The 72089-nt window shown below is 42.3% G+C and overlaps 1 protein-coding gene and 1 pseudogene across 1 annotated transcript; one reads left to right on the forward strand and one right to left on the reverse strand.

Moving 5' to 3' along the window:
- Nucleotides 1–5524: 5524 nt before the first annotated feature.
- LOC145393382 (alpha-L-fucosidase-like) lies at nt 5525–36203 on the forward strand (the record flags this gene model as incomplete). The annotated part of the gene is made up of 9 exons (XM_080267479.1): nt 5525–5543; nt 8391–8560; nt 8902–9136; nt 11188–11351; nt 16157–16358; nt 19800–19940; nt 26093–26255; nt 31430–31574; nt 36072–36203. Coding segments are annotated over 9 exons (1371 nt in total), but the record flags the coding sequence as incomplete, so codon positions are not given.
- A 12701-nt stretch (nt 36204–48904) lies between these two features.
- The window catches only part of LOC145393383 (alpha-L-fucosidase-like), a 29024-nt pseudogene continuing 5839 nt past the window's right edge, over nt 48905–72089 (reverse strand).

Consider the following 72089-nt stretch of genomic DNA (forward strand, 5'->3'; position numbering starts at 1 on the left):
ACACCACACTACCAACACCATCACACCACACTACCAACACCATCACACCACACTACCAACACCATCACACCACACTACCAACACCATCACACCACACTACCAACACCATCACACCACACTACCAACACCATCACACCACACTACCAACACCATCACACCACACTACCAACACCATCACACCACACTACCAACACCATCACACCACACTACCAACACTATCACACTATACTGTTTTCTAACGTAGCGAAGAAGGAACCAAAGGTCAGAATCCCGAAAGATTATTCCTTCCACGAAAAAATAAAAGCAAAATAAGAGGGCCATTTTCAAGATCGGTTCCTTTCGAGATGCCTGGGCACATCTAGTAGAACTTTGTAGCTTCTTGTAGTGTGTTTTGTAGATCAGCTATGCATATATTATTCTCGTGGACGAGCCGTAATTATACGTGAGTAGGTATGTAAGTAGATAATCTTAGTTCCCATTGTCATGCAATGACAGGAGAGTTAAAGAGGAGTATGGGACTAAGTATAAATTTATTTTGTCTTGAAAAGATTAACTAAAGCCTCTCACACACGAGCGAAGTATAAAGTAGAGTCCCGCTGTTACCTCCCAGACTTGTCTCGCTAGACCCTTTCTCTCTCTCCCTCTCTGTACAACCTTTCAGTTCTATGGCTAGCCCCTTTCTGACTCTCTAATCCCTGCATTTTTATCTAGGAGGGCTCGTGTCATGTATATAACCCGTACGTAGGGTTTCTAGAAGCTTGCGTGTTCTGTGTGTATGTAGCCCTTCCGGTGCCCTCTGGCATTACATACAGAAATGCAAACACATTTCCTTTGGTCAACTCTCGCTGACACATTTCCCATTCCCACACCTTGGCTTGTACTCCTGTCTACTGTCTATTTATCTGTCTATCTATCCATCATACTATGAGTTGTATTATTACAATATGGAGTCCTGGCACACACTGCATTTAAAAGACTGGAGATCATAGGCAGTAGGAGCTGCAGACAGAGGAAGACAGTTCCAGAGTGAAGGACTGGGAGTAACTGTTAACTCTTGCATTAGAGAACTGGACAGAAAAGGGATGAGAGTTTGCTGGTAGACTGATGCTATTCACCCGCCACAGTGGTGGTGGGATATATGCAGACAGTTCAGAGGAGCAGTGACCACTGGAGATAAAGATGCAACAGTGAAGCGAAGAGACAGAAGTTGAAGGGAGCCAGTACGAGGAGAGTTAATGAGACGAGAAGCATTTGATTCCACCTTGTTGAGAAGAGCTGTATATAGGGAGCCTCCCCACACATGAGAGCTGTACTCTACACAGGGACTAATAAAACCCGTGTATAAAGTCAACAACTGTGTAGGAGAAAAGAAGGCATGGAGTCGGCACAACACACCTAGTCTCCTGAAAGCAGTGTTTACAAGAGACATAATACCATCTTTCCAAGATAACTCTCGAGAGAATGACACCCAAGTATGTTCAGTGATAATGCAAAACTGAGTTGGATGTTGTATACTCCTGCGGAAGATTTTGACGGGTAAAAAGATGTAAGAATCGCGTTTCCGAGGTGTTAAAAACAACAAGATTACTTTTATCCTGATCAGAGATATGAGCCAAGTCACATATTAGGTGTGCCATAGCCTCATTCATTGTTTGTTGAAGTAACTGCTGAGATGGACGCTGCGGGAAGCGGATGGAAAGGTGAAGGATGGAGTCATCAGTGTTTGAGTGGATAGGGTTAGATTTACAGCTTAGAAGGTCATTGATGAATAGAAGGAAGAGAGTTGGTGATAGGACAGAGCCCTGAGGAACACCACTATCGATAGCTCTAGGAGCATAACATTAACTGTCTACAACAGCAGCTATAAAACGACCAGAAAGGAAACTAGAGATGAAGGTACACACAGAAGGACAGAAACCATAAGAGGCATTCTGGAAATTATAGATTAATGTCACACTCAATCAAAAGCCTTTGAGATATCAAGTGCAATGGCAAAGCTTTCTCCAAAGTCCCGAAAAGATGATGATCAGGAGTCTGAGAGGTAGGTGAGATCACCACTGAAACGTCCTTGATGGAAACCATACTAGCGATCGGAAAGAAGGTTATGATAGGAAAGATGCTTTATTTTTTTCTTTTTTGAAAAGAACTGTTTTTAAACCTTTAGAAATACAAAATGTTAAACTAACTAGGCGATAGTTAGAGAGATGGGAATAGTCACCTTTCTTTGGGACAGGCTGAAAGAGAGCAAACTTCCAGCAAGAAGGAAAAGTACAAGTTGAGAGACACAGACAAGAGTTTGCCTAAGCAGGGTGTAAGCACAGAAGCACAGTTCTTGAGGACAACAGAAGGGACTCCATCAGGCCCATATACCTTGTTAGTATCGAGACCGGTGATGGCAGAGAATACATCAGCTGAGGAAATTTCAACGTCAGCTATGAGGAAGTCAGAGGGGGGAAGTGATGGAGGAACAACACCTCAATCATCTAAGATGGAATTGGAGGAGAAAGTCTGAGCAAAGAGTTCTATTTTTTCAGTAGAAGAAACAACTATAGAGTTATTAGAGCGGAAAAGAAGAGGGAGGGGTGATGAGGTATAGTTGCTAGAAAGGTTTTCGGCAAGGCGCCAGAAAGATTTGGAAAAATCTAGGAGAGTTCAGAGCATTTAGTACGAACGAAATTATCCTAAGCAGAGCGAAGAAATGACTTAGCGTGGTTCCGAGCAGAGACCTAAAGGAGATGTGATTCAGGGTTGAGATGGTTCTAGTACTTTTTATAGGCCTTCTCCTTGTTGCGGACAACGTTAGAACATGCATGACTAAACTTTTTTTTTTCATTAGTCATAGGATAAGAGGAAGTAACGTATGCTTCCATGCCTGAGAGAATAACCTCCGTAATGCATAAGGCACACTCAGATGGCTCTCGGCTGTGGAAACAATAATCATTCCAGGAAGAATCATAGTACTGCCTGAAGGCTTCCCAATCTACGTTTCGTTGGAGGGTCCACAGGCCCTACTGGAGCGATAGGACAGGTTAAGGTAATAAGGTTGTGATCGGAGGAGCCCAACGGAGAAAAAAGATTAACAGTGTAAGCAGAAGGCTTAGTTGTAAGGAAGAGGTCAAGTATGTTGGAGCTCTCACCAAGGTCGTCAGGGATACGGGTAGGGTGCTGTACAAGCTGCACTAGGTCATTTAGGATAGGAAAGATGTAGGCTTGTTCACCAGGTGGATCAGTGAAAGGAGAGGAGAGCCAAAGGTTGTGGTAAACACTGGAGACTTCAGGAAATGGAGAAACTGATAGGATGTGTTCCGTCTTAGAAGTCAGACAGTCAAAGAATTTTCCATAGTCATCACAATTGCGGGATAAGTACACAACACAGATGTATTTAGTCAGAGAATGACAGGAAAGCCGAAGTCAGAGAGTAGAGAATTGAGAAGATTCATGTTCAGGAATACGAAATCAAGATATGTTGTTGCGTACATAGACACAACGCCACCTTTGGCTTTGACGTGAGTATAGAAAAAGTAGGAGGATACAGAGAAGGGTTTGGTATCAGTCGCCTCAGGCAGCTGAGTCTCAGTGAGGAAGAGAGGGTGAGGTTTAGAGGAAGAGGAGTGGTGTTCGACAGAGGGAAAGAGGAAAGGCCACGGATGTTGCAGAAATGAACTTGGAGTGAGACAGACAGCGATTCCACGCATCTCACGTGGCCGTCACCGGGAGAGGGACGGATGGTGGGGGCTTTGATGGTTACCCCCCTCCCCTCCGAGACTCCTAGGCTGGGTGTTGAGACGCCGTTTCTTTTGATTTTCAATAGGGAGAGCAGTGTGGAATTTGGTGCTGACGGTTAGGGGAACTTGTATAGGAGAGCATGCTGGCCTACTCTGTGTTACAGAAACATTGAAAAAGTTCAGCAAAGGGGGATGATCAGAAGCTAGTCCCTTGGGCTGATGAAAAGCAAGCTCCAGCTCTCCGTCATCAGTTCTCCATCCTCCTTGAGAGTACCGCCCTGTTAGACTGGTGCTACAGTCTACTCCCAACTACCAGCATTACCACAGCATACTACTAACACTACCACACACCTTTACACTACCGACAGTACCACACTACACTACTGACACCATCACACCACACCACACTACCGACACTACCACTCCACACTACCAACATTACCACACCACACTACACACACTACCACACCACACAGCCAACACTACCACACCACATCACCACTACCACCACACTACCACCACTCCACCACATCCAGCCCACACTCCCACCTCACACCACATTACCCCCACAATCACACCACAGTACCACACCTCTGTTACCTCCCTGCTGCATGTAACGCCCTGGCCATCTATCCTCCTCATTCACAGCCCTGTACCCCATATAGATCCATGACTAGAAGACAAATAGATGGTGTCTGCGTGGACGATAAGAAGCATCTGTTAGCGTCACCAAAGGGTCATTCGGTTTTCTGACAGTGAACTATTTTTTTTTTTTTAATATCCTTCATGTATGCATATTTTACATGTCACTATGGAATGATTATTCCTTTATTTGTCTGTTAATAAAGACATATTTCTTTCGGTTTATATCTGTCTGCATTCTTTCGGCACACTCATGTTTTGTTGATTAGTGACGTGGCGCTTTTATTGGGGGGATTGTACATGCACATAATTTTCTTCAATCTTCAGCTTTTACGATTCAAAACCCCCCCAAAAGATCAAAAGGATTATCCCCTCTTGTTGGAGAGTAGCCACTATAATCCCGATCCCATAAGGCCATTTGTTATCGTTAGTGTCTAAACATCGGCTCACATCGCCCACTCCTAATTCATCTAAAGTTTTCAAACGCCTTTTGTCAACATGATTTCTTGAGTTCCTAGAGCACAATTACTCTCATAAAACAAAAATCCTCAACTCTCAGCACATTTGATGACCAAGTGTAGTCAGAGAGAAAACTCAGCTAATAACCAAGGAGACTCGTCCTTACCTCACAACTAAGCCTCATCAAATTTCACGGAAGTGAAGCTTGGACATTGTTGGAAGGACACAAGTCAAGAGTGAGAGCAGTGGAAATGAGTTATTTAAGAGGAGCCTGTGGAGTCACGTGGAGAGACAGGCTGACGAATGAGGATATAAAGGAACGTTGTGGTGTGGATGTGGATGTGATAGGAAGCGTTATGAGGAATACACTGAGGTGGTTTGGCCATGTGGAGAGGATGGAGGGTGAAAGACTGACGAAGAGAGTGTATATGAGTGAGGTGGAGGGGGGAAGAGGGAGGGGGAGGCCGAGGATGAGATGGAGGGATGGGGTGGAGAGGTATATGAGAAAGGGGGGGGTGAGTTGGGAGCAGGGCAGTGAAATGGCGGGGGACAGGGCGACTTGGAGGCGATTTGTTTGTGGCCACCCCAAACGGGATTGAGGCGTCTGGCAATAGAAATAGAAATTTCACGTAACCACGGCGTAGCTCTTATTCTCCTAACACGTTTTTGTAAGTGATTAATTTTGCTTATTACACCTTACTGTCCTTTGTGTTATAGAAATCCTTCCAATATCGCCATACTCTAGAAGAAACTTAGAAAAGGATATTAACCAGCCATATCCAAAAATAAATATGTAAGGGAGAGGCGTTTCGAAGCTTCCATAACCGAGGAGAATACGGATCCAGTATTTAACTTGTGAAAACGGACCAGTTCCCTTAAATGAAAACAAACCGACTATACAACAAGCTGATATACTGCCATCCACTCAGTCTGCCTTAATGGCGTCAATACCACTGTGTGTTTCTTGTGCCCTCTCATGGCCTCCAGACTGCACCGGCTCAAGGATGGGAGGCCAAGGCAAAGTAGTTCAGCTGGGCTTTTCTGTAGCCTTTGATTCTGTAAATCATGATGGATTACTACACATCCCCTCTGCTATAGGTGTAAGAATTCCGGTATACTCAATTATGTCATTTTGTGAGAGGTCGAAAATATCGTGTTTTTGTAGATGATTGTTACAGCAGGTCCTTCAACGTTCACTCAGACATACCCCAAGGCAGTGCTTTGGGACCACCACTATCTATCATTTATTCAATGGATTTGTTCCGGGTTACTTGTATGCCGCTGATGTAGCTTTGGTTTCTAACGTTCTTCCTCCTACTTTCAAAAGTGGACGGCTATAACTCTGAGCTACAATTTCAACATTTTGCGACACCGTGAAATCCGGACACATTAAACCATACTGCATAAAATGCTATTCAAGAGATTAGGCAATGCATGAGTGATACATGTAGCACCGGCCTTCACCTAAAACCTTATATTCGTGAAAGTAATGAGTGAGTGAGCTTGTAACACATTACTGACTAAAATTTCCAAAGAAAGGACTGTGCAGGGTTAATAAATAGAGTCACCCCCTTAGCCTACCAGCTCACAGCAGTGAAGCTTATACTGCGAGTCAATGAGAACGCACCACCTAATTCAGTTGCAATAAACTCGTGTGCCGCTGCTTGTTTCCAACACTGATCTGATTTGCTATGATCATGTACTCATACAGTACCCATCTGAACAAAAAGATTAGCTTTTTTTTTTTTTTTATGTGTCCGACGCTGGGCATAGGCTTCACAGCCTGCTCCCAAGACGCAGCAGTCCTCCTACATACCATACACTTCTACATGTCACCACTTCAGGGCTAACGCCCACCGTCCATATTGAATACATGCTAGGGCTGTCTCATACAGGACTGGTGTATTGGTATTAGCGGGGGTATTTTTACGACATGTCGGCGGATCTTCTGGTAGATCAGTAAAGTCTGCTTTTATTAAATTCAAATCCTTAAACTGTTCCCTGCCCCGGCGGGGATTTGAACCTGGGTCCGGTAGGACTACATGCCACCTCTCTACCGACTAAGCTACCGCCTCGCCCTTTGTTCACGAAGCAGCGTCTCAGAGACAAGATTAATCTACTCAACCCATTCCACTCGCTGCTTACTGGTGGAAATGGAACACGTGGTTGTTTTACGTCTAGGACGAAGGTTAGGGTGTGTGTAAGTGGAAAACGGTCTGCCAGTTTTTGAAAAACTGCCCCCATGCAACGTTCGTCATGCCTTGAACGTCATCATGCCTTAGGGATGCAGGAGGGTGGCATGATGCAACGTGAGGCAGCCCGTAGAATGGAGTGTCATCATTCAGTGATTGTCAGGCTCATCCAGAGGCATCATGAAATAAACTCAGTTGACGACCGACAGCTTCCTGGAAAAGTACATGTCACAACAGGAGATCAAGATGACCCCATCCAGATGCTGCATCTCCGGGACAGATTCCGGTCGGCAGCACAAACGGCATGTGAGACTTCTGGTCGACATAATCATCGGAAGAGCAAGTCCACCGTATAGCAGCGACTGCAGTCGTTTGGCCTAATCACACTTAGACACGTAAGGGTTTGGATCTCTCACTCACCCGTCGTCGGGACTGACTACAGTGGATTAGCCAACATGAATGCTGGACCAGAAGACAGTGGAAAGCTGTTCTCTTCACTGATGAATGTCGCTTCTGTTTGGATCACTCTGACGGACATCTGCGTGTTTGGAGACGACGTAATGAACGTTATGCCAACTGTTGTGTGAGACAAGGTAATCGTTGGGATGGACCCGGCATCATGGCATGGGCAGGCATTGCAGCCGACTACAAAACACCTCTAGTGATCATTGAAGGCAACTTGACGGCTCGAAGATACGTTGATAATATTCTTAGGCCCTATGCGATCCCGTTTCTACGCTACCATCCAGGTGTAACAACGTTGCAACAAGATAACGCTCGTCCACATGCTGGGAGTTTCTACAGGCTGAGAATGTCAGCACATTGCCATGGCCTGCCTTCTCACCCGAACCACCTGAACATATGTGGGATTATCTTAAGAGGCGCCTTTCGTCGTGAGACTCCAAACCACAAAACAGACGACATCTGATCCAGGCAATGCAAGAAGAGTGGGAGGGGCTTCCACAGTACACACTACTTGATCTAGTGTCCAGTATGAGGCACAGGATTACATCTTGCATGGCTGCAAATGGTGGTTACTCCCCGTACTGACTGACACATGTGTGGAATTGTCTGTCCAGGGGTCGTCACAAATTCACTGATGACTGTTTATGTAATGAATTTCTTGCTCTCATTCTGTCGTAAACTTGTAGGAGATATTGATGGACTCATAATGTGAACTACATTAAGATATGTCGAACTTTACATACAATAAACCACAGGTAAACTAATGATGCATTTTCACTGACTCAGAGTAGAGCTCCAAAGCTTCTCTTAAAATGGCACATAACCCAGAATGATAAGGACTAATGTATAAAGTGAATACCAAGTTCCTCCTAATACACATTACAGCCTTTTATTTCATCCTCAGTGTGTGTTGTGAGAGCCGAGTATCAACCGAACTGGGGGTCACTGGATTCCCGCCCTCTGCCCAGCTGGTATGACGAGGCAAAAGTCGGCATCTTCCTCCACTGGGGCGTGTTCTCTGTCCCGTCCTTCGGCTCAGCGTGGTTCTGGAAGTTCTGGCGAGGTGACGAGTTTATGGTTTTGTGTACGGTAAAGAGTGAGGGAAATGAGAGTTTTGGAACCTTATTCAAACACACACACACACATACAGAGAGAGAGAGAGAGAGAGAGAGAGAGAGAGAGAGAGAGAGAGAATACTTAAACCTCTACAGACACTTCTTCATCAGACTACAGTACATAACATTAGTCAGCATCTAAACTTAAGCTGTCAGAGGTAAGTCAATCCTTTTAGTGTACGTTAATTTTTCACAATGTCCAAAAACACCTTAGTCATACCTCCACGGATGTACGATCTAAAATCCAGTCCTAAGAAGTCAGTTGTAATTTTATCCTACCATTTCACAGATGATAAGAACCAGGCGTACGTGAATTTCATGAAGAACAACTATCGGCCTGATTTCACGTACCAAGACTTCGCCCGGGATTTCACCGCTGAGTTCTATAATCCTGAGGAGTGGGCCCGGATTCTGGATGCGTCTGGTGCGCGTTATGTTGTGCTGACCAGTAAACACCACGAAGGGTTTACTCTCTGGCCTTCTAAAGGATCATGGGGCTGGAACGCTATGGATGTTGGGCCGAAGAGAGACCTTGTGGGTGAGTACACGGCTTTTCCCCTTTTCCCCATTCTTACTTCCTCCCTTCTCTCTTTCGTCCCTCCCCCTCACGGGCTCCCTCCTTCCTCCTTTCCAGATGGATTGGAAAGCTGGATTTGTCAGGATCATGAGAGGGTTAATAGTGACGATATTGCTTCAGCCTAGTATGGTTGAATCTTAATTGGATATAACCTTCATTGAAAATCCTTCTAAGACACACCACACCATACCTTATTGTAAAGTGATGGTCTCTCCTACGATCAACAGAATCGTCTGGCATTATCAAGAAAAGGATAAAATTGAAAATATCCCTTCATACACAGTGATCCCCAACCCTGAATGCATTTGGGGCGTTTTGTGTAGTGCTCACCAGTTAACACCATAAAGACGATATCTTTTAGCCCTCAAGACCAAATAATTCTCAACTTAGGGGGCGGGCCCCCCTGGGGGGCGTGAGCAGTTTCCAAAGGGGGTGGGAGGACTTAGAGGAAAAATAGAGATATGAACAAGTGTGTGTGTGTGTGTGTGTGTGTGTGTGTGTGTGTGTGTGTGTGTGTGTGTGTGTGTGTGTGTGACGAAGAACCAATGATTAATTTTCAATATTCGTATTCTCACTCTTCCCCATCTTTCAAAGCACATTTTTCTTTGTACCCGTGAAATAGGATTTTATTTTATTTTCTGCCTGTCGCCTGGTCACCCTCCTGTATTTTTCTTCTCCTTTTCTAACCTGGTCATTTTGAGGGAAAACTAAAGGCCAAAAATAGTTTTATATTGATTAATAGGCCGTGCCCAAATTAAAATACAAACTCCTCTCAACTTCCCCTTCCCGATATCTCCCATAAAGAGGGGTAGTGAACTGCAGGAGCGGGGCTGGTTCAGTGTGTATTCACCTGGGTTAACGTTCACCTGAATCTGGGGGAACAATGATAACAACTCAGGAATAACATTTTAGAGTCCAATAATGGCAGGGAGAGAAGGGAAGGGGGCGTGGATATGAGGATCAGGGCTAAGAGAGGGTCTATCTCTCTATAGCCCGACGCCCTAATCCAGCAAAGGGTGGCCGCAGACAAAACGCCTCCAAGTCGCTCTATCTAAGGGAGGGTGCGGACCAAAATAAGCTGTGAATCGCTGCACTAGACCCTACAGGACTCCTTTAGGGAATCGTGTGGATTCGGGCTGATGAGGGATGTTGTGGGTGAATGCTCTCTCTCTCTCTCTCTCTCTCTCTCTCTCTCCATAACTCGTCCACCACAGACACATCACACATTAATCTATCCTTGTAGGACAGATGAGACATTTACTTTCGTCTGATTCAGGTGACTTGGATTTTACCACTCATCCCCAGACTCACCACATCTAAATAAGAGTAACAACTTTATAATGGTCCTCTATTTCAGGTAATCTTGCCATTGCTCTCCATTTCCAAGCTCCACACATCTGCGTCAGGCTGTAACACTCATAACCTGAATCAAATCACTTAATGCCAAGAGTATAATGAAAAAGATGACCTAGGGAGCAAACACTGACTATGATCTCTTGCTTCAGGTGATATTGGCGACTGCTAACTATTGCCAGACTCACTATATCTAAAACAGTGAACACCAGTGATCTTCAACATCTGCTATCTTTCGCTAGACTCTCTTACGTAAACAAGTAAGACAAATGTAAAAGAGTAAAAACACTTCCTTATGAGGTTCTGTTTCAGGTGATCTCGCGGTTACTGTCCTTTGCTAGATTGCGTATATCGAAGAGTAAGCACTGTATTATGGTGTTCTGTTTTGTGTGTTTTGGCTTTCCCTATCCATTCCCAATCTCTATCCCATTCCCTGTCCCATTCCCAGACACTCTCTTTTATTTACTCTTATGGTTTCTTATTGTCTTCTGTTGGAGGTGATCTTACTGCTGCTGTTCAGTACCAAGCTCCACGCATGTAAAAGAGTAAAAACACTTCCTTATTGTCTTCTGTTTCAAGTGAAGAGTAAAAACACTTTCTTATTTTCTTCTGTTTCAGGTGAAGAGTAAAAACACTTCCTTTATTGTCTTCTGTTTCAGGTGATCTCGCTGCTGCTGTCAGGTCCCAGGCTCCACACATCCACTTCGGGCTGTACCACTCCCTGTACGAATGGTTCAACCCCTTCTTCCTCCAGGATAAAGACAACAACTTCCACACAAACGATTTCGTGACCAGGAAAACCATGCCGGAGTTGTATGAGCTGGTAGGTTAGGTGTACTGACTTTGAACCTTCTCATGGTGGAGACAATTCTTGTATACCAGACAAGTTGATTCAGCTGGGAGTTTGGTACTGTTATTATTGTCACCCTTAACCCTCTCCCTGTCGGCACAGCTCTAGTGGTTTATTCTACTTACGGCAAGGCAATGTTATTTACTCGAGAATGAGTCATAGGAACTTGAGTGCTGCTGGGAAGAAATATGACCATACTCTTTTCACCTTAACTTGGCCCAGAGTTTCGTCCATTTGAAGCTTATTCCGTGTAGCTCAGAGGCAAAATAAGACAGTACTACCGCTAAAAATCCTTTACATCGCACTTCTTCATGACTAGCATAAGTTTCTAGCGTTAATCTATTGCCAAAACTCAGAATTCATGATGGGGTGATAGTTTTAGGCCAAGTAAGATTAAAATGAGCATATGTAGGCCTTAATGCAATCCAGGCTTTGAGTATGAAGGTTTCAGGATTACTGGACAGAGGCGTTTTAGAGAACAGATTTAAATATGGAACTTTGAATCAGAGGCGGGATTTTCAAACATACTCTCAATTTGCTGTCGTAACATGGATTTAGTTTTACAGGAAGAACTAGAGACATGGGAGGTTCTGGATCTAGTTTACAGTGTCCTTCCTGCAGAAAGAATTTATAACCTGCCGCTGTTTTCGTCTCGCCACTAAGATTTATTTGTGAAGTTCGTTAGAACAAGATATCAAAACCCGAGTTGCCACAGGGAATTGATTGTAAGTGCGTTCGTGCATCTCGGTCCTGGTATAGCATGAGAGAGAGAGAGAGAGAGAGAGAGAGAGAGAGAGAGAGAGAGAGAGAGAAAGAGATGTGGACAAGGGAAGACCGCTCAGATAAAGTAGAAGAGTGCATTGACGGTATATTCGTAGTGAAAAAAAGGATGTAGATAGGATAGTGAAGAAGATATATATATATATATATATATATATATATATATATATATATATATATATATATATATATATATATGTATATATATATACACGAATGAATTTGAAGGCGAGAGGAGGCACGGTAGGGCAAGAAGATGGTGAATGGCTATGTTAAACGTGTATGTGAGAAAGCGAGGTGTGAAAGTCGATGTGGCTACGGAACGGACAGAGGACTGACCCGCCTGACGGAGCATACAGTCAAGATTTTGTGCCAACTCTTTTCTCAATTTTATAGCCGATAGGAACTGAGTAGCTGAATAAAATGTGTTAGGAGCTCATGACAAGGGTTCTGCATCCCTCCTTTTTTTTTTTTTTTTTTTTCGTAATTTCATAGTGGACAGAGGGAGTATCTAGCTCACTACGTGATGCACACCTCAAAGTACAAAAAGATTATGCCAGATAGTTCTGAGAGGTGGCGCCAAGATTCTGGGCATTTGGATAATGTGAACTGCTTTTTGATCCTGTTTACTGGGCATGTTGATAGTTCTCCTACTTTCTTTCTCTTTCATTGTCTCTGGATAGTTTTTAATCTAATATTTTATACCTGTCTATCCACAGTATCTACGTATCTATCTATCTGTTTATCTATTGCCAGATCCCTTAATCCCATAAGGAGTGGCCACGGACAAATCTCTTCCACCTCGCCCAGTATGGCTGCCCGCCCTCCAATTTACACCCTCCCTATCTCATATATCTCTTCACACCATCCATCCATCTCATCCTTGGTCTCCCTCTCCTCCTCTCCCCTCCACCTCACTCGCAGACACTCTCCTAGTCAGTCTCTCATTCTCAATCCTCTCCACAAAATACAAAAGCATTTACGTGGACTATAAAGTCAGAATGAAAATTATGATATCTAAAATGAAGCCTTGTTAAGTATACTCTTGCTCTCTGTAGACAATTTTTTTTGGCTGGGGGGGGGTTTCCGAACTAGGGGGGGTTAGATGCAGCCTTCATTAACTCCTTCACTACTGGGATGCACTCTTAATCTGTATAAAATCGTCTTGAAGCAGCAACAGTAAAAATGACTGGGAAGAAGTTTGTCAGATACTTTTTTACTATAACTCATTTGATAAACAGACACAAACACTCTCTTTTGTAACTCAAAATTTTCATAGATGTCAGCCTCTCTGTTGAAAGTCAAATTCTGTCTGTGTCTGTCTGTCTCTCTGTCTGTCTGTCTGTCTGTCTCTCTTGCGAATCGAAGGGGGTACAGCTGAGGTCGATGCATCACATACCGTCATATCTCCCGGCCAACAACACGAACTGGTCTCTTACGGTTCCTCTCCACTAATCAGCCAGTCACAGCCTAGCTAACTGCAGCCTAAATTTAATCCATAATAAGGAAGCTTATTTAATTTTGGTTCCCATTACTTACACTACTGCTGAATTTTATAGTTGTTTGTAAGATTTTTTTTTTTTTAACGATGATTTGATATTATTCCAAAATATGCCTTTTAAAGGATTTTTTTTTCCGATAAACTATACATGTTAGTTCAAAAATGCAAAAATATTCATTTACTGCCATGCGCATATAATTATAGTCTCTCTCCAATCCATCCCTCCATCTCCATCCCTCCATAACAACAACAACAACAACAATAATAATAATTATCCATCCATCCATCATCCAAGCCTATGTAGCCCCATGAGGAGCGTAGGAGCCCGGGGCTAGGCAAGTTGGTCCTGACATTTAAGGGCGCGTCCACACGTGTGTTAGAACAAGTGCTAGCAACATGTAAGCAACACAATAACGGGCAAGTTGCAAACTTGCTGAGAACAGCAGCGTCCAGACCATGTTGGCAACATCATGATGAAGTCTCAGCTGCCTGGTATGGACACACTTATCCCATCACCTCTGTTGCCAGCAGGTTTGCTGCTGCACTGTAACATGTTTACTTACATCTGTCCAAACACTGTTGCATACATGTTGTCAAGACATGTTTGAGTACACGCGTGGACGCGCACTAAGATAAAAGTGACCAGCCTCACTCATCCCCGAGTGGCATTACATGAGCAATAAACCCCAACCATCCCTTGGATACAAACCTGCACCAGCTCAATCCGATCGGAGCACCTTAATTACCCACTAAACCACCAGACGTCAAAATTTCGTTATATGGTTACCACCCAGCGTAGTAAATGGTTTCCTGGTGTGCAGGGAGCCATTTTGTTTGCCGCTCAGTATAGAGTCACCCATAGGCAGCAGGAAAAGGAAAGAGTGAAGGAAACTAATAATAATAATAATAATAATAATAATAATAATAATAAGTAGTAGTAGTAGTAGTAGTAGTCTAGTAGTAGTAGCAGTAGTAGGAGTAGTAGTAGTAGGAGTAGTAGTGGCAGTAGCAGTAATAGTAGTAGTAGTAGTAGTTGTTGTTGTTGTTGTAATTGTTGTAGTAGTAGTAGTAGTAGTAGTAGTAAAAATGTTTTATTATTATTATTATTATTATTATTATTGTTATTATTATTATTATTATTAACAAAACGGAACACCAACCAGGGAATGCAATACCTGGGCCGTACAGTCAGTCCAGCTGCCGAGCATCTGACACAGTCCTTGACCTGTTGTTCTGAAATCGACTAACCTGTCTTCCTGTCTAACTGTGCGTCCATCCACCACGTCTGGTTTCAATCGACTCAGCTAAGTTAATAGAAATGAACAAGTGCTCGTGGGCCCTGCGGGTCCCTCGCACTTGTTCCTGCGGAGGGCTCTCGCGCTGCTATAATATATTTTAGTTATAGCTGTGGACAAACAATTCTACAGAGATCCTATGCCGGGCTTCGGGAGCGGCGTTTTTTGGACAAAATGTGATCGCTCATTAAATACAGTAAAAGTTTTTCAATCGTGATGGGACCAAGTTTTTTCACATCAGCGAAATTTTTGCGATTTTTGTACCAATTTTGGTGCAATTTGAATGTGTAGTTTCGGCTGCCCAAAACACACACACACACACACACACACACACACACACACACACACACACACACACACACACACACGGCTAGTGCTATGGAATATTAGATATCTGGCAGTTCCCTGTGACGCTGCCCTCCGAGTGAGTTTCTCAGTGCAGAATCTCTCCATCCTTGCCTTACCCCAAACCCTTCCACCAGGTTTGATCAAAGTAAGATTGAAAACCATGTCATGTGACCCCAACCTTTGAACTATTCCTCTCAATACCCACTGACTGACCCTTAGCCCTTCCTCTAAGTTTGGTCCTAATAAAAAAATTGGCTTGGTTATTAGTGCCTACTCCTGAACACTGCTACTAAGTTTGGTCTAATTCATTTTTTTTTTTTTGACTCCGCCCATAAGCTTGGCCTTGAACCAAAATAAATAAATAAATAAATAAATAAAATCCCATTGGCCGACCCCCAACAATCAAGACTTGTACAACCTACTGTTTTGTTCACACAGGTACACTTGGTTCACACACGACGTTGCTCCTTGACCATGACTTGACCGACTGATCTCAATACTGAGTCGCTGTATTTATTGCCTTACCTTCAGCTTTTCCATCAAGTTTGTTTTTTAAACTGAATCGGAACTGTTTAGGTTGACCTTGCTATGCCATCTTTATCTTCATTGTTTTTAAAAAAGCTATGCGTTTTTCTTTTGGCTGACCCACAACATTTCCACTAAGGTTGGTTAAAAGCGGACGAAAACACACACACACACACACACACACACACACACACACACACACACACACACACACACACACACACACACACACACATGTGCGCGCGCGCGTGTGCACACGTTACGTATATAATATCCTCTGTGTTTCCAGTACTGTACTTGTGGGTGTAGTAATATAATGTGTGACACAGGTAAACACGTACCGTCCCGAGGTGGTGTGGTCTGACGGGGATGGCAAGGCACAAGATTGGTACTGGAACTCCACCGTGTTCCTGGCGTGGCTGTTCAACGAGTCCCCCGTCAAGGACACAGTGGTGGTCAATGACAGGTGGGGCCTTGGCACAAGCTGTCATCATGGGTCCTTCTACACCTGTAAGGATCGCTATAATCCAGGTGAGAATGATATCTGGGTGAATAAAAGGTAGTCATAGGCCCTTCTGCATCTGTACAACCACTGTAATACTGATGAGAATGATAGCTGCTGGTCAGTAGTACGTGTGATCAGTAATAGGCAACCAAAGCATATAGTTAAGGAGCAAACGATAGGTGATGGTCAGTGGTAGTTGGGAGCTGGCATAACACGCCGGTACACCTGTATGGACCTCTATAATCTGGGTGAGAAACTGATGAGAGTCCATTATAGGAGGTTAGTGAAAGATGGGGGTACTATAATCCAGGTGGGAATGACAGGTGTTGGACAATGGCAGGGTGGGTGTAGTGTCACTGGTCACACCTGTTAAGATCGCTGTACTCCAAGTGAGAATGGAAGGTTATACGTGTTGACCAATTCTAAATCATTGGACACCATTCTTCACCTGCTCAAACGATTATATTATTGTTGTTAATGGGTGGTTCTGGTCGGGTTCTTACTGTTCTTAAAAAATGGACTTGTATGCTGACTCTCTGCCAAGGTAATGTCTTTCGACTTATCTGTCAAATGGTTTTGTTTCTCTCAGGCTGGAAGCTTCCTTACATTCAATCAGTCCTCAACAAGGGTGACCGGTCCCGATCCCCTATCTCCCAAATGAATTAGTCTCTTGAGTTTTAACACATTTCCTCTCATATCTTTTTTTTTTTTTTTTTTTTTTTTTTTTTAATGACAATCAGTATTAGTTCCTCCCGAGACGCTTCAGTGGAGATCTTACATTCCTTTCAGATTCTTGATCACCAAATTTTCAGAATGTCAGTTAGACCTTTACTATTGCTCTCGTCATTTCGAAGGCCCTCAAGAGTGGCTGTCACAACTGTTTAATTTTCAGACTACACCCCGAAGCTGTCTGTTCGTGAGTCTGTGCTTACGAGTTATGTGTCACTTCTAGTCATCTCATAACTGTTGTAGATGGTCACTCTTCTTCTAAATCTATTGCTTGTGTTCCTCAGGGTTCTGTTCTATTACTAGTTCACTTCCTCGTGTTCAGCAATGACTACATAACTGTACGTCTAGTGGCTAGCCCTGCCCACTCATAGGCTGACGAATCCATCCTTTGCTTGTGTATTTGCATCAATCCATATCATGTTTACTGCGGGACCAGACCTTGTCTTAAGAGGGAGAGTGATAGCCAGAATTCATACTGCCTTATGGTGGCCAGGTACAGTCGCCCAAAAAAGTATCGGCCCCTTAACCGCACGCATCATTCTGAAACATGGACGTGGCATTGTGGTATCTGGGGCAAGTTGCAATTGTAAGTGTAGCTATTTTTCTTGGTAAGTATTAAGACTTTAGAACTCATAAAACTTCACATATTGGGTGTTGTACTTTTTGAGGTACTGTACTAGGTTAATAGAATATGTGTCTGCAACATTCACTCATTTCCAGATCCATCGAACCAAGGGGATGTGATACTTTTTTGACTAACTGTACATACCAGGAAGGAAAGTCTGTACTGTAGTGCAAGCGGAAGTGTTGTATTGGTTGCATCTGTATGTGTTAGGGTTTATCTATGTATCTGTTTCCAGACACTTTAATCCTGTAAGGGGTGGCCACACACAAGTTACCTCCATGTTTCCTTGTCCTCTGCAGTTTGGCTGCTCTCCCTCCAACTCATCCCTCCCCCACTCTCACGTATTTCTCCTCTGCATCCTTTCATGTCATCTTTGGTCTCCCCCTCACCCTCTCCTCTTTCACGTCACTTAAACACACTTATCTAGTCAGCAAACCATTCTCTATCCTCTCCAAATGCCAAACCATCTCAGCGTATTTCTCTAAACACTTTCCGTCACATCCACATCACCAGCAAAAAGCTCCTTTACTTCCTCATTTGTTTATCTGTCTCTCCATTTAACTCCACATGCTCCTCTCAGATAACTCATTTCCACTGTTCTCATTCTTGACTTGTGTCCTTCCAACAGGGGCCAAACTTCACTTCCGTACGTTTGAGTGAGGATCATAATACTGTCATGCAGCGAATTTTTTACTTCCATGCTCACTTCTTAATTCCTTATCACTGCTTTCAGTAAACTAGCAACCTTTGTATCCTTCTGTACCCATCCAAACACTTCATCACCTAAACTTCCATCCTTACTCATCACACTACCAATCCTTAAGTACTTGACTGTACTCCCATTCTCCACTGCCTCATCATCCAGCCTCACTGTGTATGCCATGACTCATTTCTCTCAAAGACCTTCATTTTACTCTTATTTACATTCACTTTTAGACAACGTTTTCTACATACACCTCCACACTCATTCACCAAACCCTGCAGCTCACATGCATCTTCACTTAACAATACAATATCATCAGCAAACTACAGTACAGGAAGTTTCCACACCCTACCTTCACTCATTAGAGACATATCAAATCCACTGCCCTACCTAGTATCTCTTTATAACTCCATCCATGTACAAACTGAACAAGCACAGAGACATTACACACTCCTACTTCAATCCAACGCTCACATCAAAGAAATGACTTAGTTCACTATCCACACGCACTGCAGCCCTAGCGCCCTCATGCATACTCTTCACAGCATTCAATAACTTTCCATTTACTCCATTTATTTTTTATACCTTCTACCTTCCCAGTCTATCCACTCTGTCACGTCCTTTTTCCAGATACATGAAGGCAGCGTAAAACTTCCTTCCCTTCTACAGATTCTTTTGCGCCAAACATCTTAGAACGAATATCTGATCCACGTAGCCTCTTCCCTTGCTAGAACCCCGTTATTCTTCTCTAACAAATTCCTGTTATTACCCTAACACTCTTAATAAGCATCCTACCATATATTTTTCCCATTACACAGAGAAGATGAAATACTCCTCTGCCACACACTTGCCTTCCCCATCTTCCTGTGTACAAGGAAAAAATTATACCTGTCTTCCAATCCTCCAGGACCTTACCATCCTCCCAGTCCAATCTACACATCTTCCATATCCATTTTGTCCCCATCTCTTCCCCATATTACAACATTCCACTACACTCTCCATCAATTCCTGGGGCTTTCTCCACTTTGACTTTCTTCCTTGCTTCTGATACGTCTGTTCTACTGATCTCATCCTCCCTATTCGTCCTCTTTCCCCAGTCATTCCCCAAGCACTTATTCCTGCATAACCGACAGCTTTAGTCTATGAGATGACACTACCAACTCCCGCAGTAGATCTCACGTAAACTATTGTACTTGACGCTTAACGATGATAGGCATTAGAAATAAAACTCAGTTGTGGGAATCAGTTTATACCATGGGCAGATATGAACCCAGATTTTGAGTAGTGCTGATCAGGGGTGGGAAGAAGATAACCACTGAGCCACTGTTTCTAATGATGTGTGTGTGTGTGTGTGTGTGTGTGTGTGTGTGTGTGTGTGTGTGTGTGTGTGTGTGTGTGTGTGTGTTGCAGGTGTGTTGCAGCCTCATAAGTGGGAGAACTGCATGACGTTGGACAAAAAGGCATGGGTGTTTCGACGCAACGCCCCGGCCACCGACTACCTCACCATCCACGAACTCCTGGCACAGCTGGCCTCTACCATCAGTTGTGGAGGTAGGCATTGTAAGACTTATATTACACATACTCCTCTGTTATGTTACTCTGCACTGAAGGACAAGACAAAAGATATTCTCTCTTCCAGGAAACCTTCAGTCGCGCTGGGTGGTGACCTTATAACAAATCCCTGTTGTAGAGAGCAGATAATATTGTCCCTTTATTCCCTGTGAGTTTAACTGGCGAAGAGGGACAGGCTGATACAAATTAGGGAGCAAAGATCTGGAAAGTTTGGAATCAGGGTCTTGTCTCCCAAGTGCGCCGAACGAATAGAAATGATTATAAAGCTGTGTGGAATATGAGAAATGTAAATAATAAAAGAGAATGGATATAATCAATGTCTTTAAGAATGTAAACAATGGTGTGATGAAGCCACATGTGACGAAGATAAATGAGAAGGTTTAAAAAATGAAAATTAAAATGTGTATCGTTTGAGCTGAACACGCATGGGCAGAGTAAAAGGAAAGTTGTTTAGCTGATGAACAATGAAAGCAGAGGAATGGATGTCAAGTTAGAGTTTAAGATGGTAAAAATGGCACTAGTCATTGTAAACGCACCTTACGATGATAGGCATGAGGAAGAGATGGATGGTTCAGGGATTAACTAGATGGAACGATAAGGCAGATACCCAGGAGTTATAGAGGGGTTTTGGCGGGAGATGTGGATGGGTAATTAACAAAGGCCTTGAATATGATGTAAATGGGTCGTTTTAAATGACAGGACAGAATTACAATGGAAAATACTGTACATGGTTTATGTGGTGCTTTAGTAATTCATTTTTCACACACACACACACACACACACACACACACACACACACACACACACACACACACACACACACACACACACACACACGAGACAGATGGAAATTGGGACAGACTATTGAGAGTTGCTTGATTGATGGGGGTCTTGTAGAGGGAAAGATGCATGGGTGTGTTGCAGATACAAGGGCGGTGAGAGGCTGATGCAAAGGCTGAAATGACCCTATGAATGTGGTAGGCAAAGTTAAATATGAGGGGAATGTAACGCTGTATATAAAGCGAGAGAGTAGAATCCACACTGAAGGACTGAAGGCGGAGAAACTGAACAACAAGAGAATAGAAGAAGAATATGAATTGAAGTTAGTAGTGGATTTGGAAAGCTTGTGGAGTGCTTGTGGTGAGTGTATAGTTATGATTGCTAAAGACGTGTGTGGTGTGGCTACGAGAACAGCTAGTAAGAAGGGTATTGCCTGGTAGGATATGGAGGGGTGAGGATGAATTGGAAGGGGACAAAATGAAAGTTCCTAGGGCAGGTGCAGGATAGGGGTTCTAATGAAAGGAAGGATGGAATATATTGAGAGTAAGAAACATGTGGAGTGAGGGAGTGCTGTGCAAAGTGTTAGATGTAAATTGCCTTGACCGTGTGAAGAGAAGGGAAAATGAGAGAGTGACTAGAAGAGTGTTTGTGAGCGAAGTGGAGCGGGAGAGGAGAAGGACGCCGAGGATGAGGTGGAGGGGTGGGTAGAGGGGTATATGATTGGTGTGAAGTGGAATGAGAGCAGACTGATGACGGGAGACAGAGTGACATGAAGGCAATTTGTGGCTACCCTCTACGGGATTAAGATGTTTGGCGAGAGAGAGAGAGAGAGAGAGAGAGAGAGAGAGAGATTGAAGGAACAAAGATACTGATAAAGACAAAAATAAAGGAGCTACATAATGGTCGAGGAAGACAAGTAAATGTTAATTACACTGACGATAGGCGACCACATTCGAAATAGGTGAGGCAATGAACGAGTGGAAAAAACAGAAAATGTGGCTGAAAGAGAATCACAGACTGCTAACAAATGAAACTGTGAGAAGAACATATACGAAGACAAATGAATGGGAACAGCAAAAGCAGAGCAGCAGTACACATGATTGACTTGGGGGTTCGTGGAGAAGGAATGTAGTGTCTGGGAACGTGCCACTAACAGGAATGAATAATACTGTGGTGGGAAGAAAGATGTTGAGCTGTGTGCAGAGATGATTAAATGTAGTGGAGAGAGTCACAGTGGGCTTAAGTGGTTGTTGGAACTATGTCAGAAAGCTTGCAGGAGTGGGGCTGTGTTGTGCTGTACGTGTGGAGTGAAAGATGGAGGTCACTGCCTTTGTACGAGGAAAAGGTGATCGAAATGAGTGCAAAAATTAACGTGGTATAATTCTACTGAGCGTTGTGGGAAAGGTACATGGAAGGACGAAATTATAGGCAAGGTAAGGAAGGTAATGTGAGTGATAGAGGTGCGGATTTAGGAGTCGTAGAGGATGACTGGAGACGAATTATGAAAGCTTTTATGAGTGCAGTGTATGGATGGAAAACACCTGAATGATGCACTTTTTACGACGGTAGTGAAGCACGTTTAAGAATAGGTGGATATCTAAGTGAATGGTTCATTATCAGTGTTGGAGTGAGACAGGGGTGTGTGACGTTCCCGTGACTGTTCTGTATGTACTGAAGTGATGAGATTATGAGAGGCTAAAATTCGAGTTATGAACAGAGGGATGGGTGTGGTGAGTATGGTGAAGGGTGGAGTATCTCAAACCTGATGTGTGCAGATGATGCAATATTGTTTACTAGACTCCTTTTGCTCTAACTTGGCCTAAAATTGTCTTCCCTCCATCTTGAATGCTGGCTCATACTAACGGATTAACACTAGAATTTAGAGCTAGTCAGGAAGAAGCGTTAGGGAAAGGATGTAGACCTGTAGCAGTTTGTTTTTATGCCACTGAATATACATAAAGGAATCTACAGAAAGACGAAAATCTGGACCAATATAAGGTGAAAAGGGTATACCAGTCAGTAGGAGTTTTACAGACTGGTGCAGAGTTTTGTGGTTGTCTGTGAGTGTCGTGTTTTGAGAATGATTGAAGATAAGAGCAAATTGATGGTTGAATAAGTGACGCTCAGTGTGACGTGTTGGCGAATTAAGAAAAAAAAAAATGAATTGGATGAGGCAAATGTGGAAAGAAAAGGGAAAGTAGAGTGGCTTAGGGGAAGAGGGCGTCTGGTGTGATACAGATCTTGATGCTAAACAGAGGTCTGAGTGTGGCGGCTGCAAGAGGACTGGGTGAAGTTGTGTTGGTGCCCACATTGACTTACGGCTGTGAGACTTTGACCTGGCATGGAAGCAAACAGACAGAAATACGAGAAATGGAAATGGGATCAATGGTGAGTGTGTGTGGAGTGCGTCATGTGGACAGCAGAAGAGACAGAGTGATTGGTTTAAGATGGGGTCTGAGGAAGGCTGTTGATAATAAGGCTGAATAAAGTATGCTTAGATAATATGGTCATGTGGAAAGAAATGATGCAGAGAGAATGGTGAAAAAGATGTGTGTGAGTAAGTCTGAAAGTAGAAAAGGGGAGTGGCGGGCCAAGAAGAAAAAGGAGGGTGGACATGGAAACTGACTGAGAAAGAGAGAGAAAGTTGATGAGGTTAAGGAGCTGAAGGAGGATTGAGTTGGATGGATGAATTGAGAACAGGGAAACATTTGGCAAGGGTTTGGCGCCATATGTAAAGTTGATAGTCGACGGAATGGCTCCTTGGCAGTAGTGGTGTAGTTACTTGTAGGGCAGGAGGTGCAGAGAGTGCCCCCCCCCCTCGAAAAAAAAAAGGAGGTGGGCAATATTTTGGTTTGTAGTGTAAAAGCGGTTTGCAAATACCATAGCGAGAGAGAGAGAGAGAGAGAGAGAGAGAGAGAGAGAGAGAGAGAGAGAGAGAGAGAGAGAGAGAGAGAGAGAGAGACAGGGACAGAGACAGAGACAGAGACAGAGAGAGAGAGAGAGTCCTACAGTACAAATTCAATCATCAACACATGTACACACAGCGAACATTGTAATAGGTACAAGAGAACATACCTATTATTCACCTTTATATTACTGGTGAGGGGAATGGTTGAATACAATGCAATTTATGGATGATATATGAGTGAGTTGTTTGGATGTTCACTGTGCCTCGAATAGTTGTAATTCGGCAGCCATGTTAAATGTTGTCTTTGAACTGCGAGTGAAACGTAGTGTTGCTTTGTACCATCAATTTAATAGTCAAATAAAACACTGCATTTTTTTATTCCCACGTTAAGGCTTCATCCGTGACATTAGTGTATGCGGGAACGTTCAATACACTGTTCACTTCAGTTCATGGACCTCTTGAACTCTGATTATCTATCTCATGAACTGCTTAACTCATGGTCGGAACACTTAGGTTGGATTCTGCTAATTAAAGGACTATACCTGATGATTAAAATGTTGGCTGGGCTGCATTATACCACTTTTGCGAATGATCACATCAGCCAGGCAACATGAACTCAATAACAGTCAACATGGGCTTGGCTAGTATGTGTAATCAAGCCTATATATTTGTAAAAAGTAAGAGTCATATAGTACAGTGAACGCTATAAATTCCTGAACCAAAATCAACCCTTGCCTGTCATGGGGCCAAAAGCTAGTGGTTGGTAGGCTAGGTTACTGAATGCATCCTAAAATCTATCCCGTCCATAGTGTTATTGTCTCGTGATCTGCAAACTGTTTTAGCTGTTGTGTCTTGTTGTCCATTATATCCTCCATGGTTGTCATCTCTGGTATATAATCTTTCCTCAGTTTGACAGTTTATTTATTGTCATTGTCGCCACCAGGTACCATACTAAGAGTCTGATTTGTCAATATTTGTGAGGACGTACGCATTTCTAAGTGAATTCGTGCTCTCCTCACACTTACTATCCAGTCCTTCCATGCTTTCACGTAGGTTCCATTAAACTTATTTACTTTACATGCATGGAATAATACGTAGGCGAGTGTTACCTGTACAGCCAAAGAAACATTATCTTCCCAGTTCCCTCTGAAGAAAACGTACAACTGGCGAAATACACTGCAAACCGTATCTCCACTAGTGCGTGTTTCAGATGGTTTGATTTTCCCGCTGTGTATTCGTCAAGCTTGGGGAATATTGTTGTGTCTCCCTGTACAGTACACCCTCCCAAATTTACGGGTTTCTGGCCTTTGGTTCCTTCTTGCGTGCATAAAGGAAAAAAAAAAAAAAAACTGACTAAGGGCGCGTCCACGCTCTCTCGAAACATGTGACCGACAGGATGAAACGAAGCACCGGGTTTCGGCCGCTTCATTAAGGGAGTATGAACCTTGAACGGAACCCCCGTCTAATTTCCACACGTCGATCACAAGTTTAGAGTCGTATTCTGTGTCACACTGGGGGCTTCGTATCACCTTTTCCCAAGCGATTTACTTTGCATATTACACCAGTCTCCTCGGTGCTGTTTACATTGTTTTTATGTCGACAAACTTCCCATCATTCGCAAACAAGACGATGCTGAGGGATAAGGTGCAGAAAAATTCTCTGAGTAAAAGGTCCAGGACTAATCACTGAGTTAAAGGTGCTACGGGGCCTGCAATGCCACGTAGAAGACAGCCCTGAGATATGGAATTTTTTTTTTTTACTTTGACCCCTCCCCCCCCCCAAAAAAAAAAAAAAAAAAAAAACAATCCTGGATCCGCCACTGTCCGGCAGGTAATATGAAGCTTATGTATTAAGAAATATTATATATACAAAACACACAGATGACTGGGCCTGTGAGGTAGAGGATTCCAGGGGCTTGAATGGTGAGTGGATGAGTGAGTGGGCCATTTCACTGGGTATGCTGTTGGTAGTTCTCTCTCTGTGACCCGTTTTCTGTTGTAGTTCTCTCTGTGCTTCACTTCATCCTTAGGTGGATAGATGTTCAGAATGTTGATGATCACTATGGTAACTGCTGGGAAGATCATTATTATTATTATTATTATTATTATTATTATTATTATTACTGCTCGTCGTCGTCTTCGTCGTCGCTGTTGTCGTTATTGTCTTCTTGTTGTTGTTGTTGTTAATGATTATGATGATGATGATGATGATGATGACGATGATTACTATTGTTATTACTGTTGTTGTTGTTGTCTTCGTCGTTGTTGTACTATTTCTATCATCACTGTATTACTCTCTCGTGGATTCAAATAATTCGCATGAAGCACTGCCGTCCACGACCTAAATAATCCATCACTATATCATCCTTAGTCATCATAATCTCGAAAGGAGTAATATGGACCTGACTATTGCTTGTTCATTTTTATACAGATATTTATTGCAGGTAATATTCTGATCAACGCTGGTCCCACACACGACGGCCGTATTCCCGCCATCATGGAGGAGCGGCTGAGACAACTTGGGTGGTGGCTGGGGGTGAACGGCCAGGCGGTGTATGAGTCGAAGCCGTGGACGCACCAGAATGATTCCCTCACGCCAGGGGTATGGTACGTGCACCACATGTATGGACTCTATCGGCAATATATGTGTACTACGCGTGTGTCTGCCATAATGTATATAGGGAAGGAGCTTCCAGATGACCAGATCGTAAAGCGAGAATGCAGTGTCCTGGTGCTCTTGACACATCCTCCTCTAAAGGTTCACTCAAAGACAAGGTAAAAATTATGTCACATAATGAGTGATTTTTATTTTATGCGAGAAAGAAGGAATCAAAGGGAAAAAGTTCGCTCAGTTTTTCTTTCCAAGAGAAAAACAAAAGAAATGAAAGCCAAATAACATATCCAATCACTTCCAGACTTCTTGACAAACTCAGGATCATAAGCAGAGGAAAATCCAGTCCGAGGAAGACAGTTCCAGAGTTGACCTGTAGCATATATGAATGACTAAGAGTAACAGTTAACTCTTGCATTATAGTGTCGGACAGAGAAAGGCTGGGAATGTGCTGCCAGACAGGTGCCTACGCGTTGGCCGTGATGGAGGCATACAGGCAGAAGTTCAGACAAAACAACGACCAGCGACATAGGGATACATACCAATGCAACACATCGAAATGAGAGAGAAGTTGAAGAGAGTCGATGAGAGGAGGAGAGTTAATAAGGCGAAAAGCCTTTGGCTCCACTGTGTTTAGAAAAGCTGTATGTGGGGAACCCCCCCAAATATGGGAGTCGTTCTCCACACAGGAGGGAATAAAGCCCCAACACGATATTAACAGCGGCGCAGGGGTAAACAAAACACACAGTCGGCTTAGCACATCCAATCTTGGAAGTGGATTTTGCGGGACAGGTAATATGATCTTTCCGTCATAGGTCCCTGGAGAAAGAAACTTCAAGGATATTGAGAGATGATGAAGGTCTGTGTTTGTTGCTAAATATTATGGAATATTCTTGGGAAAGGTTATGGCGAGCAAAAAATTGTAGGAACTGAGTTTCTGATGCACTAAAAAAAGTGTAAGCATTGGTCCTGAGGATGACATAATGGGTTGTAATGGGGTACCGGGAGAAAATGATAATGGGAAGAGACTAAAGGATATGTGTCAGGAGAGGAGGATGTGCATTTGTAACTCGTATTTCAAACACAAAGATGCACATAAATATACATGATATAGAGGGAACGGGGATCGTGTTGAAAGAAGCCTGATTGATTACGTGCTCGTAGAAAGGTCGATGCTGGGAATGGTTGCGATACGAGAGCCGTGAGAGGACGATGTAGATGTCTGTCAGATCATATGACTGTGGTATGCAAGATCAAGCTGAGAGGAGTGAGGTGGACCAGGAGAGAGAGGAGTAGTCAGGGAGAAAGACTGAAAGTTGAGAAGCTGAGGATCAAAGAAATGGCAGATGATTACAGGACCAAAGTAGAGGAGGAGTTAGAATCAGTGAACTGGAATGAAATGGATCTGGACAGCCTGTGGAATGCATATAGCGATTGCTTAGTCAGGAATGCTAAAGTGGTGTGTGGTGTGGCAAGAGTAACAACAAAGAAGAAAGGTACGGCATGGTGGGATGAGGAGGTTAAGAGAGCGGTGGAAGAAAAGAGGAAGAAGTGGCTAAAGTGGGTTGAAATAAGAACTGAAAATATTGAGAGCAAGAAGCATGTAAAGAGACTAGTGAAGAGGAAAAAGAAGGAGGTAAATGATGATCTAGGAAGAAAAATGAATGCGAACTACTCTGAGAACAGGAAGTTATTCTGGAAAGAGGTGCGGAAATGTAGAAGTGAAAGCGGAAAGAAATGTGACGATGTGAAGGACGTAGGTGGTAGATTACTAACCCATGGGGATGAAGTCAGGACCAGATGGAAAGAATATTTTGAAAGCCTGATGAATGGGAATAGAGAGAGCCGAGCGGCTGTAAACATGATTGGTTTTGGGGGTGTGCAGAGAAGGAATGCAGTGCCAGGAGACGTGACACTCACACAGGTGAAGAGTGCTGTGAAGCGGCTGAAAAATGGGAAAGCAGCTGGGGTTGTGGAGGTGTATGCAGAGATGATTAAGTGTAGTGGAGAGAGTGGAATGAAGTGCTTGTTGGAGATATGTAAGAAGGCATGGATGAGTGAAACTGTGCCTGTAGAATGGAAAAAGGCTGTGATTGTACCCCTGTACAAAAATAAAGGTGGCTGAAGTGAATGCAAGAATTATCGTGGTATAAGTTTATTAAGTGTGATAGGGGAGGTATATGGTAGAATTATTATGGAGAAAGTAGGAAAGATATCAGAAGTCCTAATGAGTGACGAAGAGGGTGGCTTTAGGAGTGGCAGAGGACGTGTGGATCAAATATGTGCAGTGAGACAGATAGCAGAGTACTGTAGGCTTGTGAGAAGGGTCATAAGGTGTTTATGGCATTCATGGATCTGGAAAAAGCATACAACAAAGTGGACAAGGAAGGATTGTGGAAAGTTTTGCGCATGTACGATGTAGATGGTAAGCTGCAAGGTGCTGTCAAGAATATTATGGTAGTGAAGCATGTGTCAGGGTTAATGGGCATCTAAGTGAATGGTTCACGATCGGTGTGGGCGTGCGACAAGGTTGTGTGATGTCCCCATGGTTGTTCAATATACATATGGATGGGGTGATAAGAGAAGTAAAAATACGAGTAATGGAGAGAGGGATGGCGTTGGTAATGAATGGTGATGGATAGAATATCTCAAATTTGTTGTATGCTGATGATGCAGAACTGCTTGCAAGTACCGGACAAGAACTTGGTAGGCTAGTGCAGAGTTATGCTGATGTGTGTGAGCGTCGTGCCTTGAAAGTAAATGTAGAACAGAGTAAAGTGATGGTTATTGAGAGAGAAGATGACTCCCAGTGTGACGTTACAATGAATGGAGAAAGACTGGAATTGGTGAGAGAGTTCAAATACGTGGGTACAGTGATAGAAAAGAGAGGAAAATATGCAAAAGAAGTGGAAAGTAGAGTGACCCAAGGAAGAAAAGTAGCTGGTGCAATGAAGGTCTTGATAAGAAACATAAGCTTGAGTGTTGCAGCTGCACGAGGCTTACATGAAAAAGTGTTAGTGCCAACTTTAACATATGGATGTGAGACTACGGTGTGGCATGAAAATGAAAAGTCAAGAGTAAAAGCAGTGGAGATGGGACTGCTAAGGAATGTATGAGAAGTACAGAGGGTGGACAGGAGTGAGGAAGTCGGTGGACACCAGAATCGAAGGGAGTGTACTGAGATGGTATGGTCATGTGGAGAGAATGGATAACAATAGAGTGGTGAAAAAGGTATATCTGAGCGCATTTAAAGGAGGAAGGAGGCGAGGTAGGCCAAGGAGAAGGCGGAGGGATATGGTGGACGAGTGTGTGAGGAAGAGAGGTTTGGAAGTCAATGAGGCTAGGAAACTGACAAGAGGTCGAGCTGGCTGGATGAATGTTGTGAGGAGAAGTGCATGATCAGGCATTTGGCACCCCTTTTTAACGTAGCAGCGTCCGGATTGACTCAGTCGGATATGTTTATGTGAAGCCACAGAACGCAGTGAATGTTTTTGGCGTATCCGATAGAGCCAGGATTCTGGGGGCTTGAATGATGAATGCATGGAAGCGTGGCCCATTGGACTGGGTAAATTTGGGCTGTCTGGAAGTTGCTACTCCTCACCTGCTGATGCTGATGATGATGATGATAAAAACAATATTATTTTTTACCCGAATCAGAAATGATGGCCAGATCATAAATTATATGTGCCATAGCCCCATCCTGTGAATGCTTAAGTAACTACTGTGATGGATGCTGAGAGTAGCGGGCGGATATGTGAAGGGTGGAGTCGTCAGCATACGAGTGAATAGGGTTAGGTGTGCAGTTCAGATCATAGACGAATAGAAGGAAGAAGGTTGGTGACAGGACAGAACCCTGAGGACACTGCTGACAGATTTGGAAAAGAAACCGTAGCTGTCTACAACAGCAGCTACAGAACGACCAAAAAGGAAGCTTGAGATTAAGGCGCAGATGGAAGAACAGAAACAGCAAGGGAACAATATGAAATTAAAAAACTGTGCCAGATGCGGTCGAAAGCTTTTGACGTTACAAGTACAGTGCCAACCGTTTCGCCAGTCCTGAAAGAAGGATAACTAAGAATCAGCTGAACAAATAGCTAAGAGAGAGTTCGCCAGTGAAGCGTCCCTGGCGAAACTCGTACTGGCGGTCAGAAAGAAGGTTATGGAAGGAAAATTGCGTCAAAATCTGCCTGTTTAGGATAGATTCAGAGACTTTAGAAACACAAGATATTAAAGCAACTAGACGAAAGTATGTATGTGCGAGACGGTGCAATGGCCTTCTGCTCCTGACATATCTTTCATTACAAGTTTACTCTGAAACAAATATGAAAATTTATGGAGTAATGTGCTTCCTCTCCTAGAATGTGTAATGAGTGAGGGTTTGCAATGTCCGTCTGCTCCTAAGATATATATGGGTGATAGTGTGTCATGTCCAGCTTCTCATAACATACTGTATATTTTGCAGGTTTATTTTGCACATTAAACTCATATACCCTTTGTGTGCTGTGGATGCAAACTATGTCGATATCAGAAATATTATAAGTACCCTACAAGCGAATATGTAGCTGTAAGAAATGTTGAGAAATCTCGTATGTCAACTACAGTATTTTTTTTATCACGTGGCGGAACTGGACCATGCTTATAACATAAATAGTCGCTGCTGCTGGAAATTCAATGGGCCTTAGGTACGTATGAGTCTCCTTCGTTACTAGTCAAATCAAGACACCAATCTGACGACACCTGACCTTCGAGTTATGGCCTTTTTATCCTTTGTCATTAAGTCATAGATCATAATTTTTTTACTTTAACTAGATTCAGATTTTCGTTCTTTTACAGCCTCTTTCCGGTAGCTCAGTGGCAGAAAAAGACAGTACTACGGCTTTATATCCTTTATATGGCCCTTCTTCGTGACTAGCAGCATATTCTAGTGTTAATCCCTTGTTACAACTTAGCATTCAAGGTGGACAGATGGCAATTTTAGGCCACGTTAGAGTAAAAAGGGTATAGTCGAATCAACCCACCAATCTGACTACATCTGACACGTGACGGTCATTCAATATAGTTATAACCCACGCTATAACAAACGCCCCTTAAAGAACTAATAGATCTGTTGTTGTTTGCTTTCCTTTGTGCTCCTTTGTACCGTCGACTCTTAACGTACCTTCCATTGCAGGTACACTCAGAAGGAAGGCACCGTGTACGCTATAGTGCTGACGTGGCCTCCAGGTGATGTGCTGGTGTTGGGATCTGTTCGGCCATCTGCAGTACCCATATTGTTCACGCACATCTCAATGCTGGGATATCAGGGTGCTCTACAGGTATTTGTACTCTCTCTCTCTCTCTCTCTCTCTAAATGTCGCTACGTAAGAGGTGTAACGCAATCTTCAGCCACTTGGAATACGACTCTGTGTCCGATTAGGGCTCAGTGTGAAGCCCCAACTCACTGCTTTTATGCGGCCTTACCAGAAATCCCTAAAATGAGCAAAATTACCCACTTCCCTTCTGCAGCTTCACCAAAAATGCTTAAAATGAGCTGAGTTACTTGATTTCCTTACATGACCTTACCAAAAAATGCCTAAAATAAGCACAGTTACCCACTTCCCTTGTGCGGCCTCACTAAAAATTCTTAAAAATGAGCCGTTCCCTCACTGCCGGGTGACGTCAAGGGATGTGTGGAAGTACTTTTAGGGACACGAATATCAACTCACCTCCTGTCGAAAAACAACGAGGTGAAGAGCAATTACTTTTGTACCTTAATGACTGTACCTTCGAAAACCCAATAAGCCACAGGTAATATGGTATAGGAGTCATAATTGTTCGACCAAAAAGAGGATCGATATTATAGCCCACAGTACCCCATGGGCCCATATGCTGGGTAACGCCGAGAGGTGCACGGCATTATTACATAATGAAACCAGACACCATCGTTTATTTTTTACTGAGGTTCTTTATATACCACTCAGTACAAGCCCCAACACTCTGGGGAACACTGTCGCTGAAGGGCAAGCAGGGAGGGGTGCGTGAGAGCAAAGTGTTACATTACACATATATGGCATAAAAGATATAGAAGTAATTAAGAGTATAAGCACAGTATTGAACACAGAGATACAATGACACATACATGGTACAAAGTTGTAGTAACTAGCATTACAAGTTTAGGAATGAGCAATGGGATATAATAACACACACATATGTACAGTCGTGGCCATAAATAATCACCTATACTCCTGTACCCCATGCCTCAGACTGGCTCCTTTATGCGCGGCAAGTCACACTGGAGTAAGAGGGGCTGAGAGGGAGAGGCCAGAGAGAGAAGGGAAGGTGGGTGGGGGGACGAATGATGGTGCTTGGGTGGAGTGAGGGAGGGGAGGGAGGGTAGGCAGGGGAGGGAGAATGAAATGCGAAGTTGTGGCCACATAATTGTCTATTTTCTTTCATTCAGGGCATCATATAAAGGAATTACTATTCGTTAGATAAAGCTGCATTACACCTTGTATAGCGACGTCAGATAACAGGCTTTAGATAGGTGGTGATATCAAGGACTGGTTCGTGAGAGAAGTATACTGACGTGACAGATCAATTATTAGTGCAGAGCCATCGAGACTGAGTTGGGCCAGATTGTCAACACGTGGATAAGGCGACCATAGGCCCGCCTTAAGGCGGGACAGTCTCGCTTTTTTTTTTTTTTTTTTTTTTTTTTGCATCTGTCCCGCTTTTTAATTGTGAGTAAAACGTCCTGCTTTTTTGTGCAAATTATCTAAAATATCCCACTGTTAGAAAATTACTATTACATTTGATATAATATAACCTTCTTTTATGAAATTATGATGAATTAGTAAAATTATGCCTAATCCAAACCAAATGAAATACCGAATTGTTAATATAAAATCTGTAATACTAACTGGTAACTTTGGTCGGCCCATTCACCGTACCGTACTGTATATTGGTCATTGGAGTTCGTTTGAGACATTGGTGTTTAATTAGCAGCCTCAGGGTGAGGTGTTGCGTGGCAGCCGTCGCTGTCACTCGCATTTAAGTCAGCGTCTCTCTCTCTCTCTCTCTCTCTCTCTCTCTCTCTCTCTCTCTCTCTCTCTCTATTTATATATATATATACACACACACGTGACAATGTCCCGCTTTTAGCTCCAATAAATCTGGTCACCTTACGCGTGGAAGCCAGAGAACGAGAGGACACGGGTCCGCCTCCTCCAGCACACCAAAGACGAGTGGGTGCTGTTCAGACGAAACCAGGTAACCATCAACAACATTGTTTTCCCTGTGCCGCGACGCCTGCATGAGGTTTTTAAGGCATGAGGCCACTGGACTACTTACTAAGGCTTTCCTGGTTTCTTTGGCCTGACCAGTGTCGGTAAACATTGACACAGATATACTTTGGGAGTTTGGGAAGGATATTGTTTCATTTTCCCTCTAACAGGTAATGAGAGTTACCGGTACTCTATCCACTCATGAGCACAGACATCAAATTTATTTACCTTTTATACACATTTATTTTAAATAGCCTTTTCATATAGAGATGTCATTAAATAATTACTGAATTTACATGAGGGTGAGTGTATAAAGGGAGTGTATACCGCGAGGGTGATCATATTTACTGTGGACACAGCCATGTCAAAGGTTGCATATAATATTTAGTTCCAAAAATTAATTACATGTAAGGGTAGAGGACGTTTCTTACACAAACATTACGGAAGTCAAAGCCATCCAGATTCCATTCTGCGTCTGAAGTCAAAATACACGGATAAACACAAATATCTGGCTCCGCACAAATGTTTGATGTCACGTCAGTATACTTCTCTCACGAGCCAGTCCTTGATATCACCACCTATCTAAAGCTTGTTATCTGACGCCGCTATACAAGGTGTAATGCAGCTTTATCTACCGAATAGTAACTCCTTTATATGATGCCCTGAATGAAAGAAAATAGACAATTATGTGGCCACAACTTCGCATTTCATTCTCCCTCCCCTGCCTACCCTCCCTCCCCTCCCTCACTCCACCCAAGCACCATCATTCGTCCCCCCACCCACCTTCCCTTCTCTCTCTGGCCTCTCCCTCTTACTCCAGTGTGACTTGCCGCGCATAAAGGAGCCAGTCTGAGGCATGGGGTACAGGAGTATAGGTGATTATTTATGGCCACGACTGTACATACATATGCAGAGAGAGGCACATATGCACACATACTTATACGTATATATCTATACATACATGTATATATTCAGGCACTGTATGTACTGTATGTACAGGATAGGGACGCATGTATAAAGATATGGGTATGTGTACAGATGTGCATACATATACATACGCTACATGCACATATATATGCTATCCATATATACATATACAGGGAGACATATGTATACATATACACTCTAAATGGATACATATACATTGTCACATAAACAGGTAGATAGATAGAGAAATGACACTCTTTATAAAGTTGCACCTGATGTGTAGGTGTGTGGAAAACACACACACACACACACACACACACACACACACACACACACACACACACACACACACACACACACACAGTTCAGACGTCAATCAGGTTTGGTAAGACTTGATTTAAAGGATGACAAAGCAAATGTATTACTTAAAAAAAGAAAGTTCAGTGTTGCATTTTTTAAAAAAAGTATTTTGACATTAAGAGATTTTAGTTAATTTTGACGTTTGTTTCACATCGTCATATCATTTCTTAATATGGATTACGTAAAGGTATAGGTCATATTTGCACGTTCACTATTTCCACAAAATTGCACTATTAGAGGCTGCCTTACTTCACCCCCCCCCCCACTCGCTGACCTGGGGAACAAACTCTGGCTGCAGTGTTCTCGCCCACTTGTTTCCTTCCCACGTTTGAATGATTGACCATTTGCGAGTTTGGGGCTGAGAGGAAGTTTAAAATATTGACATTGATATTTTTCGTAGTATCATAATAATTCGTGTTTAGAAATGGGTAAATATCGTGTGAAAATAGCTTTGACGTAATGTTAAGTACTTGCTGAACAATACTATGTTTGGATTTTGCAATTAATAAGGAAAATAATTAGTATTTTCCATTACTTTTGGTGAGGATTTGATCAAAGACGACCGAATGCCAGTCGCCGTATATTTTTATCGTCCGCTTTTAGCAAGGCAAGGCGATATAGCTTTTGTCGGTGTGTGTGTGTGTGTGTGTAATTCACCGGGTCGGTCAGCATCACGTGATGGTTGTGATCATCAGCATTTTACCCTCCCGGACGCGAGCTGAGAGCTCATATAGTCCGATCTAAGGGCAAAGCCTTGACCTTCACACACGCACACACCCATCCTCTTGCTCAAGGAGGACAATGACCATCCCTTTCGTCAGTGAAATTTTTCGCCCAAGGTGCGAACCCCCGTCTTAGCAGATGCTAAGCGAGAGCGTTACCACTGAGCCGGAGAGCGATGTTTTTAAAGAAGTAGGGTCGAATCGAAGACACCTTTGTTAGAATCTCAGGTGTGTGTGTGTGTGTGTGTGTGTGTGTGTGTGTGTGTGTGTGTGTGTGTGTGTGTGTGTGTATGAGAAAAACAAGAGTAAGACATCAGACATCCTGGTAGTGAACGCTTATAACACTTCATGTTGTCTAATCACTCGGCTGCAGGAGAGGGATGTCTTCACGTGGTGGCGGGCCCGGTCATACAGACGTCCCCCAGTGCCCTCACTATCCCCTGAGAGGAGGAAGTGGACTGGAGAAGACTAGCTTTGGCCTGAAACTACTACTACTACTACTGCTATTATATCTATCTATCCGTCACTTTTCTATCTGCAGTTCAAAGCGGTGAAAAGAGGGCTTCATGTGGTGTTTCCCCGAATGTCAGAAGTGGACGGACAGTGGGCATGGGTGCTGTCGATGCGAGGTGTCTATCCAGCCACCAGTGACATCGATCCTGTCGCGGAGTAACCAAGTGGACCAACACTACCTGGACCAGAAAAACTGTCTTGGATTTTACTATTATCCTTGAAATTAATCCCATGCTTGTTAGGAAGAATTTTGCTCCCCGTATACCACTGCATTTGGTCTGTGAGAAGCCCATCCATGACAGGGGTTACTCAAGGCAATAGCCAACCTCTCCACTAAGTCTTTCCTGAAGCAATGGAGAGAAATGTGTTCAAGGGGAAAAGATACGTCCAGGGAGGAAAATGGGTTAATGGAATGAAACGAGGTCAATGGGAGAACATAGGTGGGTGGAGGAGATGATCCCTAGGGGGGTGTAGCTGGAATTGGGCTTATGTGCTAGTACCCTCAAAATAATCTCCCTCTTTAACCAATCCCATCCACTGGAATGACACCCTAAAATTCTAGAACTTAATATTGATACACACATGGCCTTGCCTCAACATCAAGCAGCACTAATGAAAGCAGTCCTGTAAACTCGTTTCCCTGAAAAATTTACAATCACTTTTCATGGACATCACTCTACTTCAGACTAATCAAGGCCCAAGCACGCCCTGCTTCATACACACCCATAACACCACTTTACGTGCCATCCAAAATATCTGAACATCTAAGTCTTAAAACAAGTCACACTTCATCATTTTCTCCCATTCTTCCTCAAAACATGGTTTTAAAGCACTAAACTTCACAGACACTATACTAATCAACCTAACACAACACACCTGACAGCATTAACTCTGCGAGACCCGCACGATGTGTACACTGCTAACAACAGACATTAATAAAGCCTTTGATGCCACCTCCCAACAGAAACCGCCTACAACACAAACATGGAGGACAATACCAAATGTTGTCTTGTCAAAACGCTTCAGGACAAGTCATCACGTACACGAAACTTCCCTAACGGAGTTCCACAGGGGTCCAATCTTTCACCTACACCCTTCAGCCTATACATGGCTGATATTCATACACCCCAGCCTGCGGCACAACTACCCTAAAACATTTCAGGCACGGGTTGAGGGCAACAGGCTGATAATCGCTCCAGCCATATTCATCACCACACACTCATCACCAGCAGCAATCACGAGCACAGATACACGCCTGGCACCACACTTAACAATGTACAGATGCGGATACACCTCTGCCTGCTAGCGTCAGGGAAGGAATGTCACTGAGGGAGAGGAAGGAGTTTGCACATACATATTGCTCGAAACTGCCCTGATCTCCAAATACTTATCATTAAATACACACAGTACACGATTATATGAGTACACGTAAAAATAATTCATGTGTGTGCTAAAATTTCATGTTCAGATTTATTATGAAAACTGCTGGTGAGTAATGGATAACCTACCGTATGTATCAAAGCAAACCGAAAACAAATCAGTTTACCCTCACACATTCAGGAGAATACTCTCTTAATAGTGCTAGGATTCGAATAGCTTTTATCATAATTTCTTTCAAAGCCATCAGTACACCACAAGAAGCATCCTAGTCCTGGGGGGACGGCAAGCCCCCCCCCCCCTTCGGACTCTCCGATTCGTTGGCCTGTGTCTGCCTGACGTTGGGATGTGGCATTTTTTAGGTCTCTGTATCCATTCTCAGCATCAGTTGTAGCTAAATTATAACTAAATTATATGGTAACACCATTATTACGTAATGATTATTCTTGATATGACCGATTATGCATCGAATTTACTGTGTGTAATGTCTGACATTTTGCTTTTTTTCTAGATAACAGAACAGAGGAAGGAAAAACAAATGAATAAAAAACTCATCCCTACACCAGATCATTGGTGTCCTCCATTTATAAACAATCTGTAACAGTTGGATTTGAACAGCCGTAGGTTGAGGTTTCGAGGGAAACAATTCCGGGGAAGCGAGTTCCAAAGAGTTGCAATTCGGGGAAGAAGAGAATTCTGATAGGCAGAAGTTCTGCAATGTGGCTGTGTGACATTCCAGTCATGAGCGCTACCAGATACCGGTGTAGCGCGGGGGAAGGAGTGGAGAGGTGGCACAATGGCTGCAACTTCGTCTGGACATTTCCCATAAAAGTATCTGTGAAATAATGCAAGGGAGGCAACATTCCTTCTTACTTGTAGAGGAGGTAGTTTATTTGTAATAGCAGGGTTATTAATAATTCCAACAGCTTTGTTCTGAATTTTGTCCAGTTGTTTTAGTGAAACCTCTCCACATCCATTCCACAAAGGTGAACGATATTCCACCTGAGAGCGCACATGATTTAAAAGTTATAGCTATCTGCCCGTCAGTGAAGAGGTTACTGATTCTGTACAATAATCCAAGTTTCTTTGAGGCGGTTTTAGCAAGTGATCTAACATGACAGTTCCAACTGAGGGCACTGTTAAGTGAAACACCGAGAATTTCAATACTTTTAGAGACAAGAATATTAGTAGCACTGAAGGTAATATAGGAATCAGGCAATATCTCTGTCCATTAGTAAAATATCCATATTTGGCTTTACCAGCATTAAATGAGACAATGTTTGCTTATGATAAAACGTGTTTAAGTAACCAGTGTTAGTAATATGACGCCGGAAATAACATACAGTAGTTCAAGCAGTCTCTGTGAACACTGCTTATTTTTGTTACAAACTATTCCAATTATCTTGAACAATAGGTAATAACTATTTTGTACTATGGCTGCTGTGTGTAAGATGAAATACCGTAATCACTGTTGCACATCATGGTTCTGATGTGTTGGTTAAACACAGCTGTGACCCACGGTTATTATGCTGGGCAAATAAACCACTGCTGTCATAGTTTTTATGTTGGATAAAATAAGCATAATAATATATATAAATATTATCCCGTGAGTATCTTCAAAAAGTAATGGAAAACCGTGTATTATATATTTTTTGAACGGTATGTTATCTATAAATATACAGTTACTGGTATGCATGTAAACACTGGCGAGATTACGTTTTGCTGTATTGTGTAATATAATATATTACACAATACAGCAAAACAAAGGTGTTATATATTATATAACACCTTTGTTTAAGACGTTACGAATTAGGCTGGTGGTATGGTTCAGAATACAGCACAATACATTCAAACAGTATGACCAACAAAACCATCATAAAGTAGTTTGCCTTGTCTTCCAGTTTATATCTGTAGTCAGTATTCTGCGGCCGGGTACAACCAATAACCGTAGCAGGAATAATAATGATAATAACTAGCTGAATGGACATCTTCGGAGCTAGTTATGGTGCTACTAACGAATGTGGTCCATAATGCTATTAGCTCTAAGAGTGGGTGTGGTTTACTGATCACCTATTGCCAGCCAAGAGCATCTGACACATCCCTCCATGCCCTAGTTGTATTGAATGTCTGAGCAAGGCACCTGCACTCGTCAGTGGGGCAATACAAGAGTGGCGGAGCACCCCTCTGCAATTATGGCGTCTGTAATAGACAATAGGTCCGACAGCGAGGGCCTGCTTAGTTATAAAGCATTATCACCTTCACATAATTAGCAAGTAAAATATCAAGTATGCAGAGTTCATTTGTGCATATATATTGCGATTGTTGGTAGCCATTCGCTAAGGAGGCACGACTTCTCGGAGTCAAAAGAGAACCAGATGATCCACTTAGAAACTGCCTTATCCTCTCTGAGCAAACGAATGCAGTCCTCATTGTTCAAAGTTTAAACCTGTTATTCTATGTGATGACAACCCACAACGTTTTTAAAATGCACCAAGACTGATTCTGTGTAAGAAAACTGTATATCGCATCATTGTGAACTTTATTTACCTTGGTGATTTAAGCAAAGATAGCAGATGAAAAGCCTCTGGAAACAAAGCGTCCTCATATCAAGTTTACTGTTGCATCACAAGATCAGGGTCACAGTCATGTGTACCAGTAACGAGTTGTCTGCGTATACTGTGTTTAGTATTTGAGAAAGGTAGCAACACGTAGCTGAACAAGTTTACAGTTTGCTCTTCATACCTATAAATTACTTGTTTGCTCTAAGTACGCAGGCTAAACACTGTCGTTTGGTAACTTTAATGACTATTCTTAATCAGCTCCATATCCGTAGACACACTGTAATCGGATATACAACTCTGCTTATCAACACATTAGTGCGTCCTGGTGAGAATGAGAACACAGCAATTCATCATTACTTCCTGGTGAGACTGGGAACACAACAACCCATCAGTACTTCCTGGTGAGACTGGAAACCCATCAATAACTCATCCTGTAAAAAGGTTGTACTAGTGTCTTTACCGAAACCATTTATCTTGTACTGAGGACGGAGCCAGGACATTCCCAGCCGTTATTGTGATGGAGGAACTGATTATGAAACACGACACAAATCATGACACTGTGGACAGGAATGGGAGGGCGACGAATGACGAGTACCACAGGGAGTCCGGCTTGAGTTACCCCTGACTGTTGAGTCCAAAATGGCAATAGACAAGAAAGAAAGAGAAACGCAGCCTCTTTAGAAACCTTACTTCCTCCGAGTTTTCTACATCCGCAGGGCAGTCATTCTGGTAGTTTGCTTCAAAATCACCAAGCTCGACTCTACTGCTGATTCACTGGCTGCATTTTAGGTATTATTAACTGTATTTACCCGTATCAACTACTGTCGAAAGTATGTATATGTGTCAGATTCTCATGCAATATTTATATCTCTAATTCAACAGCCTATCTACAGAAATTCCCCCTCAAACTATATTCATGCCATCACAGCACAGGTTCCCATTAACCTATATTATACAAGTGTCTCGGCATTATCAAACAACGAACAAAAGGACATTGTTATAAAGCACAAAAACAAGAGGGCATCTGGGAGGGGAGGAAATTCAGAGTTCAACGTCCACGATAACATTCCACCAGCTACAGGCGTTGTGTGAGTACAGTGTGGAATGTAGTTGCTTGAGTCTCCCCCTCTTGTTTTTGTAATTAATTCATCTCCTGTTTTGGCCTTTTCCATCCCTACATCTTAATCATTTTGTAACAAATTTTTGGGTTTTCAAGTGTCATTTTTATCTCCTCAGTACGAGGATCTTATTATTTCTGACTCTAGACGATTGTTAGTCCAGGAGAGGAGTCAGAAATGTATCTCACCCTAGCCCACCAAATCTCTCACTCTAGCCCCCAAACCTCTCACCCTAGCCCACCAAATCTCTCACCCTAGCCCCCAAACCTCTCACCCTAGCCCACCAAATCTCTCACCCTAGACCCCCAAATCTTTCACCCTAGCCCCCCAAAAATCTCTTACGCAAAATATACTCGTGTGCAAGGAGCAAGAATGATATATGAATGAGGTAATCGTACTGAAATGGTTTAATCGCAACACTGTTATTATCTTTATTCTTAACCACAACCAGACGAAGTTACAGGAGATAGTTTTCGGGGGTTAGATATGGTCTCTCTCTCTCTCTCTCCTTAACCCATATAAAATCGCATGGAGATGGCACAAACAAACAGCAAAGAGCCACCAGAATGAAGCAGTTAAAAGTGTGGCTGGTACTGCCAAGAGGAATCAGTCAGTCAGTCCCTCATTATCCCCTTCCAGATGCATCCTAAGTAAACAAATCCCCCTCAGCCCACTCATTCCCTTCAGTAGGATATTTTGTACCTTGTTCTTGTTACGTCTAGAGGAGGTTACTGAGCTTAAGCAGAGATATTTAGATGGAGAGAGGTTAGATATCTCCTCAATATACGCCCTCACTACTATTGATCCTAAATAAATAGTTTAGGAAGTTTGGAAATTGCAAGAATAAATTAAAGATAGAAGGGAAACAGCCAGCCAGCCCCTTATCATCACCTTCCAGCTATATCTCAACGCTAGTCACCAGCACGCCACAAGTCGCGTAGCAAATACATATGCAGCACATCGTGGTTAGGGACAGTACAAAATTATCTACAGTAAATACGTAAAAATAAACCCTAGTACAATTGTTTCTATCCTCAACGGGAAGAGTTTGAAGAAAAATAATCTCATAACCTTCTCGTCACCACTATGAATTTCATCGGGGACGCTTTAGTGGGAATCCTTTCATATCAATTGTTTGTCATCCTCTTCTTGGGATTTCAAGTAAAGTTACTGCTCTATACAATGAAAGGCCTTCGACTGGGTCTGGCACAATCTTTAATTTTCAGTCTGCTCTCCTACAGCTTCTTTTCCTTTTCCTACGACTTTCTCTCAAGTTTGCTCTCAGGTTGTTCCGCAGGTTTTGTTGTAGAAGCAACTGTTCCTTCAAGGTATCAGCAGTGGCGATCTTCCCTGTTCTGTCCTGACACCAGATGTCTTTCTCGTGTTCATCAAGGACGCTCCACCAGTTACAGTCAGCGCTTTCAGTCTCATCTCAGTGAATGTCAACCCTGAGTTGGTCGACTCACGTTTCAAGCCAGCAGTGGTGAGGGAGAAAGAGCAGTTAGGGGAACTTTAGGACGATGCAGACGGTGGGAGGCAGGGGGGCTGGCGATTTGGTGCTTAAGGATAGTAAATACTCGTACACCAGTTGGATAGGACAAACGAAGTACTGGCCCACACCAAATACTTAGTACACCCAGGAAAACTTAAGAGAATGTACAGTATATGTGGTAAAGCATAATCATAATTTATTTTACCACTTAACAATGGAATTAGTTAATCCGGCACAACATAAACAATGCTTACACACACACACACACACACACACACACACATACACATCTTAGCTCGCGCACACACACACACACACACACACACACACACACACACATCTTAGAGCGCGCACACACACACACTCTCATATATATATATATATATATATATATATATATATATATATATATATATATATAAACACACACACACACACACACAGAGAGAGAGAGAGAGAGAGAGAGAGAGAGAGAGAGAGAGAGAGAGAGAAACAAAACTGATATACAGACAATTGCTGGTGTTGATTCATGGTCCTTGCTGGGCTACGATACTACAGGAAAGTGACACTTGCCTGCAGTGATATTTTAGCTGATAGAATGAAACTTTACATCAAGTGCCTTTCAGTGTAATTATCATTTTAATCAAGGTACCTTTTTTGACAGTGTTTGCGCTGGATGAAATAAGCAACAGTGCTCTTGTCTACCACATGACCTGCATCGCGACGTGGAAGAGTCAATAGGAGTAAAGAAGAGGGCGTGTTGAGCAAGAGAATGGCACCTGCAAAGTGGTGGGCAGTGAGACTGAAGCCAATATTGGATCTTCCAACGTGGATGTTGTTGAAGCAGTGGTCTGAGTGCACTGATGGTCAAATAATTACATCCTCGACGAATCAATGCGTGTGGGAGGGCTTAAAGAAATGGATGTGGGAAAAATAATTCGTGGGGTGATATGGGGTAGTGGTGGTGGGTGAGACTGTCATGAAGGTATAGTCTACACTGTGAATAATGGTGCTCTGTGATGAATGGTTTTAGGGTAGTGAAGGATTATTCAAAAGTTATTTCCACCAACAACGACAACAAGACTGATATAATCTCGTGTTGCTTATTGTACATGATGGATTAAGATGCAGATAATAGTGTAACATATTTCACCACATAAGGCAAAATAGAGTTTGAAAAAAAAAAAGTCAGTTCAATAAAATTCCTTCTTTGAGTTGAAATTTAGTGTAGGCTACAGCAGCGTCGAACAATCCAGAGGTGACTGACTAACGCTTCTGGTAACATACAGATCAGCCTCCCGTTACTCGTACAGGAAATGAACACGTGATCATTAGGCACCGTCCTATTCCAGTGCTCTACAGTTAATCCACAAAGCACATTGACCTATTTATATATAAATTTATTTCTCTTTTATTGCAATAATTTCCCTACAAAAGATTCTACAGAACTGAATCACGACAACATAAGTCCTTCAGAAAAAGTATTTATTATGTGGCTATCAGAATTATACGACATCGCCAAGTTCCAAGTGGCATTTAGAGCAGTGGAGGATTATCACAGTATACACTGGGATGGGCAGGAAAAGCCTTGATAATGGTGTCCTGTATCCATACACCAAGTCATGTTTTTCTCATCATTCCCTCTGTTCAACGCCTTACACACATGAGAACACGCACGCACACATGCACAAACAGATGCACATACATAAACACACAGGCATACAAACTGTGGCATCACTATGTACAAATTTGTATGCTGGTAATTGTTCCACGGAACTGAACAACAGTCTAGATGACAATGCACACTAGTAATACTTAATATCAGTTCAGTTTCATTCATAAACGATGCATCTTTAACATCCCGTTGTGTGATTTCTTTGGACTAGAAATCCAGATCAACTATACCAAGTCTGGCAATATCAGCCAGTTTCTACATCATACTCCTCGCCCAAGGTAACATTTAGAATTTAGAATTTAGACCGACCTCAGCACTGGTACTATCATACTCTACGTCCTGCCATCATTGCTCCTCACCCACACCCGACACCTTCTGTCCGTTTGCCTCGCCTACATCCTTCCACTGTGACGTGTAAATAATAAGACATACCGGTAGTTAATTCCCGACGACAGGGGAAGGAATAGAGTTGGTTGTATTAATGATAACCATTTGATTTTCTTGAAATATATAGGAAATTTAATGGTTTTACTTCAGTTAGTAATTACCTCTGCCAACGAAGTTGCAGGAGGCTATGTATTCACCTATGTTTGTCTGTCTGTCTGTTTGTCCAGACGATAAGTCCAAACGTTCTCAAAGAATATCAATGAAATTTGGTGAAAGGGTGGGCCATGGGCCAAGAAAGAACTGATTACATTTTGGGGCGGATCCGAATCCGGATCTGTCTCCAGAAATTCTCAGTGAATTTCAATAAAACTTTTGGGAAGAGTCGGCCGTGGGTCAAGGAACAATTGGTTAAAATTTTGGGCAGATCCGGATCCTATGTATTCCATACAATATCTCCACGGATCCACATCCGGATCCAGATTTTTAAAATGGCAATGGCATTGGCGGAGGTATGCGCTCTCTGAGTGCCTTCTAGTTTTTTCTTTGGTTACTCCATTGTGATATGTAGGCCCTTAGATATACCATCAGGAATTCAGGTTATTCTTAAAGACTCCGTATTACTACTGGATACTTTACTGGGAGAGAGTTGTGTTACACTCTTAAGTCTTGTTCTCCGTCTCTCCTAAAATCATTTGGGGAAAGGTAAGAGTTTCCTTTGTGTGTTACCCAATGCCATGACTACACTGAATAAGGAATTGTCAGTTGTGTACACGTAAAACAGTCTTCTCAATAGACTTGGCAAGAGGCAGCGGCCATTGCCAATTCATGACATTCTGGCAGCGTCCGAGTCATGACGACTATGCGACAAACATCCACTTGCATACAGTTGTCTCCCGCCGGGTAAATAAGATGTCCCTGGACATGTTGTGCAGTCTTTTACGTGTCATGTTTGGGAGGTCTGGCTTCACCCTTTTGTCTCTGTAAGACACCAGTGAAAGTCAAGATTTAGCAGTTACGAATGCGTCTGCCAGTTATATTTCTAACCGGGTGTACCGTACTGTACCATTTAAAATAACAGTTAAGAATGTTTCTATTCACTGCAGTCCATATCTTTAAACTGAACAGTAAATTCAATGTATACGATATATTTGTGTAACCTTATCAACGTATTTTAACTTATTGCCAGTCCTTATATATTTCATCACCAAATTTTTCGTCGGGATTATTCTGTAGTAATCCTAATAAACATTCATGCGCTTCTGGTGCAATTTTACTGCCACTGAATATCATGGATTATGGTTGTTAAGGACAAGTATTTTAATTATGGTATTGAAAAACACATACAGCAATCTTCACATATCGCGACTGATGTTAGCTATTAGTGACAGCAGTGTATTGGTGCATGAAGGACCGGTACTGGCACACCTAACAACACCTGATAACACCCTAACACCCTCTTTTCCAGTAGTCAGAGGCCACAGCTGCTTGCTGCACCACCACTTTCCAGTCTGATCACACACACACACACACACACACACACACACACACACACACACACACACACACACACACACAAACAATTATACCTATCTTTCATGCACATGAAGTGATAAGTTTCTTGACCACCGTTGTTGGCACTATGGTGTTATTTGCGTCTTTTTTTTTTTTTGGGGGGGGGGGAAATTAAATTAAACTAAATGGTCATACTATAATAGGATTAGTGCCGCTGACTGCAAGGTGGTGGTAGTGTGACAAGGTGAGGTGACGCTGGAACTCTGGAATGTGTGGGATTAGGTGTTATCAGGTGGCACTACGTCAAACAGTACCAGCCTCTATACACTGCTGGCATAAGGCGGTATCTTGTAGACGGCCAACACCTCGGCCTGTAGAGTGTTGCCAGGTCGTAATTTACCAATATCTCATATAATAATAAATGAATTAGACGGAAACAACTTATAATTAAAATATAACAATAGGCATTATTTTCAATCTTAAACTTTTATCCTGACCCAAGAAACACGTTAGAAATAGAACTGTTGGTGCTGAGTGGTTCACAATACTAAAATGCCACGTGAGGGAGGAGGAGTTTCCGACACGCAATTACTGCTCCAGCGATGGTTTGACACGAATTACATACACTTAAAAAGTAAACTGAAAATCATTCATAATTCTCTTCATTTACTTGCCTAGAAAACACAATCAAGATTCATACATAAAAATATGACAACCATTCATTACCACAGGATTTGGATTGCCGTTTGTGTCACCCTTTGGATAACAACCAGCAACAATGGATCTGTATACAGTCATTCGTCCAGTAACGTGTTATAGAAAGTTTTAATTTTAAGGGTACTGATTATATTGAAATTATCTAGAAGCCCACACAAACAAACATTTGACAATCACGCCAATATTGAGAAACATCACAGTAGAGTGAAGGGAAACAGGAAAAACTCGGCTGCCTGAAACTAATAATAAAAAAATATCGTGTTTAAGTCACAGCTGGGGTTCGAGATTAAAATTTAAGCATCATATTGGGAAAATTATAATACTTATTTACAGTATGATGAATTACTCTTATGAAAGATTTGGTGGAGAAATAACATATATAAATCATGTTGACCGCCGTTAATGCTTTGGTTTCAGTAATGAGATAACACTCAAGTAGCAGTAGTAGATCTGTTCAAGTAGATCCATCAACCGTAGACAAGTAGCTACCCCTTCAGGGACGGCCAGTGCAGTGAACCATTGCTGCCTTGCGGTGGACGGCTCATTGCAGTGGCGAGGCGCGGGCAAGAGTGTGGAGGTTTGGCTATTGGATGGACGCAGCATTTGTCTGTCCACCCAGGTAACAGTGGCACGGTATAAGGCTCCCCAGCACCCCGTTATTGGCTTATATGTTACCAACCAGCATTGTAAATGGTTTCTTTGGTTACAGGAAAACCATTATGTTTTCACATAGTGTATAGTCTCCACATAGAAGGAATCGGCAGTACAACATCAAATGAGTGGATGATGATCGCCACCACCTACCACTTAGTTTGTTGTTGTTCAGTAAACTTGGTCTGTCATGCCGAGCAGACCCATCATCCACAGGCACATAGCCGCCCAGCAATGTAGGCAAAATATGGTATGGCACAATACTATGTGTAACTACGGTATGTAACTATATAGCTATAGATAACAATATATAAACAGGTAGTTATGTCTCAAGTACTCCAGGAAGAGACAACTAAACATCCCCTTGCCTAGACTAATCAAGAATGCCAAACACCTCTGATCATGTGCCGGAAACACGACGCGCACACACACACACACACACACACACACACACACACACACACACACACACACACACACACACACACACACACACACACACACACACACACACACACACACACATACGTTCGCACACGTACTCCCACACTCTTTAGCCGGAAGCCAGAGGAGGAGAAGTCCGATATCACATGTAGGAAGGTTAGAGCACCAGAGAGAAGGAGAGAGCACCCGAGAGAACAAGAGAGAACCAGAGAGATCACAAGACAGAGCGGGAGAGAGAACCAGTTAGAGAACCAGAGACGGCCAGGAGAGAAGGAGAGAGAACGAGATTGCCAGAGAACAATAGGGAGTATGAGAGTGAGAGTAAACAGGAGGGCCGCAGCCAGCACAAACTGCTACTAACCATACACGGATCACGCCAAGCTCTTAAACATTTATTCAAGTAACTGTCTCACACTGAACTCCATCGATCCCAGTGTGCCTATTTCACCACCCCACTTAAAATACGAAGAGGATAACGGAACAGAGAAGGCCTAAACTGACATCTCCTACAACGCCTCAACCACAACTCCACGATTTACGAGAAACATGAGCAACGATAACTCTGCCCCCCCCCCCACACACACACCAGAATTCTACAACCATCTTTCCAACCTCTCAAGAAACAGTAGTAGAAATGAACACAGAATCTTCCCATCCATGTTACGTTAGTGGACTCTGCCGCAGGAGTGATGTGGCTGGTGGTTGAATGGACTCCCTGCATTTCATTCTTCCCATTTCCATACAAACTTCAAGCTGGAAAGGTCAGATTTTATAGACCACATTTGTTGAATATGGCTTCCTAGAAAAAAGATTAAAAATAAAATAGTCAATGGGAGCAAAAAAATAGCAAGGAAAAACTGCAATTGGATTCAAGAGTTTAATAGAGGAAGACAATAATTTCCAGCCATGCAGCGGGGGTCCACTCGGCTACTCCTCGTTGGGAATGATGCGATTGGTGACTGGCTGGACCCCTTGCATCGACAGCACCCATGCCCACTTTCCATCCACCTCTGACATTCTTGGAAACGCCACTTGAAGTCCACTTTTCACCGGCTTGAACTGCAGATGGAAAAATGAGATGGTATGGGTTGGTCTTTATTTCATTTTCTAATTTAATCTTGTTCCTGCCTGACAAATTTTTATACAGATTGACCTGAACTGTTATCATGAAAAGCAAGAGGTTAGACGGGATGGTGCTGGGCTGTCAGCTGCCACGACAGACATTTTCAACCTGCTTAGAATGAAGCGTTGATGTATTGTTTTCAGTGTGTGTGTGTGTGTGTGTGTGTGTGTGTGTGTGTGTGTGTGTGTGTGTGTGTGTGTGTGTGTGTGTGTGTGTGTGTGTGTGTGTGTGTTAATGTGGCAACAAAATACTAAAAAAGCTTTTAAACGATTGAGATCAAACTTGGAAGAGTTGAAGACTTTCCCGGGAATTGATTTCAGATTTGTTTATTTACTTGTATTTTTTAAAGAAAAACAGGACAAAGGTCAAAGTCTGATGGAAAGGTCAACTTGAAAGCCTCTGAACAGATTTAGACCAAATTTGATGGTAGTGTTGAGAGTATGGCTAAAATGAAGTGGCTCGATTTTTTAAAATCAAAGATCAGTGTTATAGGTCAATGTTTGTTGTTTGACGATATAACTCGAGTAGTTTTGGTTTAGTTTACACAGCATAACAGAAGCACCGAGGGTGACACAACGTAACAGAAGCACCGAGGGTGACACAACGTAACAGAAGCACCGAGGGTGACACAACGTAACAGAAGCACCGAGGGGGACACAACGTAACAGAAGCACCGAGGGTGACACAACGTAACAGAAGCACCGAGGGGGACACAACGTAACAGAAGCACCGAGGGTGACACAACGTAACAGAAGCACCGAGGGGGACACAACGTAACAGAAGCACCGAGGGGGACACAACGTAACAGAAGCACCGAGGGTGACACAACGTAACAGAAGCACCGAGGGGGACACAACGTAACAGAAGCACCGAGGGGGACACAACGTAACAGAAGCACCGAGGGGGACACAACGTAACAGAAGCACCGAGGGGGACACAACGTAACAGAAGCACCGAGGGGGACACAACGTAACAGAAGCACCGAGGGGGACACAACGTAACAGAAGCACCGAGGGGGACACAACGTAACAGAAGCACCGAGGGGGACACAACGTAACAGAAGCACCGAGGGGGACACAACGTAACAGAAGCACAAAGGGTCAGCCGAGGACTTGGAACTTTGATTGAGGTCACGGTCACTGGGGAAGGCCAGGCTGAAGAGTTTTGATCTGATCTGGACCACTCCTATTGGCAAGGATGAAGTTCTGGCAAAGATGAAGGAAATAAATTCTTTAGAACAACCGGTCCAAAGACCAGACCTCAAGGCAAAGTCAAATGTTCGACCCTTTGAAAAACTGCAGGGCGTGGGTGAGCTAGCCTACTCTCCGAGTGCTTCTGGTTAATTTTGCTCTATTTAGTAGCCTATAAGGGAACACCCTACCGACTTAAAAATGTATTATCATGCTGCTGAGTTTTTAACTTTCTTATTGGCATGAATACATCAGTCTGACATTAGGCATCTGACACAATGAAATTCTTTCACTGGTAACCTTTCTGCTGATAAAAACTTTTGACAATTCTTTCGTCTGTTACCTGGTGGCAGAATTTCTGTTATTATGTGGGAGATTTTATACTCGCTGTCCCGACTGAAGTACATGCAACAGATGCATCATCGGCTGGCCTAGAGAGAAGGTTTCTACATCACCCCTACTACTGAAGTTACAGTGCTGGATGATTTTAATGTCCATAATGCAGAACAGTCATTTCATGATGCCAGAACTGACGGTACTAGTCAAGAATACGATATGTTTGCAGAATCGTTTAATCTCACGCAATTGGTAAAACAACCAACCAGAATACCAGATAATGCTGATCGTAGTGCCCATCTCATGGATCTGTTCCTCACAAAATAATAACCTAGATCGATACAGGATAGAGGCACTATCACTACTTGGGTCCTCCTACCACAGTCTCATTAAAACATCATTCGTCATCTGCCCCGAACCTCCCAGTTCTGAACCAGTCAGGGTGGCAAGATGGCATTTTGGTAGTGCAAACTGGGAAGGACTTATTAATAATCTAGCTGCTGTTCCATGGCAGTCCTTCTCCTCCACTGACATCAATTCTGTTCAGTCCCATATAAAAGACCGAACACAAGTTGGTGTGGAATTCATCCTGCCCTGTCAACAATTTACTAAAAGATCGGACTCCCCAAATGACTACTGCAACTGTAGCAGAGTAACGGCCCAAAAGTTTTTAGCATATAATTGTTACATAAAGTAAAAAAAAAAAAAAACACCTAACCCCTTAATTACTTCAAAACTGCTCGAAGCCACGCACAAGCAGTCATAAACCTTGCTAAATCAAACTTTCTTCACAACCAAGCGTCCAAGCTATTAAGTAATCTTAATGACAGACTATTTTGGACAACTCTCAGTTCTCTCAATAGTAACTTTCAGAAGTCTATCACCCATTCCTCCACCAAAATCTTCAGAAGTAAACACTGTACGTGTAAATGACTCCCATGGAAAAACCAACATTCTTGCCTGTACGTTTGCCAAAACTCTATTTTGGAGGAAATCTGTCAGAACGTTCGTGCACTAGAACTTGACTTTCCCTAAATTGCTCCACTAAAGATACATACTAGATACTTAAACACTATCCTGAATATTCTGTCAACCAACGTAGCTCCAGGTCCACATGGAATTTCCTCAATAGTTTTGAAAAAGTATTCGCCAGAACTTGCTCCTGTTCTAGCTAAATTATTCCGGCAATGTTTACGTACTTTTAATTCACTGTTTACTGGAAAGAATCCACCCAAATCCAAAGAAAGGAAGTTCCTCTGATTACAGACCCATAGTTATCACATCTTCTCTTAGTAAAGTGTTGAGATTGTCATTAATAGGGAGACTGTAAAACATCTTGAATCCAATAACTTAATTAGTGACAAACAGTATGATTATCGCCGAGAAAGATCCACTGTTGATATACTCAGTCTCATTACTCATACAGTCCATCGGCCAACTGACCAGCATGGAGAAACTCATGCAGTAGCCCTTGATATCTCGAAAGCTTCTGGAAGTGTAGCACCGTTCCCTGTTATCCAAACTCCCTTGCTACGGCCTATCATCATTGTTTTCATCTGATAGCCTCATATCTTAGCAACAGAAAGATCAGAGTAAAGGCAGATGATATATATTCCAATTTCCATTCAGTTAATGCCGGTGTGCCACAAAGATCAGTCCTGGCTTCAACCCTTTTCCTCATCTATACGAGTATTAATGATTTCTTGTCTGTCACCCACAACCTCATTCACTCATACAGATAACTAAACGCGTCACAGTTCGTTTACAATTTACCGCTCATTCACAAACTCTGACATCTCTAACTTCTAACTCAGCACAGCAGTCTCCACAACTCAAGACTTATCTTAAATCACTGACTGAGGACAAAATAACATTGTCTCATTTAATCCTAGAAAAAAAAAAAAAAACATATCCAATATACATAACAGATAGGTATTCCCAGCTTCCTGTATTACCTTCAATGCAGTGAATATTCCCATCTCTTAAAGTATTGAAATTCTCTGTGTTTCGCTTAACAATAACGTCAGCTACACCTCTCACATTTGATCACCTGTAAAAGCCACCTCAAAGAAACTTGAATTAAATTGCAGGGTGTCCGTAACTTCTTGACTGACAGGCAGTTGACTGTAATTTACTAGTCTTTTGTGCTCTCAGCTGGAGTATTGCTCATCCCTGTGGAGTGAATGTGGAGAGGTTGCACTAAAACAAACATAAAATTGAGAACAAAGCTATAAGAATAATGAATAACCTTGCAATTACAAATGAATTACCTCTGTTACACGTAAGACAGAATGTTGCCTCCCATTCATTGTTTTACAAATACTTTTATGACATATGCCCAGACAAAGTTGCATCCTTACCCCGCGCTGCTTGGGCATCTGGTAGCGCTCATGACTGGACTGTCACACTGCCATACTGCAGAACTTCTGCCTATCAGAATTCCTTTATTCTCTGAACTGCTTCTTTTTGCAACTCGCTTCCCCAGATTATTCCTCCCCCCCCCCCCCAAACTTCCACCAACGGCAGTTTAAGTCCAACTGTTACCCATCGTTCATAGAACGGGTCACCTGTAATTTGGTGGATGGATTTTATTTTATTTAACTTGTTTTCCTTCACTAGTTCATTTTCTGTTAAAAAAAGGACTTGTGCATTAAAAAATTAGAAACAGTCAAGGAAAAGGAAATGCCTTGCCACTGCTTACGACCTGTAACTGCTACACATAAAACTAGACAGCACTCAGCGCATACCTCTGCCAAGCCCATTGCAGGATCCGGATCAGGTTCCGGATCCGCCCAAAAATTCAACTAATTCTTTCTTGGCTCATGGCCCACCCTTCCACAAAATTTTATCGAAATTCATATAGAACTTTTGGAGATATCGTGTGGACAAACACACAAAAAATTCCTGGATCCGGCTGATGATCTGGATCACCACCAAAATCTTACGGACTGTTCCTTGGGCCATACCTTACCCCTCAAGAAAAAAAAAAAAAAAAAAAAAACAGCCAAATCTGTTGATAACTTTATGAGTAATCCTGGTGGCAGACAGACAAACAAACCAACACTGGCAAACACCTAACCTCCTTGGCGGAGGTAATAACCTAACTGGCAACCAGAGCCAGTAATCAAAAATAAGGTACATTGTAAACATCTTTGTGATTTTCAGACCCATTTCTGTGCAATTTTCAGCGTCATAAAAACTGGGTATTCAGTGTTAAATAATACATGAAAAGCAAAAAACATGCAGAATATAAAGAGCATGTTTACAAAAGATTTTAAAATATTTATTGTTTTAGCCGTTAATGGCATGTGTTTGGAAAATTATTAATTTATTTCAACTATCAGAAGACTAACTAAAGGTTCTAAAATACTTGTATTTTGGTAATTAATGATATGTAACACTTGTATTTTGGTAATTAATGATATGTAATACTTGTATTTTGGTAATTAATAATATGTAATACTTGTATTTTGGTAATTAATAATATGTAATACTTGTATTTTGGTAATTAATAATATGTAATACTTGTATTTTGGTAATTAATGATATGTAATACTTGTATTTTGGTAATTAATGATATGTAATACTTGTATTTTGGTAATTAATGATATGTAATACTTGTATTTTGGTAATTAATGATATGTAATACTTGTATTTTGGTAATTAATAATATGTAATACTTGTATTTTGGTAATTAATGATATGTAATACTTGTATTTTGGTAATTAATAATATGTAATACTTGTATTTTGGTAATTAATAACATGTAATACTTGTATTTTGGTAATTAATAATATGTAATACTTGTATTTTGGTAATTAATAATATGTAATACTTGTATTTTGGTAATTAATAATATGTAATACTTGTATTTTGGTAATTAATAATATGTAATACTTGTATTTTGGTAATTAATAATATGTAATACTTGTATTTTGGTAATTAATAATATGTAATACTTGTATTTTGGTAATTAATAATATGTAATACTTGTATTTTGGTAATTAATGATATGTAATACTTGTATTTTGGTAATTAATGATATGTAATACTTGTATTTTGGTAATTAGTGATATGTAATACTTTTATTTTGGTAATTAGTGATATGTAATACTTTTATTTTGGTATTTAGTGATATGTAATACTTGTATTTTGGTAACTAATGATATGTAATACTTCTATTTTGGTAATTAGTGATATGTAATACTTTTATCTTGGTAATTAGTGATATGTAATACTTGTATTTTGGTAATTAGTGATATGTAATACTTGTATTTTGGTAATTAGTGATATGTAACAAAAAGTAGTGGTAGGTGGTGGCGACCATCATCCACTCACTTGATGTAGTGCTGCCTACTTCGTCCTTAGCCTTTATCATTCTTTTTCTGTGCCTGCCCTCCTCTCTTCCTATTTCTCCCATCTTTCCTGTCACTTCTTATTGCTTTTCTTTCCTTTACAGGTGGCTTTACAATGAGTGACAAGTCAAATGGATTCCTGTAAGCCAGGAAGCCATTTACAACGCTGGGTGGTAACCATATAACCAAACCACACGTGCTCCCTACGTGTCAACAAGTGGGTTGGTGGAGGATTAGTGCCCCTTCCCGTAAAACAAATAACTCAGAGTCAAATGGCCACCCCTTGCGGGATTATGGCGTCTGGCAATAGATAGACAGAGCAAAAAGTTTTTTTTATTTACTTGAAAATTGACTAAACGCATTTGTCCAATTATCTGGATGTTTTCAAGACAAAAGTTTTATACTGGCAAGGAGAAGGCTTCTCCCTGAGGCTGACTGCTGTATAGCCTCTGCCCACTGGCTTTAGTATCACCAAGAGTCGTTTTGTAGTGGTTAGGTCCCTTGTGAAATGAGAGTATTGAAGCTTCGGATTCGAAATTCCATATTTATGTATGGTAGTTTGGAAAGGGTTGATATGTTTGAAACTTCAGGTTCAAACTGGTGTCAGTGATTCATAGGTCTGTGTTCAGTTGTGGTGTGAATTTGTTTATGAAGCACCTTTCTCTGGTCTTTCTTAATGGGGAATCATCCTTTTGTACTTACAGAAGGGCATTATGTTAAGTTTATTGTTTCTGTCTGCGAATTTTCTTAAGTGGATGTTTACATAATTATGAACCTTCATTGTGATTAATATGATCTCTTAGGAAGGCTGATGCGGTGCCACAGATTTGAAGTCTCCGCTGTAGAATTATCTTTCCATCCACTACAGCCAATCACATCAATGCAATTTTGCGTTTTGCAGCTAATTTTGAATATATAATTTGAATAAATGGATAAAAATTTACAGCCTTCTATCGTTACAGTGCAAGATTTTGAAAATCCAGATAACTGGCGAAATGTGTTTAGTCAGTCTTAAACACACACACACACACACACACACACACACACACACACACACACACACACACACACACACACACACACACACACTTTTCATGACAAATATCAGTAACTGCCAAAACAGAAATATTTAAGAAGCTGTAGTCAATCTTCAAGAACTAATTTAAGAATATCAATTTATAAATGAAATATACCATTAATTAGTACAGATAAACATTAAACAATATTTTTATTCACGTGTTCCTTCTCCTGTATGTATGTATGTTGTATGCCGCTCGTGTAGTATACACAACACTGTGTACAACATCAATACTGCCCTATACAAATATCTCCCAAGGAAAAAAAATAATCTTTACTGGACTGTATGAATGTATATACAGTAAATAAATAAATACATACATAAATAAATAAATAACTGTACATATGTGTGCATGTGTCTGTGGATATATGTATGTGTGTGTGTGTGTGTGTGTGTGTGTGTAACCCGCCTTCACTATGCACGGCTACGGCATTCAAGGTTTGGTGCCGAATATTTGCATGAGGATGTCTCTGCCTCAAAGCAAGATCATCAACACACTATGGGCAACACGCACCTGAAAAGATCTCCTCCCAGTTCTTCATTTTAAAGTAGAAAATAAAGAAAAACGAAATTATCATGGCCGTAGACGCAGAAAGGCTAAAGAAACTAACTGGACACAGAATCATTGTGGGTTCGGGGGAATTGAAACAGCCTCCTATCCCTAACCCCGATCGGCAAGAAAATATCCACATTTTTCTACGAACGGAATTTTGTATGGGCTATATTTACAGGCTTTCTCAAAATTTATCTTAAAATTCCTTAATGACAAGAGGAACGTGGGACAGGGGTCATTTCTCTTTCTTTTTTAATCAGGAAATTCAGACTTGTGCAAACAGCGTAAAACAAACATTCTGACTTCGAAAAACGCCCAAAACATCCCACGGAATATACCTGGCCAGACAACCCGATCGTGTGAATTTATATTTGATCTTCAGGAACTCGATCATTACGTTCCCATAAGCTACCTATATTAAGCTCATATGTTGGTCTTATCAGTGGAATTCTTGGCGTTTGGTAAGGGCGCGTCCACAGGTGTGCTCAAACAAGTGTTGGCAACATGTAAGCAACACAATAATGAACACGCTGCAAACATGTTGGGAACAGCAGCGTCCTGATTATGTTGACAACATCATGTTGAAGTTTCAGCTGCCTCGTATGGACACAATGATCCCATTGCTTCTGCTGCCAATGTTCGAAGCTGTACTGAAACATGTTTGCATACATATGTCCAAATACTGCTGCAAACATATTCCCGAACATGTTGCCAGCTGTGTTGCCAACATATATAGGAGCACACGTGTGGACGCGCCCTAAGAGATACACAGAAAGACACGAAGAAAGATGCAAACGAAGATAGTAATAATAATGTAAGCAATGATAAAGACAGAGGGCAAGATTATGAGCAGCGACAGAGAGGGACTGATGTATTTGTGTAGTTATCATACTTTCACACACACACACACACACACACACACACACACACACACACACACACACACACACACACACTAGATATAATTAGCCAAGAAAACTGTTGGGACCAAAAGCTCCTGGATCTCGTGCAAGAGTTTTTCCTAACGCAACATGTGAGGGAAACCACCAAAAAAAGAGGACTCGATGTACCTTCAATGCTAGATCTCATATTTACTAGGCAAGAAAATGATATTGACAGTTTAATATATCACCCTCCACTCGGCAAAAGCGATCATGCAGTACTAAATTACAACATCAGGATAGCATATGACATAGTTAACAGCAATGAAAGTTACAAAAAGAGCCTAAACTATAAAAAGGGAAATTATCAAGACCTAAAGAAGTATTTCTTAGAAGTTGATTGGGAATATGAGCTTAGAGGACAAGATTTAAATGCTGTATATAAAAAATTCTGTGAATTTTATGAAATAGGAGTCCAGAAGTACATCCCACAGCACAAAGAAGCAGATAAGAAATACAGAAATGGTTCAATACAGAATGTAAAAAATCAAAAGAAAGAAGAGATTTGTTGTGGAATAGATACAGAAGACACAATAGTGAAAGGGCATATAATAATTACAAACAGGCAAGAAACGATTATACAAGAATAATGAGAGAAGCCCAAAAACAGTTTGAGGAGGATATTATAAATAAAAGTAGTGATCAACCAAAGCTATTATACAGCTACATCAGAAGCAGAACCAAAGTGAAAGATATAATACAATCTATTACGGACGAGGGAATCACCTATACACAAGAGAAAGATATTTGTGAAGCGCTAAATAAGAATTTCCAATTAGTTTTTACTGAAGAAAAAAATTTTGAGAGGGAGTATGTGGAACATGCATGTCCACACATACTACCAGATATACAAATATCAGAAAAAGTAATACAGGAGGAGTTAAGTAAATTAGACAGAGGAAAAGCAAATGGTCCTGATGAAATTTCATGTTGGGTACTACGAGAATGTGCAAAGGAGTTAAGTAAACTATTATTTTTAATTTTCAAGAAATCCTTGAGTCAAGGTAAACTACCTGATATTTGGAAGAAAGCAAACATCGTTCCCTTATTTAAGAAAGGGAACAGACAAAATCCACTCAACTACCGACCAGTATCACTAACCAGTGTTGTAAGCAAGGTATTAGAAAAGCTTATAAGAAAAGCTTGGGTAAATCATCTAGAAGAACACAATATGATAACAGAAAGACAGTTTGGTTTCAGAAAAGGAAAATCATGTGTTACTAATCTGTTGAACTACTATGACAGAGTAACAAACACAATACAGGAAAGAGAAGGATGGGTGGACAGTATCTATTTAGATTTCAAGAAAGCATTTGACACAGTACCACACCAAAGACTTTTATGGATACTGTATCATCAAGGAGGAATTCGAGGCAAACTGTTTTCTTGGATGCAGGATTTTCTCATAAAAAGAGAAATGAGAACAGTACTAAGGGGAAACTACTCATCATGGAAAGAAGTGACTAGTGGAGTACTACAGGGTTCAGTGCTGGCACCAACCATGTTTTTAGTGTATATAAATGATATAAACAGTAACACTGGAAATGAAAGCTATCTACATATGTTTGCAGATGATGCAAAAATACAAAGGAGAATTACTAACACAGACTCTTGTAAAGAGCTACAAGAAGAATTAAATAAACTTCATGAATGGAGTAATACATGGCAAATGGAATTCAATGTGGACAAGTGTCATGTAATCAAGTTTGGTAAAAGTGGAAAAAGACCTGATTGGGATTATACGTTAGGAAATAAAACCCTACACACATCAGAAAGAAAGAAGGACCTAGGTGTGATTATCAATAACAGACTATCTCCAACTGACCACATCAGCGAGAAGGTACGGAACATGTATAGACTGCTTGCCAATATGAGAATAGCATTCACATACATAAATGAAGACATGCTAAGAAGGATAATAACATCATTCATTAGACCAACCCTGGAGTAAGCATCAGTAGTCTGGAGTCCTCATCTCAAAAAACATATAGACAAGATTGAAAAAGTTCAAAGGGCCGCTACAAGATGGATACCAAGCTTAAGGGATCTAAGCTACGAAGAAAGACTAAATAAACTGAATCTACCAACACTACAGGAGAGAAGGAAAAGAGGTGACATGATAATGCTATATAAATGCATATCAGGGAAGGCGAAAATAGACATAAATGATTACTTAACATATGGGGAAGCATCAGCAAGAGAACACTGCAAAAAACTGCATAAGAAGAGAGGTGATAAAGACGTAAGGAAATTCAGTTTCCCAAACAGAGCAATTGATCAATGGAATGCACTACCGAATGAAATAGTGTGTGCCAAAACAATTCACAAATTTAAGGATATGTACGATAAATATGGTTTAAGACACGGGACAGTACGAGCTTGACTCATTCCTGTAAAGATACAATTAGGTAAGAACAATTAGGTAAGAACAGAAAGAGAGAGAGAGAGAGAGAGAGGCTAGCAAATACCTGTAGTGCACCCTGATATCCCAGCATTGAGATGTGTGTGGATGGTGTGGGTAGGACAGATCCCAGCACCAGCACATCACCTGGAGGCCACGTCAGCACTATACCGTACACAGTGCCTTCCTTCTGAGTGTACCTGCAGTGGAAGAGACAAGAGTAGATAGACACTGCAATTCACCTGTTTACTCTCTCTCTCTCTCTCTCTCTTAACATGACAAATATTCCTAAACCCTTTCAGTTTAGTTATGCTAATGGTCACTTTTAGCTGGACTGGAAAGTGGATTTGAGAAGTGACCAAGGAAACTCATTCCTATCTCACGACTTCGGCTCACTGAATATCATGAAACAATTATTACAGTTGTGGTAGTGGCCCAGTTCCGTCGGGTGAAAACACACGCACTATAGCTGTGTACTGTCCCTGGCATTGATTTCGTGGCGTCTCCTACACCTTGATATTGTCTTGTGTGTTTACAGATTTTTTGATATTGACGTTGTTTGTCTGCATGATAGAGCTACGAAGGGATACTGAGGTGTAATATGTAAAATAAATCATGAATAAGGTGCTTCGAATCTCTAAGGCAGTCAGAATACTGCCCTTTAGTAGCAGAATGAGTTTACAAAGCATTATCCAGAGGAGATTTCCAGCGTGTACCTACAAATGAAGATAACTGAGAGTAGATGGACACGGCAGACTTTCACTTATGTATACTATAGGGCCAGAGCGTCACTGCAAGTCCCTGCCCCTGCTCACACAGATTTAGGAGTAAACACTCACACAATAGGCCTTAGTTTTATCACTGTGTTTTATATTGTGTGGACATGAAATGGGGATAAATCAAGGGCCTATGGATATTGGAGACTCACACGTTATGAGTTGGTAATCACTGTTTCTTTCCTTATATATAGGAATGAATACAGAGCTGTACTTTGATTCTGTTGATCTGGGAGAAGGCCTTTGACAGAGTTCCTAGGGGAAGGGGGTGGTGAAGTGGGCAATGAGAAAGCCTGAGGATCTAGGAGTGGCTGGTTAGAGTGGTTATTGCTATGTACGTTTGTGCTCGCACCCCGTTGAGAGAGAATGGAGATTTGAATAGTGTGTTTTCCGTGAAAGTTGGCGTTCATCAGGGGTTAGTCCTGAGACCCTTATTGTATGTCATGGTGCTTGAAGCTCTCTCTCGTGACTTCAGAAATGGACTTCCATGGGAGGACGCCTTATGCTCATGACTTCGTGTTGGATTGCAGAAAATGAAAGGGAGGTGGAAATGGAAAGAGTCGGAATGAGGGCACAAGGGTTTGATAGTTTATGTTGATAAAACAAAAGTGATCATATCTAAGGCTGGTGGCGGTACTGTCAGAGCACAGAGAGAGAGTGGTTAAGTACGGTTTTTTGCCATAAGGGTGTGGAAAGTAACCCCCAACTTGTGCAGTGTTTGTGATAAGCGGGTGCATAAGGTAGTGATATTAAAAGGCAGACTGTGAGAGAATGCTGATTTCTTGTGTGCAGTGTCGGGTCGGGGAGAGCATGTACAGTTTGTAAGGCGTGAGAGGAGAAAGAGCTGATGTTACTGGTGAGTCTTTTGAGCATGTGGAGGAATTTTTGTTATTTGAGAGACATGTTACATGTAGGAGGCGGGGCTGGAGCTAGCTCTGTGGCTTGTGGGCAGAGAAGTATTTGGAGAAAGATTAGCGAGCTGTTGCCTCTCCACTGACACCAAGGAGGAGAGCTCTGCCTCCGTCTTAAAGGATCTTTGTTTCGACATGTGTTAGGAGTGTAATGCTGTATGGTAGAGAGACCTGGGCAGTAAAGGAAGAGGATATTCTTAAGCTCAAACATATACTCGTATAAATGACTGATTAGATGGATGTGTAGTGCGTCCATGAATGCAAGGCATGGGGGGCTAGGACTGTTAATGAAGAATTGAGAGGAAGGATGGGGCAGGAGTGTATTGGTGTCGTGGTGAGGAGGGGTGGACTGAGATGGCTAGGGCATGTTGTGAGGATGGAGGATGACAAATGGGTGTGAAAGGTGAGAAGTGTGAGCGTCAGAGGTGGGGCTGTGAGGGGCAGACCGAAAAAGTCCTGGGGCAGGGTCATAGAGTTTGACCTCAGGGATAAGGGACTGAATAGGGAGGCTGCCAGAGATCGAGCAGCATGGACATGTGACCAAAGCCGACGCATGCAAGGATGTTGGGGCCTTTATAATTTATGAGATACGATTCTAGAAGAAATACAGATAGTGCATATATTGCTGACAGAGTACACTCATAAGCAAAAGTTCACCGATAATCCCTCTTCCAGCATTGTGTCCTTCCACATTTCTCATTTTCCTCCCTAAACGACAGAAAAGCATCCGTCTTTCTCATACTCTTTTGCTGCGTGTTTCTGATTACTGTTACATAAAATTCTGCCTGTAACACCTTACATTGAATCAGCTAGCGCGGGAAGGAGACAGTGAAATTTCGCTCATGGCAGTCCAAACATGTGGTGCAGTACCATACCCTTGGCGTGAGGGGAATCATTCTGGTGCGAAGTCCACGGCTTCGACTCATACACCGCCTGGCCGTTTACACCCCCAGCCCACCACCACCCAAGTTGTCTCAGCCGCTCCTCCATGATGGCGGGAATACGGCCGTCGTGTGTGGGACCAGCGTTGATCAGAATATTACCTGCAATAAATATCTAGTATAAAAAGAAGAAGAAACACTCAGAGAATGCAACACCACTCTCCCCTGTACACAAGACCCAGATTCCAAGGCTTTCTGGATGCCTGCCAGGGGAAGAACAGATGGGTGTGGGATCCCTCATTCACATTACCCTTTCCCATATCGCCATTTAAGAATGCAGGAAATACGGGACAAGAATTTTTCTCTTCTACCTCATGGATTAGTTATATGATTACCACCTGGCATAACAGGTGATTTCTGGGAAAAGATGGAAATCCATGGTGGCTTTGTCACTCAGCATATGCTCACATCAACTGAAATATTACATTTACATTGAGACTACGCATGTTTTACCTCCTTACAGCCCTAATGGTCCATACCAGCTCACTGAGATGACTACGTTTATAGTGAAGGGTAGTCCAGTGACCCGGTGCTACTATTGCGTCGATACCCACGACCGTTTGCAATCCAGCGTCGTCATGCAGTTCTCCCACTTGTGTGGCTGTAACACTCCTGCAACACACACAGGAAATACATCAGCTCAGAATGGTGGGTCAGTGTGTTGCACCAGTGTTATCTCCTGACGATACTGTATGTTGTGGTGCTGTGAACCCTGGGTGGAGCAAAGCAGCTGCTGTGCCCACCTGGAAGCCATGTCTCCTCATATTTCCTTGTACCTGGTCATGGAGAAGGACCCTGGTCAGACCCGAGTGAGGTACAGTCTGCCACAAGATGGTGCCATTTCCCTACACGGTGTATGTTTGTACTGGATGGTCCCACAGAAGCAGTTGCTTACCTGTGGCCGACCACACAGACCGGGGTTAAACATCAGCCTCCTGATCTCAAGTACCCACATTCAGGGTTCGAGTCTAACTATGGTAAATTTGCTTTTGTTGTCTTTAATTGTCAGAAGTCAATCAGATTAAATTTTATAAGATTTGTAGCAGCAAAAGTGTTAAATTTCATTCTCGCAGCATGTCCATTCATTTGGTCGTTGTCACCCTTGTGGGTGACCACACCACTTCGGGATTGTAACCATAATGGGAGAGAAATAGTCAAGGGGTTGACCTACTGTTTTTCGAAACATATCAAAGGTCAAGGTCGCATGGCTAGGTCAAAATTTAACCTCGTAAGATCAACTTAAGGTTTTTGACCGTTTCAGACCAAACTGGGTGCAAGAGTTGAGGTTAATGAAAAAAAAAAAAAGTGTTTGATTCTGAGAATGATCAGTCAAAGATCAAGGTCACACAACAAAGTCAGATTTCAACCAGAGTGTCTGTGTGAACAAAATAACAAAAAAACAGGTTTAATTTGATGCGGCTCAAACTTGATGGAAGGCTTAAGGATCAGCGACGGAGCTGACCAACTGCTTTAGAGAACAATAGGTTAAAGGACCAGGCCAAGTGACTAGGTCAACTTAACAGCTTCAGTCGTCTTCACAAATTTCAAGGAAGGGTTTAAAGGTCGGCATGATGAAGACATGCGATTTTAAGAGCAGTCAGTCAAAGGTCAAGATAAAAGGGAAAGGTCAGAATTCCAGGCCACAGGAAGAGGTTCAGGTAGAATTTTTGACGTGATTTGGACCAAAAGTGGTGAAAGGGTTCAGTGTAAGACAGAAATGAAGCAATTCGATTTTGAAGCATTTGATCGAAAGTGATGATCACAGGGCAAAATTAAATTTTTAGCCCTTAGATTTGTTCGTGGGCGTGGGTGTTGCACTGTCTGTTTCTCCTTGTTAATAAGAAAAATATTATTATTATTATTATTAGTTATCATCATCATCATCATCATCATTATTATTATTATTATTATTATTATTATTAGTCTCCACATATTACATAGGTGGAGACTATTGTTTTCGCTGGTATTATTATTCCTGCCTCAGAGTCTCATAACGATTCCAGAAGAACAGGAGACCATGCGAGGAATCTGAAGGGCCCAGGTTGTGTGTCATGGCACGGGCCAGTGTTGATAGAAAAAAACAAATCCAGATCCTTTACCCACAGTGAAAGGACATGTCAGAATGAGTCATATCAGTAATGTGTTGTGAACGAGATGAATTGGTCGTGCCTACTGAAGATTTCAACATGACCTGCGCAAGGCATCTGAATGGCCCAGGTTATGTGTCCTGGTGTGGGCCATTGTTGAGAGAAAAAAAATCCAAATCTCCCTAATGGGGTCAAGGTCATTGTAAGAAAGAGTAGCTAGGTGGAGTCTAGTGACTGTCTGCAGGACAGTTTCAGAGTTCTAGTTATAATAATAATAATAATAATAATAATAATAATAATTATTATTATTACTGCAACAGGAGGGACGCCCATCATCGACTCACTCGATGTTGTGCTGCCTACAGGTGACTACTGTACACTGACTGACAACCAATTGGGTTTCTGTAACCCAGGAAACCATTTACTACTCTGAGTTGTAACCATATAACCAAATGACGACTGGTGGTCTGGTGGGTTAAAATGCTGCAGCTGGATGGCGCCTGTAATGGTTTCCGTCTGAGGAATGGGTGGGGTTTATTGCTCACGTGACGCCACACAGGGTCGAGTGAGCTTGGTCACCCTGACCTTCAGTGTTGGGACCGAATACCCTAACCCGGAGCTCCTAAGCTCCTGATGGGGAAGAAAAGGAATGGTTGCTGCTGCTGCTGCTGCTGCTGCTGCTGCCGTTGTTGTTGTTGCTGCTGCTGCTGCTGCCGTTGCTGTCGCTGCTGCTGATGCTGATGATCATCATGATCATGATCATGATCATGATCATGATCCTTTCAGCTGAAAGACGTCATTTGTATTAACCTGTACTCTAATCTTGATTTGGCCAGAAAGGGTTAACAGTATTTGGCTTACAGCATACACACAGACACGCAGACCACACAAACTGTCTGACTTACAGGGGAGTGACGTAGGAAGAAAAAGGAAAAGAAATTCTGATTGAACCCTTCCAGCCAATGGACATAATTTTCAGTTTATCCCGCTGCTGCTGACCAGTGTTATTCACATTTATAGGGCATTTATGTGAAGGAGTTAACGAAGGCTATATCCATCCAGGTGAAGCGGTTAATAAAGACCGTATGTAAACCTCGGCCACTTTCGCCTGGAGGCTGTATGACTAGAGTGAAAAGGACGCCTTCGAGGTTGTGTAATCATCATCATCTTGACCTCTTTTGCCACCTATGGCTTTGGTGAGGTATGAACACATACAAAGGAAATACACTAGTAGAAGAGCCATCAAGAGCATGCCCCGTGAAATGGCCACACTATCATTCACACATCATTCAAGCCCTCGCAATCCTGGCGCCATCTCACAAGCATAACAATCTGCTCAAACTGTTTGTGTATTTTTGAGGTTAGTTACACACACACACACACACACACACACACACACACACACACACACACACACACACACACACACACACACACACACACACACACACACACAACACACACACACACACACACACACACACACACACACACACACACACACACACACACACACACACACACACACACACACACACACACACACACACACACACACACACACACACACACACACACACACACACACACACACACACACACACACACACACACACACACACACACACACACACACACACACACACACACACACACACACACACACACACACACACACACACACACACACACACACACACACACACACACACACACACACACACACACACACACACACACACACACACACACACACACACACACACACACACACACACACACACACACACACACACACACACACACACACACACACACACACACACACACACACACACACACACACACACACACACACACACACACACACACACACACACACACACACACACACACACACACACACACACACACACACACACACACACACACACACACACACACACACACACACACACACACACACACACACACACACACACACACACACACACACACACACACACACACACACACACACACACACACACACACACACACACACACACACACACACACACACACACACACACACACACACACACACACACACACACACACACACACACACACACACACACACACACACACACACACACACACACACACACACACACACACACACACACACACACACACACACACACACACACACACACACACACACACACACACACACACACACACACACACACACACACACACACACACACACACACACACACACACACACACACACACACACACACACACACACACACACACACACACACACACACACACACTTGCCAGACAGAGTATTTCCTTTGACAATTGAGTTACAGGAGAGATGTATCAAACCCTTACCATGTACTGTCTGCTCCAGGAGTCGTTTTACCCCCTGCCACCCCACTCTTACTGATGTGGCAACGGCGTACTGCTCGCATGGGTAGGAGGCAGACAGCAGAATTTTTTTTTTTTTGTATATATAGTCTAATACAGTAAATCGACATATCAAGACGCGGTTGAATGTTCCACGGAGGATATAATACAGAATGGAATCACTGTGAGGGTATGTGGTGCTACTTACAATGAATAATGCTGCCTCTGATGAAGAAAGTGGTGGCGAGGTGGAAGAGGTAGGGTGATGGAGGGGGTGAGGTAAGGGAAAGGAGAAAGGGGGGAGGGAAGTCAGGAGAATGGGGATGTGAACCGAAGTGGTGGTGAAGCATCGAAGCACCGTGAATGGGAGACGAAGGGAGGAAGGGAAGGGGAATGAAGCTGTCCCACGTTTCCACTGGGTTATAATGGGTAATAGTGATACTGTCCTAGCTCCCTTCCGTCATTGTCTTACATGCCTCTAGGGGGAGAAGAGTAGGAGATTATGGGGACATCCAGGCCCTAAAAACTCACAAGGCCTTAGTAATCGTAAACTGTGAGGTGTTCGTAACCTTGCAGTTCACAAGTTGTTTTGCCGCTTCATTCTCACTTCGGCATTCCCGTTCTCCTGACCTGCCTCCCTCCCCCCTCTCCCCTCCCTTACTGTGGGTAACACCACATCACCTTACAGAGATTCCACATTATATTATATCCCCGGTGGGTCATTCGACTGCATGTTAATATGTCGATGTACTGTATCACAATACTTAATACGAAAAATCTCTGCTGTCTGCCTCCCACCCACACGACTAGTACGCCGCTGCCACATGAGTGAGAGCGGGATGGCAAAGGGTAACATGGTCCCCGAAGCCGACTGTACTCCTCCGTAAATACTTCATCCAGCAAAATCCCTGTAAACTCTACCTTCACTGACCTTCATACCTTGTTTTCTCACACATTTATCTTATCCATCCAGCTTCTTCGTGGCTTACCGTATCTCCAGTCACCTTTGAACTCACTCACATAGACCCTATTCTTCTCATTTCTTGGTTCTGGAGAGAGACGCCTTCATGTGGTGGCACTGATATAACTACGTATAAACTGCACGGTTATACACAAGCCGCTCAACTAACTCCCCATCCCCTGGAAGGAGGATGGTGGACTGGGCTGTGACAACTTAAGCCTGCAGTCACTGGGTTCACTTTTCAGATGAGCCTGGTGCAACAACAACAACAACAACAACTACGACAACAACAACCCTACCTACATGTCTCTTCATGTGACCATATTGTCTAATCTCGCTCCTCTACATTATTATCAACAGGCTCCTTACTCCACATCTTTCGCGAATCGCGTTATATCTCATGCCCTTCTTTCTATGCATTCCACACACATTCCCCAATAGTCCCAGATCCACTACTATTACTTTCTCATTCTGTCATGCATAGTCCCACTTCCACTGCCTTTACTTTCTACTTCGTGCATTCATACCATTACAAAGTCTGACACTGATACGTTAATGTGGGTACTAACACACTTTCATGCCATCCTCTTGCAGCCTCCACACCCAGTCCTCTGTTTTATATCAAGACATTCATTGCACCAACTACATTTCCCTCTGCTCTCCTGATTAACTCTAGGACTAACACAGCTGAGTCAAATCATCTGTCAGTAGCTGGAATAGGAGTCTAGAGTTGTCCCGACCATGACATGACTAAAGGAAAAGGAATGAAAAATCTCAGGTTCCCATGCATCTCACTCTCAGCTGAATAAAATGGCCTGGTGTTAGTTGAATAAAATACCAGGGCTGCTCCGATTATGAGAGGGTTAAAAAAAAAGCTGTCTGACTTACCAGCTCATACAACTCTGGCATGGTTTTCCTGGTCACAAACTCGTGTGTTTGGAAGCTGTTCTCTTTGTCCTGCAGGAATAAGGGGTTGAACCATTCGAATAGGGAGTGGTACAGCCCGAAGTGGATGTGTGGGGCCTGGGACCTGACAGCAGCAGCAAGATCACCTGAAACAGAACCTTGTGATACATATTGGTTACCTTTTTAGACGTTGGGAGCTTGGGAATAGATAGGAAAAGCCATATCACCTCCAACAGAACGTTTTGATAAAGGTTTGTTACTTTTTTAGATGTCAAAAGCCAGAGAAAGGATAGCAGATGCAGAAGACCAGAGTGTTTCTTCTTTAGGATGTGACAGTCCGGCAAAGGATAGCAGATGCCGAAGATCACAGGTGTTTACTGTTTTAGATACTGTGAGTCTGGCAATAGTTAGCAGCCGCCATATCACCTGAAACAAAAGATTATAGTCAGTGTTTGCTCCCTAGGACATTTTTTCATTATACTCTTGCCGTCTCCAAGTTGTTTTATTCGGGTTACGAGTGTTACAGCCAGAAGTGGATATGTGCAGCTTGGAAACGGAAAGCAGCTGCAAGATTACCTTAAACAGACGGCCATTATAGAGATTTTACTCCTTTAGATATGGTAAGTTCGGCCAAGTGGAGAAGGTGGAGAATGAGAACTAACTAGAAGAGTGTATGTGAGTGAGTGAGGTGAAGGGCAGAGGGGAGAGGGAGATCAAGGATGAGATGGAGGGATGGAGTGGAGGAAGGGCAAGCGAACGGCAGAGGACAGGGCGACATGGAGACTACTTGTTTGTGGTTACCCCTTACGGGATGAAGGCGTTTAGCTATACACAGGTAATTACATTGCCTGGTAGAGGATATAAGGCCACATCACCAGCAACAGAAGACAGGAAGTGTTAATATGTCCTAAAAGGCTAAAACTATGGTGCAGTGTTTCTATGAAGGACATGCTATGGAAGGAACAACAGAGAAAAACCAACGCACTCACCCACAAGGTCTCTCTTCGGCCCAACATCCATAGCGTTCCAGCCCCATGATCCTTTAGAAGGCCAGAGAGTAAACCCTTCGTGGTGTTTACTGGTCAGCACAACATAACGCGCACCAGAAGCATCCAGAATCCGGGCCCACTCCTCAGGATTATAAAACTCAGCGGTGAAATCCCGGGCGAAGTCTTGGTACGTGAAATCAGGCCGATAGTTGTTCTTCATGAAATTCACGTACGCCTGGTTCTTGTCATCTGTGGAATGGTAGGATAAAATTACAGGTTGACAGATGTAGTGTTTGGATTACAGATTTTAGTTACTTTGAGGCTTGACTATGGTGCTTTTTGGTTGTGTGGAATAATAACTAAAGACTAAATGGCTTGACTCGTTTCCAGTAGCCGCAGAATGACGGTTTTGGCTTAGAGACTTGACATGTGGGATGATTTACACTTACGCTGAATTATAACTGTTTTTAAAGTAATTACTGATGCCGGCTAGAACGCTATGTTATGGTCCCAGTGTCTAACATTTTCAGCATTATTTTACTCATAGGGCTTTAGGAGTCTTCAGTAAATTTCTTGATCATTTGCTGGGTACAGATACAATCACCTTACCTTGCCAGAAATTCCAGAACCACTCCGAACCAAAGGAAGGGACGGAGAACACGCCCCAGTGGAGGAAGATGCCGACTTTTGCCTCGTCATACCAGCTGGGCAGAGGGCGGGAATCCAGTGACGCCCAGTTCGGTTGGTACTCGGCTCTCACAACACACACTGAGTGCAAAGTGAAAGGCTGATATATAGGGAGTGGTCCACGTAGCACGCATCTCAAGTCTCGTGTGTTGCGGGGATGCTTCGGTCTGCTGGTGTAAGGGACGTTGATATTTTGGGTGTAATGTAGAAATACTAATCAGCCATGCAGTCAGTGGACGTAAACACCAGTCGCTACAGAAATGTGGTTCTTATCCTTTTTCGGTATTCGTACCGTTGGAGTTTTCATAATATTTTCCCGCACTCCTTAACAAAAACTGACTTTAAAGTAAAATATATGAGATTCAGAAAGCTATTTACTTCTCCATCCCCCCCAAAAAAAAAAAATGGATCAATAGGATATATATACATCTAAGAAATGTAAATCATTTAATTACCATATTGAGTCAAAACTGGATATTTTTGCTGAAATATCATTTACCTGGTTACAGTTCAGTAACGGTTGTATTACAGCACCCATCCTACACAGAAAACACCGACATCTTAGCTTATTATTATTTTTATTTTTTATTTTTTTTAGGCGATGACAGGGTGGGATTTCTTTTTCTTCTCTATTTTTTTTTTTTTTTTCGTTGAAAGAGGCACACACTTATCATTGCTTGCACCCAAATGGTTTCTTGCATTGTTTTCATACGTAAGCATAATGAAAAACCTACCTCACAAATGTATGTGATGGCAAACGGCGCGAGAACATTCAGAACTCTCTCTGTCAACTGTGGGAATGATCTCAGTTGAGCATACCAAACCTTATCTGGTTGCGCTGATTCAAACTCCACTCGGACATTACTGTTTTATCTTCAGCCCAACTAAATCCTATTTCATCTGATCGCTGTCGCTTATGGAATCCAGGTTGAAAAGCAAACTGATCACTTATCCGTCTCTCTGACACTGAAACCTCTCAATGGTGGCACAAAGTTACTGAAAATCTGTCTATCTACCGTATCTATGGTATATATATTTTCAGTATCAACATAAGTATAACGTTGCATTTGTCGGTGTGTCTAGTACCCCTGGCTTTAAGGTTTCGTATTCCTTAGGGGCACACGTACCCCTGATTAAAATCCAATCGCTACAAATTATGGCAAAGGTTATGGGAAGTACTGAATGAGGTCTTCTACGAGTATCACTTTTGCCATCACCAGAAGACTGTACTCAGCTTATCGGAGATATCTCACAGGAAAACTGGTTCGCAGAGTTTGTATGTTGCCTTCACTTCTACTCTATTCGGTATAAACTCCTCTGGTGGCGCAGTAGGTAAAATATATATGTCCAGGTGCTAAAGAGGTACCGTTAACATGGACACAGAATGGATAAATAACATATAAATATAAAACCCTCTCATGCCTGTATCAGTATTCTCCTCCAGCTAAAACCAAGCGATTTTAATTCATCTGAGAGC

Source organism: Coenobita brevimanus, chromosome 24, assembly GCF_032717465.1.
Source record: "Coenobita brevimanus isolate Jiangsu-jjx chromosome 24, ASM3271746v2, whole genome shotgun sequence".
Classification (NCBI taxonomy): domain Eukaryota; kingdom Metazoa; phylum Arthropoda; class Malacostraca; order Decapoda; family Coenobitidae; genus Coenobita; species Coenobita brevimanus.